Genomic DNA, 72,089 nt, shown 5'->3' on the forward strand with positions numbered 1-72,089 from the left:
TGGTCAAACACACATACGCAGAAGGCTCTCTCCAGCCTGGCACTGTGTTGCTGGGCTGGAGAGCACAGACACAGACTCCCAGTCTGCCTGGGAGAGCCCTGCTGGGTGCTCCTATCCAATCAGAGCAAGCAGGCACAGGCTCCCAGTCTGCCAGGGAGTGCCCTGGCTGGGCGCTCCCAGCCAACCCTGACACTGCTCTGATCAGTGTCAGGATTGGCCGCGGTGCAGGCTGGGAGCCTGTGCCTGCAGCCTGTCTTTAGAGAGGAGCAGCGCGGTGGTGACGGCGGCAGAGGTGGCGGCATAGGTAAGTTATTTTTTTATTATTAATCCCCCACCCACACACGCCGCCCCATCCCTACTTAGCACTGCAAGCCACTCCTGAAACTGTGACCTGTAGTCTACACATAGCTCTTTTCTGCAAGTGCATTAAATTGCAGACATTTTAGAGCAATTGAACCTCGTGTTTCCTAGAATTATACCCTGCATAACTCACAATTTTATCAAACCATAAATACAACCGTTCTTCAGGTTTAGCACAGCCAGGTTTTCACAAAGAAAGATTTTTGTCAATACTATTTTAATGCATGGCTGCAAGTTTTGACTGTCTCAAAATAAAATACATGTTAATGAACTAAAGTAAGCATCCATAGGAAGTTAACTGCAGCACTGCACATTGTGGCTCAATGCAAAGACATATTTACTATATAAAAACGAGGATTACTTTGAGCGGGTGCAAAAGATTTGTACAAACACTAGCTGTTGCGCTCATTGAGATTATAACTGTTTAAAGCCAAAATTATTTACTAAGTAGTACAAGTACTACAATAGTAGTACCAAGCAGTACAATAGTACAAAATAGTACAATACCAAGTAGTACAATAGTACTTTTTTAATGCACAGCTGCAAGCCTTGACTGTATCAAAAATGATTTACCAAGTAGTACAAGTACTACAATAGCAGTACCAAGTAGTAGAACAATACAAAGTAGTACAATACCAAGTAGTACAATTGAACAATTTTACAAAAAAATAGACAATCCCTTCACAAAAACAACACATTTAATTTCTAGAAAATGGAAAGAAGCTTAAATTGTTTGTTTAATATGATGTTATTTATGAATGTGACAAATAAACTAACATCATTTTTTGACAACTGCTTCTCAGATATCAACTTTCTCAAAACAAACTGGACCCCATTTGGAAGAGAGTGATAACAGAGAACCTCATAAAAAACAATGATTGCTTCACTGTCCATGCTCCCGAAGGCCTGTTCGCTCTATTCTCAATGCTCTCTCAATGGCAGAGGTTCCACAGCCAGAAACAATTTTACATTTCTCTACAGTCTGGTCTACCATTGTGCAATGCTATTTTAGCCAGGATCCATGGCAGCTCTTTGCAGCATCTATAGCGTCAGGTCTACTACACTCCCTGGCAAAGTTCATCCACTGAAAGACCATAATATAGGCGCTCTCACTGGACTCCCTCTTTGGGAGTATAGTATCTGTAGTGTGCCACCTGACACGACAGAGTGATGACAAGAGTGGCAAACACCCGAGGGCGAGGCTCTGCCTAAGGAAAGTAATAAAGGAGGCTGACCTGCACATGGGTAGCAGTGCAAGCCAAATCATGTGTGCATGTGTGCGTTCATTCGGCATAAATTGTAACTCGTGTGCCCCTAATAAGGACAAATGCAAATGCCATGTGACCGGGAAATGGAAAACAGGGAGACAGAATAAACACACAAACCAACAAGAGCCCTGACTTCTGCAAATGTGGATATTATTGCATAGAACCCAACTCAAAAACGCAATGCCCAGCAGAGCACAAGACATATTCAAGCTGTGGGTTTCTCAACAATTTTCCCACCTCTGCTGCAGAGAATGCAAATGATAGACCAGGAGAGGCAACATCACCAAAGCTAGAACTAGCCAGAATGACAATGCTGAATCTAAGCCCACGTCCAAAAAGGGAAATACAACAACGGTGACAATAAGCTACAGTGATGAAGGAGACAACAATAAAAACATCTTCTTCATCTTATATGGAGAGCTTGCACAAAATGACAAGACTCGCACTCTTATGATCTTTATATTTGCTGCTAACTCATTTTGATCTCCCTCACATAGTACATAATCATTTTATAGAGATCATCCTCAAGGCATTAACCTTTGTAAATATGAAACTGTGTGCAGCTAGCATGCCATGAAGCCCTCCCAATTCCACCTATCATTCCCAAAGTAAGTGCAATTTCTAACTATGAATCACGTCTGTGAAAGTGAACTTACCTGACAGCTCATGATTATTCGATTTTTCAGTGCCACATGAATTATTCAAAGTAATTAGGTGAGCACATTTGGTTATTTCCTCATAGAGTGTGGTTTAAGGATAACACATTAATCCCTCTACCGTTTTATTGCTTTCACTCACAGCTCACGTGTCCTCAAACCATTAGACTATACTGGGTATGTATTTTTAATCTCCCATTGAAACCAGGGGATGACAACACTACACCTCTGTACAATATTGACTATTCTACTTTGTATTCTATTTTGAGTTCTTTACACAGTGTTCACATTTGTGAATAGTCTTGGGGACAATCAGAATGCAAACACCCTTATCTGGGACTTCATTTGTTAAAAAGACGAAGGGCCTGATTTAGATGTTGGAGGCAGGGAATACTCCATCACAAACATGACAGATATCCCGTCTGCTGTGTTACAATCCCATTCTATCCTATGTGGATCGTAATACGGCGGACGGGATATCCGTCACATTTGTGACAGAGTATTCCCTCCGCCAACATCTATCTTATTTTTGTATGCCATATATCTATGTATAATCATGTTTACAGTTTAGGGAATGCTTAATAACTAATTAATTCCAGAAATAACACGAAATAACTTGTGAATGCACATTGTTTCCATTCCGTGCATATTATACTAATCAATAGTTGATATCTTTGATATTCAGCAACTGAGGTGTCTTTCCATTTTCTTTTTAGCATAATGACCCCTCTGCTATGAGCCTTAAAAGGATCAAACCCTGTTTTGTTATATAAAAGTCTATGAGTCATCCTACAAAAGGATACAAAAGGTCTTCTTGACGAATGCATATCATAACAACGCATGTTGGAACCACGCATGCCTGAACAACGTGGTCGGAACAATGACAGCGTTGTTACCACGAATGCCTTAACAACGATTTTTCATTGTAAAGGCATTCCTGGTAAAGGCATGTATGAACGTCATGCATGGTTCCAGCATGTGACGCCCCTTGGCCCCCAACCCCATCCCTAAAATTACCACGACCCCCCACCCCGCCCCTAACACCTAAAACCACCCCAACCCCCACCCCTTCATTACCATGACTCATCCCCCCACCCCTAAAACCACCCCAACCCCCCCACCCTGGCCCTTAAACCTAAACTACCATAACCCCCAAACCCACCCCTAAAACTACCGCAACCCCCGCCCCTAAAACCTAAAACCACCCCAACCCCCACCCCAGTCCCTAAAACCTAAACTACCCCAAACCCTGTCCCTAAAATTACCGCAACCCCCACCCCGCCCCTAAAACCTAAAACCACCACAACCCCGCCCCGCCCCTAAATATATCACAACCCCACCCCTAAAACCACTCCAAACCCCACCCCACCCCTAAAATTACCGCAACTCCCCACCCCATCCCACCCCACCCCAAAACCTAAAACCACCCCCACCGTCGCCCTTAAAATTACTGCAACCCCCCACCCCACCACTAAAACCTAAAACCACCCCAACTCCGTACCCCGCCCCTAAAACCTAAACTACCCCAACCCCCACCCCCAAAAAGTAACTACCCCAACCCCCAAAACTAAAAATATCCCAACCCCCCCCACCCCGCCCCTAAAACAGCCCCGGTCCCAGCCCCACTTACCTGATCACATCCTCCTCCAAAGCCTACTCCCTTCTTCTGTGTCTTAACCATGCATGTGCGCATGGTTCAGCACATGCATGGTTAAGGCACCGAACAAGGAAGGCGTGGTTAACGAAAGCATTGTTGCGCTTTCGTTGTCCACGACTTCGTTGTTCAGGAGTCCTGGTTTAGGCTGCTTCCCCTTCTTGACAAACAAAAAGGATTTATGTGGTTATGTGTTTTCCCAAAACGAAGCCCTTGTGTGTCCACAGAAAGGGATAGGTATTAAAATGGCTAAGGCCCACAGAGAATGCTTCATAGGTGAGGTGTTTCTGGGGCATGATGACTTATTGTGGGAGCTCCATCCCAATCTGGCAACCCTCACATGACCACCCCAACACCTCACCAAGAAAAATAGCCCATGACAATGGATGATGGATGAGGAAACATTTAAAAAGGTCAAAAGGGCCCTACCCAGTAAAACAACAATGAAATGATTTGACCCAAGACTAAAACTGAACCAGCGGTTGATGCAATCCTGTTAAGCCTAGTAGCAGTACACCTATGATAACAAACAGCAGGCACCTGTGCTTGAAAGGCATCAGTAGATAGAACACTTTCCAGTCCAGAAAGATGATACTTGCAAAATCAAAAAGGAGGCTATGGCCATCGAAAAGGGATGAACCTATTTCCAATTTTGTTTTGCCAAGACATGTGTTATTACAAATCACTGATCCACCTGCTATCTGGAACTACACACCTGCCACCTCTATGCATAGCAAGGAGGATGTTCCTGCTGCAAAGGTATCATTTCACAGTTATTTACTAACCAGGATGTAACATCCTCATTGACTTTTGTCATACCATCAACAAAGGTGACAACATCTTCCCAAAACAAAATGAAAAACCATTCTCAAACTTGTGGAGCAAGCAACATGCTTGAAAGTACTCTCCAACAAGAATTGGCCAAAGCCACCTCCAGTTATCCATGCCTCCAACTGGCAGCAAAGGTGTCCACGATAAATAGATCGAAGTTAGTTATGCCCCAGGTCAAGTACAGAAATCCTGTAATCCAAAAAGCATTGGCAGCACTATGGAGAATACACCACAGAATCATCCCGACACCTGAAGGACTCGTACTGCAAGAGACGAAAGTGATAACACTGCATCTCTATGTGAATATGTGGTGCAGTCAAAACAAACATCAACCTCACTGGAAGGTTGTTGTACCCAGGGATAGCCAGTCAGGTAAACAAGATGGTTATGAATTTCATATTGTGCCAAACAACAGGCAACACAGAACTCCCAATGCCGATCATGATGGAGGAAGCTAGCACTGGACCCCAGCTGTAGATCCGTGCTTACTTTGGGCCACTTCCTGATGGGAAACATCTCTTGGTGATGATAGACAAAAGCACTAAGTACTCAGTTGTTGAGACTCCAAGCTGTACCTGGCTGTTGAGCCCTAATAAGGGCAAAACTGGTCCTAGGTTGCTTGTGTTTAGGTTCAGGGAGGATCTGTTCTGGCAGTTTGGGCTGCACTGTTCCCATTGGAGCAGGGTGAAGACTGAATTGTTATGACTGGGTCCAAACTGAGGTGGAATTCTGGGTGAAAAAATATGGTTTGGGATGAGGCCCGAGCGATTGTGTGTGGCTGAGATTAATTCAAGCATTCCATCAGCACCTTCCAGAAACACAAAAAATGGATGTTGGTCCCCCATTTCAAGGAACCAAATTTAAAAAATACATGGCCGGGCTGGAGATAAGATGCTAAAAATTACCCCCCAGATGGCCTTAAGCCAATGACAAAGGGCCTGATTCTAACTTTGGAGGACGGTGTTAAACCGTCCCAAAAGTGGCGGATATACCACCTACCGTATTACGAGTTCCATAGGATATAATGGACTCGTAATACGGTAGGTGGTATATCCGCCACTTTTGGGACGGTTTAACACCGTCCTCCAAAGTTAGAATCAGGCCCAAAATCTGTTTCACATACACCATGGGCGAGACCATGTGAATGGGGTTGAACCATAAACCAACAGACAGCAGGCAGTTCATCTCTTTTTCCAAGTTTATCGAATGGCACCTCACTGCTCCACCAACTGTGAAGCAGTTAATTAATTGTTATGAAAACCCATTAGGAAATTCATACCAGTGAACAACCTGTGTCTCCCGGCAACCATAGCTGCCCAACAACTGCAGAGCAAGCAAAACAGGACTAATGCCTGTCGAACAAGCCAGGCAAGTCAGCTACTAAAAGCAGACTGGCTCTCCGTACAAGATCAGTCATCAGGGATCAAATTTCAAGCTCCTTTCAGATGTGCCACATGGCAGATTATTACCAGCCAAGGAGCATCAAACGGTCCCCTGCAAGATATCATTGTTTAGGAAGATGCAGCTGTTAAATTAAGAGAAAGGGAAGATGAAGCAGCTGAGTAGTCGGAAAAACCACCGGATATCCTTAACTGTCCGACACTTTGACCTGAGGCCTTCTTTCCATTGAACTCCAACCAGCAGGAGGAAAGAAGAATATCAGTATCCCAAGCAACTCCAGGAAGCATTAAGGGTGCTCGGAGGTGCCAGGAGATACAACCTGAGATGCAACCTTCCACTTTCTCAGAGGCTCAGAGATTACCTATGTTAAAATAGAGGGACTCAATGTATTTTATAATGGTTTTAATTTTCATTAAAGTTGGTAAAGAATGTCAGGTGCCACTAGTGATGATGGAGTGATGACAGGAGAGGCACACATGTGAGGACCAGGCTCTGCCCAAGGGAAATTATAAAGGTGGCTGACTTGTTCATGACGGCAGTCTGAAACCAGATCTCATGTGTGTAGTTGTGCTCTCATTCAGCACCTAGGCCATGATTTATACTTTTTGACGCAAACCTGCGCTAACGCAGGTTTGTGCCAAAAATTATACCGCCGGCTACCGCCATTCCTAGACGTCAGCCAGGCGTCATATTTAAGGAATGACGCTAGCCGGCGCTAAGGCTCGGTTAGCGTCAAAATTATGCTAACTGTGTAGGGGAGGCTTAGGGAAGACTGGAGGTTGTGTGTGAAAGAATGGAGCTAGTAAGGTTAGCATAAAAAAAATGACTCTAACCTGACTAGCATCATTTTTTGATGCACAACCCCCATGGACATGACTCCTGTCTAAATAAAGACAGGAGTCATGCCCCCCTGCCCAATGGCCATGCCCAGGGGACTTATGTCCCCTGGGCATGGCCACTGGGCACAGTTTCATGTAGGGGCCCCCCATGGCACTTTGAAAAACAAAATTAAAGACTTACCTACACTTACTTGGGATGGGTCCCCCCATCCTTATGTGCCCTCCAGGTGAGGGTGGGGGTGGGTAAGGGTGTCCCTGGGAGCAGGGAAGGGCACATGTGGATTGCTTCCATGGTCTCCGACCATGGAAATGAGCCCACAGGTCCCCTAATGCCTGCCCATTCCTAGGCGTTAAATAATGGCGCTAAACAGGCTTTGCGCCATTATTTGAGCCCCTCCTCCTCCTGTGCATGTTTTTTTGCACAGGAGGATAAATAAGGCGCTAAGGCCTTAGAGTCATTTTTTGCCCGGGAATGCCTCCCTTACATCTCATTGTCGCAAAGTAGTTTTCCGCAGGCAAAAAATGACATTAACTCCATAACTTTGGCGCTAGACGGGACTAGCGTCAAACTATAAATACGGAGTTAGGTTTGCGCTGGATTTGCATAAAAAAAATGACGAAAATATGGTGCAAACAGAGTACAAATCTGGGCCCTAGTGTCCCTCGCGTGCCCCTAATGAGGCCTGCTCAAGGTACCCACACTACAGCATCACTGCTTACAATGGCATTATGTCTTCCAAAGTGGTGCTTTCCATTGAAGTGACAAATGCTAAAAATTCATGGGAAGTTCCACACAATCTTTGAGATCATGCTTGCAGACTTGATGCACCAGCAATGTATACTTTCAAGATAATGTATCATTCGCTTCCCTTTCCTCTCTGGTTTCATAGAAGCCCTGCCTGTTGGAAAGTCGTTATACCTTACACGGAGCATGATCAAAGGTGTAATTTTATTAAAATCTGCACTTCAGCGAGAAGGAAGGCATCCCAAAAGGGAGGTATTATAAATGGAAAAAAAAGAAAAATTCTATGTTCTGTCAGAAATTGCTACTACTGTCAGAAGGAATGGCATGAATGATGTGTGGGTGGCTAATGGGAATTGTGAATTGGTGGTACATCAATCATTTCCCGAAAATTATATTACTTGAAAATGTTCTGTGTGCTTGTCTAATGGGGCGAATTGTGCCAAATTATCACGCTTTTTAAACAGAAGATCCAGGTACTCCTACGTATTGCTAAGCATTGTTTTGCAAAAACAAAAAAAGTAAATAGCTGAAATTAAGTTGTATAAAATTGGCTACCAGAAGTATAATAAGTAAAAAGCTTGCACGAAAGGAATGTGACCTAGTCATTAATGTATTAATTTAAGTGCTGTGTAAAGCACTGTCACAATCCGAACATTACAAGTAAAAGACCATTTTGACTGTCATTCTTACATTTAGGCCCTCATTCTGACCTTGGCGGGCGGCGGAGGCCGCCCGCCAAAGTCCCGCCGTCAGGTTACCGTTCCGCGGTCGAAAGACCGCGGCGGTAATTCTGACTTTCCCGCTGGGCTGGCGGGCGGTCTCCTTCAGACCGCCAGCCAGCCCAGCGGGAAAGAGGCTTCCACGATGAAGCCGGCTCGGAATCGAGCCGGCGGAGTGGAAGCTGTGCGACGGGTGCAGTTGCACCCGTCGCGTATTTCACTGTCTGCGCAGCAGACAGTGAAATACATTTAGGGGCCCTCTTACGGGGGCCCCTGCAATGCCCATGCCAGTGGCATGGGCACTGCAGGGGCCCCCAGGGGCCCCGCGACCCCCCCCTACCGCCATCCGGATCTCGGCGGTCCGACCGCCGGGATCTGGATGGCGGTAGGGGGGGTCAGAATCCCCGCGGCGGTGCAGCAAGCTGCGCCGCCGCGGAGGATTCAATGGGGCCGCGGTACACTGGCGGGACCCCGCCAGTGGTGCCGGTCCGACCGCGGCTTTACCGCCGCGGTCGGAATCCCCATTGAAGCACCGCCGGCTTGTCGGCGGTGCTCCCGCGGTCCTCCGCCCTGGCGGTCAAAGACCGCCAGGGTCAGAATGAGGGCCTTAGTCTTAGGGCCTGGTTACGATTTGCACGATAGTGGCGGGGTGACAAACGTACACGTGAAAATAATGTTACTGTGTGGTGATACCATACCGGAACCATGAAATCACGAGTTAAGTGTATTTGTAAAGAGGACTATCACTGTCGAAGGTATCCTGGCATTGAACATGTGTGAGTGTCTTGCTCTGCTTATGGTACGTTGGTTAATGGAAAAGCCATGGGTTCAGATGGGGGGAGGTAGGCATTGCATGGTCCCCACCAATAACAAGCATTTGTAATGCCCTAGTTCTTGCATTTGCAAGAGCTAGAGCTATTAGTGTGGTAAATGAATAACTGGACTTTTCTTGTCACATAAATTGGTCAACCCTCTCACATAATTTGGTCCTCTCCATCACATAATTCTAGTGACCCTGTATATAACAAAAGCACTTCTATTTACCTTCTTCCTCTATCTGCAGCAAAAAATGCAAATGTTGCCATTTAGCATCCTAATTTAAATCTGCCATGCTAATTAGAATAGAATACCACTTTCACGGCTCCAAAATGTAAGAAGGCACACAGAGTTAGAAAAGGAACTAGTTGTGATCAATCACGCAGAACAGAGGTGGTGCAACCAATTGTAGCACAAACATTCAAATGCACACATGACACATGTACACATTCAAATGCACACGACACATGTACAGCCCTGTCTTCTCTTGCAACTTGGGCGTTCTGCAGCAATGCCGATTTCCTCACATATACTGGATTCACATCAGTGGCATCAGCAATGTACACTTATTAGAATGTTGCGCAGTAATCTAAGTAAGTCAGTCCCGTAGCTGCCTCTAGCATGGTAACATGGTACGGAAACATAGAAAAATTAAAAGCTGTAAAAATGCTGTAAAGCCGAATGCTATTTCTCTCTCTCTCCCGGCTGATTTTTGTGCCATCTGCTGCCTAAGTAACTTCAAGATGAATGGTGATGCACTGAAGCAGAACTGCAACCCTCTCTAACACAATCAGGTCATGTCAGCGCTCCATGGCACAGAACCTGCTGCCCGTCACAACTGCCACCATCTTGTTACCACTGCATGGCCATCTAACTCATCGGAAGTTTTACACACATTCCCATCAGTAAAAGAAATGTGGTAAAGTGTTACAGAGCTTCCTTGTTGCCATATGATATTAACGTCCCACAAAAAAATAAATGTTGATACCTTTCCACACAGCTCCGAAACAGCAGACAAAGTTGGGCCTGCGCTGCTCACAATTACTATCAAGAAATTAAAAAAATTCCCCAAAACACCAGTAGAAACTGCAACAGACAAATAAAGCAATACAGCAACTGTACACTGTTAAAAAACAGATTTCCATACGAGTGGTAAGAAATCAGAAGAGAAAATACAAGTTTATTGAAGCAATTTCCTTACTAAACAAGCACCTCAAATGGCAAATTCAGTAAATCTCCCCCACTAGGAAATTAAACCTTAATCTATTTAGAAAGCATGTGTCTGACTGCTTCGTTTTCTCTACGTTCTAAAAGTTGAAAGCTGTCCATAGGCAGAACCCCTCTCTGCAGCCACCATTCCTGCAAAATTGTCAACCCGATCACTTCAAACACAAATACCTGTGAAATAAATACCAATAAAATGGTCCTAGCTGTGTGTTCGTTACGTTCGGGTTACACCAGAACACTTACAGTTGCAAGATGAGTATTAGTTCAATAACACTTCCTCTATCTGTGTCTATCAAATATGAATGCTTTACATGCGTCAAAGAACATCCAGCGTGAATGAAGTAACTGAATTGATTTGCATACCCACGACCTCTGCAATTTTCATAAATTGAGACAGCAATTTTATTTTTCAACATTTTTTTTCTTTCTGATACAAGGAAACTCCTTTGTGAAAAGCAACAAACGAGAAGTGTATGAACTGCAATTTTTGGTATTCTAAAAGCACTCTAACATTAAAATCATCTGATATTCATCCTTTGTATACCAGCATACTACCATTTTAAGCTGTGTTATCTTTGGCAGCACATATACTAAAATTGGAATGATACATACAAATTAATGAAGCCTTCCATGCTTGAATTCCAAAGGCAGGAGGAAGAGCTGTGCAAATGAGAACTGACATGAACCAAGGCAGAAAGCAATTAAAAAGTGAGTTTCCAAAAACTACAAATAAACAATTGAAAGCATGAGGCCACTGTGCTTGTCTGGTGCTCCTCACCAAGAACAGAAGTGAGGTATTGGCTATACCTGTTAGGAGGCAGCAAAGAGGAGTGATGCTTCAGTCAACCTATTGTAAGCAGCAGGTGGGAGCAAAGCCCTTTATTCAGTACAACATGTCTTTCAGAGAGCGCATGTGCAATGCCTAGGCTAGACCTAAAACACAGGGACTTGGCTGCAGCCAAAGCCTTATGCGATTTTACTATGTGGCATTACTGGCTAGAAAACCAGGTCCTATGTTTCAACACCGGGGAAAAGCTAGAGCAAGAACAACTCCTGACTCATACACAACCATAGTTTTTGTGTAGTATTTTACACTTTATGCCTCTTTAACTTGTGTGTGTAGACCGAGCTATGGTAACATTTCAATTACTTTATCATGAATTAGATGGCTAATATTCTTTGTGTTGTACTTTGTTACAAACATGCGTTGGTGCTCTTTGTTCACTTCAATCATTTCCTAAAACAACTTCCTGTTGTCATGCATTGTGTGGTACTTACAACGATTACTGTCTACTGTCTAAAAATATGTTTTAACGCTCACCTGCCAGATGTTGTGTAATTGTTACTGCCAAGCTCCTTTTGGAATGACCCCTTTGTCTGTAGGCAGCATAAGCCGAGTGTTCGTCTTTTCACCCTGGCTGCACTGAGGTCAAAATATCTCAGGTGTTTCGTGGCCTCTTTCTATGATGTTTAGTCTACAATCTGTCATTTATTGCTTTAACATCCCCTTCCTGCCAAATGCCAGAGTGTCCTAATTGTTGGCACTGTGCCCTCAAGAGATACGTAATACAAATAATAATAGCAAAGAGATCTATTTAGCCTATTTAAAGTGCCTATAATCATTATTGTTCATATTATTATTATTATTATTATTAATATTATTATTATTATTAATATGAGCATTGCTTAATTTGTGAAAGAAAGAGTGCTGGTGACCAAAGACATGTTCAGAACCCAGCGACTGGTGCAATTAAATGTCAGCACACCAAATACCAAGGCTGGAAGTATTTAATTGATTACCAGACACTCCCTTCACCTTTTTTTCTCGTTCTTGCAGGTTTCTGCCTTCTCCCTTCATGAAGGTTTTGCATTCTTTTTTTCCCTCTATCATTTCAATCTGTTTGTTCTCCCTCTATTGCACTAGGTAAATATACGATGCAGAAAAATAAGTGTCATCCCCAAAAATAAGTGCCAGTGGCCTACACAGGCTCAAATTTAGCATTCATTATTGTTATTATTATTAGTAGTAGTAGTAGTAGGAGTAGTTGTTGTATAATTGTTGCTATTATTTTTATTACAAATTTTTAATAATAATTTTTAGTACATTATTGCTGCTTTGTATCAAACTCAGAAAGAGGAGAGGTTTATGAAGTCAACTAAAAATGGAACCTGTGATCCGTCAGCAGCACAGAGTGTTCTGCAACATTCATTATTAGTCTCAGGCACTAAGGCCCATATTTATACATTGTTAGCGCTGCATTTGCAACATTTTTGGGATGTAAAAGCGGCACAAACTTACAAAATACAAATGTATTTTGTAAGTTTGCGCCACAGGGTAAAATCACCTCAGAACACATCACAATTCCTAAAATAAGTATGGTACCATCAACAAATGATTTATATTGTTACTAAAATTTGTTAACACTCTTATACGTTCTCCTTTTTGGGATCCTCAAAACCTGCTATTCACGACAAGCTTTTAATGGGGTGCTATTATGTGTATTGGTCCCAAGATGACTGCCATCACTTTCTGGTTTAAGTGCTGACAGCCACATCTGATCTCACCATGAGATCTGTGCTTAGGATCTGCCTGGATATGCAAATGTATTTTTCCATTTTTCCTTTAATTTCTCAAAAACTATTTAAGAGATTTACACCAAATAACAAAAATGGCCCTTTCTGGAACAAGAGCCACCTTTCTGCACAATTTGGTGTAATTCCATCCAGCGGTTTGGGCTGTAGTCATGTATTAAATCTCTATGAGAATTAGCATGGTAAATGCCTTTTTTTTTTACTCCCCCCCCCTTTTTCTTGGCTCCCACTTGATGGATCTTCCCAAACCTTTGCATGCACAACAAGACCTGAGATATAGCCAAGTCAAAAAACACTTTTCCTACGGAAACTAGGTCCTAACTAAAACTACCTACTGTTGAGTGCTAATAGGATATATATATATATATATATACATATATATATATATATATATATATAGACACTGTGTTCTATGTTATGTGTGTGTGTGTGTGTGTGTGTGTGTGTGGATATGTAATATAATGTTATTCACTGAAGTCACAGCAGTTCCTGTTTGGTGCAGGGCTCCACTAGCATGAAGCAACCCTGCACCAAACTGTTTTATTGTTTTAATTTAAAAATGAAAATCCAGAAAACAGGAAAATCAAATAAAAAGTCATTCTTCCCTCACCATGGGGGTCATCTCCCATGACAGGGCATACAATATTTGGTTTTTACTGTCTCTCACTGGCAGAGTTAGCATTGCTGTGATGGACAGTAAAACAATGGCTACTTTTCAGTCCACCCTGATTTGGTGGGCTTACATGTAGCAATTTCTCCAACAGTCGTTATCCTATTGGAGAGGTTTGGCTATGGCAGATATGGAGTAGTCACTGGTGTACCCAAACAGACTGAAATTGACCAGTTATGGTCATATCAATTTCCTATAATTTGTGCCCCAAAGTATAACTCATGTCCCCAACATGCACATTGTTGTTATCAATTATATAAATTCAGAAATTATGAATGCAATCATTAAACTTGATGTGAGTGATGTAGTATGTGATAGCATGAAAAGTACATATAGAGGGTGCCATGCACTTTAAAAAAAATGGAAAATAAGATGTCCATTGCTGTGCGAGCCGTGGGGATGGGCACTGGGTTTGGCTTGTGGTCAACCCCACAAAAACCTCAGAACTGTCAACACCAGGACAGTGCGCGCTCTACGGGCATCTAGAATGCAAAAACCCAACACTCGCAAGATAATGTAATTTATGCATTGTGATGATATGTTATTGTTTAACCTTTTGCATTGCAGAATTCCATCCAAAAGATTCATTTTTAAGGTGCTTATAAATACTGTACATTTGCAATGTATTGCTGCAGACATTCAGAATGTGTTAGAGTGTGGTCCCTTCCAGGGCCTTCTAGAGACTTTCCCTGCAACATGCCTGGGCGTGGTTCTAGGCTGGGCCAAGACTCTATAAAAGAGAGTCAGCCCAACTTCCAGTGCTCACTATTCAGAGGTTCCGGTGCAGAGCAGCAGCTTCTTCCTGAGCTCCTGTCCCGGCGGCCTATTTGGATTTTCCAGTCTTCTGCACTCATCTCTCATTGGTGATCACTGTTTCCAGGCGGTAAGACGGTGTTTGGACATTTCCCAACACCGTAATTGAGAATTTTCATATTCTTGATTTTAATTCTTAAATGAATAACAGATTACTTGTGTGCTGACATTTTTTGACATTTGTATGGTGGTTTGCAAATAGGGAGGATGCGCAATTTATTCCATAAAGATTTGACTTCGTTATTATATTGTTGTTCATTGCGCGCTGATATTTCTTGACATTTACATGATGTTTTACGAGTTGGCAAGACGTGCAACTCGTTTCATGAGCATTTAACTTTGTTGTTCATTGCGCGCTACCTTTTCTTGACATTTACATGGTGGCATTCGAATCGGCGAAACGCGCGATTCACTTCTCGTGTGTAATTCATGCTGTTCATTGTGCACTACCATTTTCTGGCATTTACATGGTGGCATTCGAATCGGCAACACGCGCGATTCTTTCCTTGAGTGTTTTTTCATGTTATTCATTGTGCGCTACCATTTCTTGGCATTTGCATGGTGGCATTTGAATTGACAAGACGCGCGATTCTTTCCCTGAGTGCTTTTCATGTTGTTCATTGTGCGCTACCATTTCTTGGCATTTGTATGGTGGCATTTGAATCGGCAAGACGCGCAATTCTTTCCTCGTGTATAAATAATGTAAATTACTGTGCGCTACTATTCTAAGACATTTTCTTGGTAGCATTTCAAGTTGACACGTTGCATGATTTATTCCTTGAATCTACGTTGTGTGATTTCATGGTGCACAATCCTTTATGGTGTTTAATACTCATATAAAAATCTGCAATGTGCGCAATTCACTTCCCAATGTTTTTTCTGAGATGAACACAACAATACCAGAGTTCTAGATGTAATGCTGTGTGTTCCTGATATATATTCTTAAAAGGAGATTCATATGGTTGTTTAGAAATTGCTCAGAGTGTTTCCTGATTCTCATGCTAAAGAAAGTACTCGAATCTGAAAGTCCTATTTAACTTTTCCTGTTTCCTACTCAGGCATTCGGTCATCTAAAGCCTAGTCAGTTTTAGGGCTATTTTAGGGTTGTTCATGTTTTTTTGGAAAAGACGGAGCTTAGAGTTGTAGCATGGTACTGATTTCATGAGATATAATTTTGATGTTGTGTTTTAACCTTTTGCTTTCTACAGGTCTCCTTCCCAGCTGTTCCCGTCCTAATCCCCTTTTCCCCACTTGGACTCTCTTAGACTCTGTGATAAATCTAATCAGAGTATTGGAGCTATCTTGTGGTGGAAGTGTTGGGAACGTGCACAGACCCCGAGGATCTGGTGACTCTGACAAGAACTTGCTGCATATGGTCTTTGGGCATGCTCAACGTGGGGTTAGGCACAGGGCCGGGCCTGTGACTAGGACTTGTGCCACATCTCTCATGGTTGCTCAACCCCCGCCATACATGACCAGCCAATGTGGGCGCTCATCACAATATACTGGCTTTCACAAGGGGTCACCTCATCAAAATACAAATGGCAAGCCTATTAGCGTTGCCAAAAGGTGATCGTATTAACATACACGGCACACCTATTGGCTTTTTCAAGTGGTCCTCACATCATTATATGAGAACAAGCTTATTGGCTGGGTCAAGGGACCACCACTTCAATATATGAAGGCAAACCCATCGTCTTTGTCAACAACAATAAACTCTGCCAAAGTATTTTACACTCTTCAGGCCCCATAATACAGCCATAAGAACAACCACAAGAGAGCACGGCAATCTTCAGCTGAAGAACATAAGCTCCCCCTGAGGGAAACCTTAAAACATCATTAACTTTTCCAGGGGTCACATTCTATAGACCCAGGAAACATGAGGGTTGCTTTTAAAAACATTTTCTGGGAGGCTGCTGCATTACCTGCAGCCCCTCACTACACTTTTTATACATGTTGGTTGTGCCTCTGGACAGAATGGGACACCACAATGCATGAATAAATATGCAGATTTCCACATGAAGGGCATTTTGGGTGCTTCTAATCAGGAGCAATGAATAATAAATGAGCGTCTCTGGTTGCTCGTTTATTACTCTTATTTTCTGATTTTTTTTTTTTTTTTTAGTTTGGGTACCCGGTCCCACCCAGGGCATCCACTACTTATTTTATTGTTAGGGCTCACAGCCCTGATGGCTCTCCATGGATTGCGTGGGAGCTGGGACCATCACTCTGTCTGGAGAGATGGGATCCCTGGGAAAGCATTGCATGCCCCATGCCTCGCTCCCCTTCTAAAAGTGTTCAGGACTGCAGGAAGGGGCCCCCAGGGGTGATATCAGCTTAGGGAGGGAGGACCCATTCACACACCCCTCCTCATAATGAAAATTAATAAATGTGATTTAACCCCGGGGCGCTGGACCGACTGGAGTTCATTTAAAAAAAATAACAAGGCCGCCATTTTCCTTTTGTGAAAACTGTGGGACCATGGCAAAGAAAAACTGTATTTTTAACTGTTAGTCCCCCAATGTCTGGGAGGCAGGGTATCACTACCCTGACCACTTCTATTGTTTTAAAAAAAAACTTTTTCAGGACAGAGGGTCAAGTCCCCCAGTCCTGGAATGGCTGCTGCAAATTTCTTTTCACGTTGCAGCCAGTCAATCAGAGGGCTTGCTCTGAATAAAATTCCCTCTGCCAATCAGAAGGTGTAATTTTTTTTATTTCAGACCCCAATAGCCCAGGTATACAAATAAATTGAAGCTTAATTGTTTAAAAAATACTGACTGTAATTACACAAAATTACAGAGAGCATTCTTCCTCGGGAAAGATCTAGCTTTCGCCCAAATGTGGTGTAATTATGTTCAGCTGTTTGGGCTGTAGGGAAAATCCCTATGGGAATTGCAAGGAGAAATTGCAGTTTGAGATCACCCTTTTTTCACAGTCCCTGCTAGATGGATCACCTGGAAACTTTCAAGAAGGAGCTGAGGTGGATAAACCTTTTTTGGAAAGTTTTGTGAAGATTCAACAAACTTCACCTAAGCTATTCGCAAACTAAAAACATGCTCTTCCTATGGCAAATAAGTCCTAACTTAATTGCCCAGTCATGACCACCACTGTGTAGTATGTAGCTATATATATATATATATATATATATATATATATTTCACAAAGTGGTGGTCACCGATGTGTAGTTATAGTTAGGTCATAGTTTACATAAGAAAGGCATTTACTTTGGCACTGTTTATGAATCTGACTGAAATGTTCCAAAAAGAAAAGAGTATCTACTATAGCTCATTTGTGAAAATGTTTCCATCATGCGAGGGGCAAGTAATCAAGGGTGGGGCAAAAGTGCAATTTCCCATGTTAAATTCTACAGGAAACTTTATTCTCCAAATACAGAAAATAACAGCTCGCACAGATTTGCACTAAATTTAGGAAAAAATTTGAACTTTACTCAGAAACCATGCTTCCTCTGATTTGGTGTAAATCTGTTCAGCTGTTTTTGAGGAATTAGGCCCTCATTATGACCCTGGCGGTCTTCTGCTGTAGTGGTCTCACCAACGAGAGGCAGAGGGTGAAGACCGCCATATTACGAGTTTGGCGGTTTGGCCTCTGCCAAACCGCCACATCTCTGCTGGTACTGCCAGGGCAGTAGGTCAGCCAGGCTGGAGGACAGCACCTCCGGGCCGGCTGTTCACTAAAGACCACCAGCGGTATCATGAGTCGCCTTTCCGCCAGGTTTTCCGTGCCAGTAGCACCTCCATGAAAACCCTGGCAGAAAGCCTGCCGGTGACAGGAAAGTCCTTTACTGTTGCTGGCAGATGACTCCCCTAACACCCCCCTTCGATTCCTTGACTACCCCCACTCCCCTTCTATGACAGCACCACCCTCCCTGCATACACACACACACATCACCAACATGCATACATACACTAATTCACTCGCACCACCAGACACGCATTTAGACAAACATACCAACACGCACTCACTTCAACAATCATGCATGCATACACACTTATATTCACACAAGCATACACACTTACATTCAAACATGCAGACATACATCCACTCACACACACACAACACCAAACACCCGAGCCACCCCCCTCCCCTGTCGGACGGTCGACTTACCTTCTCCAGCGAGGAGGTCGTCTGCCAGGGAACGGGACTCGACACTTCCACCGCCGGCAGTGCCTCGCCATGAGGACACCACCATGCCGTATTACTGCTCATAATAAGGTGGACGGAGTCCTTTTGGCATGGCGGTGACGGCTGTGGAATCGCCTCTGCACCGCCGACCGAAAGCACGAATGCTGAAGGATTTCGGCCCAAATTGTGGCAGAAATCCCTCAGTACTCGTAATATGATGGTCGGAAGACTGCCAGCACTGGCGGTCTTCTGGCGCCCGCGGCTTTCGTCTTTGTAAAAGATCACCGAAGCCATAATGAGGGCCTTAGTGTGTAAATACAAGCTCAGGTTGGACATAAAGGTGGTCATTACAACCCTGGCGGTCGGTGTTAAAGCGCCAGTAGACCACCAACAAGCCGGCGGTAAAAAATTTGCAATTAAGACCGTGGCGGAAACCGCCAACAAAGACAGCCACTTTAACACTCCGACCGCACGGCGGTACAAACAAACAGCTTGGCGGTCACTGCCAACAGACAGGCGGAAGACAAAGTACCGCCCACATTATCACAACCTACCAATCTGCCACCTTTTCTGGGGCGGATTCACTGCAGACAAAAACACGGCGGAAACAGGACTTCGAAGGGAAAACGCTCACCTCTACACACCTCACGAGGAACCAGGACACCATGGAGCCGGAACTCCAAATTCTCCCTGCGATAGTCTTCCTGCTCCTCTACCAGGAGCCCGAATGCCGGCGGCGAAGACCACGGTGAGTACTGCACCTACGACACAGGGGAGGGGGGAGGGAAAAAACAGGGACACACGCAACACCCCCACCCCCACCCTCACCCACTACAACACACACACTAATACATATTTATACATGATAGTTACACCCCCAAACCCCCCCAGAAGAATGCAAAGACAAAAGAAAATGAGTGTAACCATTGTAATATATTAAAATCAAGTATGCAAAAATATATATATACAACATGAACAAAATATACTCCAAGCATAGTAGTCCAGATAGTACTCCAATTAAGTCAGTGGAACACTGGGCCCACACGGTATGGGTGAGGCCCACACAAGATCGCTGACCATGACGGAGAGAACACTGCAGGGACATCAGAGAGCAAGAAAACAGGCACCTCAGGGGGAGGGAAAGGGGGGGCACCGCAGCCGTTTGAGTGCACAACGCCAAATCCACGAGAGGGCCACATGCTCACTGTTCAATCCTGGGGAGTGCAAAGCCACAGTCTCACAAGTCTCTACAGTGGGTGGGTTGCCCACTGTTCCATCCTGGGGAGTGCAAAGCCACAGTCTCTCAAGTCTCTACAGTGGGTGGGTTGCCCACTGTTCAATCCTGGGGAGTGCAAAGCCACAGTCTCTCAAGTCTCTACAGTGGGTGGGTTGCCCACTGTTCAATCCTGGGGAGTGCGAAGCCACAGTCTCTCAAGTCTCTACAGTGGGTGGGTTGCCCACTGTTCAATCCTGGGGAGTGCAAAGCCACAGTCTCTCAAGTGGATGCCTTTCTCCACTGGTTCTGCCCAGAGTGCTTCATCCTGCTAAGGACAGAGGTAGTGGATGTATCTCTCCACTGGTTCTGGAGGGGGCATTGTGCCCAGAGTGCTTCATCCTGCTAAGGACAGAGGTAGTGGATGTACCTCTCCACTGGTTCTGGAGGGGGCCTTGTGCCCACAGTGCTTCATCCTGCCAAGGACAGAGGTAGTGGATGTATCTCACCACTGGTTCTGGAGGGGGCATTGTGCCCAGAGTGCTTCATCCTGCTAAGGACAGAGGTAGTGGATGTATCTCTCCACTGGTTCTGGAGGGGGCATTGTGCCCAGAGTGCTTCATCCTGCTTGTGACGGACTCAGTAGCGTCAGTGCCCTTGGCGCTCATGGGCCAGCGGTGCTTGAGGCAGCGGTGCCCTGTTCAGCGGGGCTTGAGACGGCGGTGCCCTGTTCAGTGGTGCTTGGAGCGGAGGTGCCCTGTTCAGCGGTGCTTGAGGCGGCGGTGCCCTGTTCATCGGTGCTTGAGTCGGCGGTGCCCTGTTCAGCAGTGCTTGAGTCGGCGGTGCCCTGTTCAGGGGTGCTTGAGTCGGCGGTGCCCTGTTCAGCGGTGCTTGAGGCAGCGGTGCCCTGTTCAGCGGTGCTGGAGCGGCGGGCTCCTTTGCAGTGACTCAGCTGCTGGCGGTCCTCTCTGTCCCAGCGGGGCTTGTGCTGGCAGTCCTCTCTGTCGTAGCGGGGCTTGCGCTGGCGGTCCTCTCTGTCCCAGCGGGGCTTGTGCTGGCGGTCCTCTCTAGCCCAGCGGGGCTTGTGCTGGCGGTCTTCTCTGTCCCAGCGGGGCTTGTTCTGGCGGTCCTCTCTAGCCCAGCGGGGCTTATGCTGGCGGTCCTCTCTGCCCAGCGGGGATAATGGAGGTGGCCTCCTGGGCAACGGGGATGATGGCGGTGGCCTCCTGGGCAGCGGGGATGATGGCAGTGGCCTCCTGGGCAGCGGGGATGATGGCTGTGGCCTCCTGGTCAGCGGGGATGACGGCTGTGGCCTCCTGGGCAGCGGGAATGATGGCGGTCTCCTCGCAGTGCTGCTCTTCCCAGACTTTCTGGGTTTCTTGTGGCCCCTCCCCACCTTGGAAGGTTTCGCAGCTGACTCCACACTTCCACCGGGACCCCTGGGAGCGGCTTTGGTGGCTGGAGTCTTCCCCCTTTCCCGCCGGGCACTGGCCAACTTTTGATGCTTGACAGGTGGGGGACTGTCCGTGCTGTGGCTCCGTGCCACACTGGCTGCACTGGTGGCCGGTGCACTCCAGATTCCGGTGACTACAGGCACCACTGGTCCCGGAGATGTTGTGGCTGAGGTGCTAGTTCGGGACCTAGGAGACGGACGGGGTGAGGGAGGTGTGGGAAAGAGGTCAAGGTTGGACAGGAAAAGTTTTTGGGAGACACTGGGACGGGTAGCTGGAGGGGGTTTGGGAGTGGAGGAAGAGGTTGTGGTTGTAGGAGGTGTTTGTTTGCTGACTTTGGGTGAAGGTGCATGGACTGGAGGCTGTTGTGAGGTGGATGGCTGTTGGGTGGGTGTGTGCCTGCGTTTGTGTATCTTGGGAGGTGGCGTCACAGACACACTGGGAGAGGACACAGGGGACGTGTGAATGGTAGTGGGGGTGGTGACTGCACGTGAGTGGGGTGGTGTGGTGGGTGTGCTGGTGATGGCAGTAGTGGCTGTAGATGTAGTGCATGCAGGTGTGAGTGTAGACGAGACTGGGAGGGAGGAGGGAGACGAGGAGGAGGGGGACAATGTGGAGGCAGTGGATGTTGGTGTGTCTGCATGTGTGTGAAGCTTGCGTGAGTGCCTGTGGGATGTGTGGTGCTTATGTTTGCCTGAGCTTCCCTTGTGTGTTGACGTGTGTGCATGCTGGTCTGTAGGTGTGCTTGGGATAGGCTGGGGTACAGGGGATTGGGTCTGGGTGGAGGAAGGTGGAGGGGAGGCTAGAGACAGGGACAATGGCTGCCATCAGTGCTGAGGCCAGACTCTGAAAAGCTCGCTGAAGAGCCGTCTGACCAGAATGAATGCCCTTCAGGAATGCATTGGTTTGTTGCAACTGCCTTTCGACACCCTGGATGGCATTCAAAATGGTGAACTGCCCAACAGTGAGGGACCTGAGGAGGTCAATGGCCTCCTCAAAGAGGGCAGCAGGGGTGACTGGGACAGGGGCTGAGGTGCCTGGGGTGAAGGTGATGCCCACCCTCCCGAGTGAGCGGGCACGGGCAAAGGCTGAGGGGCTGCTGGGAGGGCGGTGCTGGTAGGGGGGGTGGCGGCTGTACCTGTAGATGGGGGGGCACAGATGTTGCCGCCACCACAAGGGAGCTCACATCAGAGGATGAGTCCGTGTCGCTGGTCTCAGCGCCTGTCCCTGCCGTGGAGCTCCCCTCGCCCTCCGTCCCACTGGTGAAGTCCGAGTCCGTAGTGTGGCCCTCCATGGCCATGTGGGATGCAGCCTCCTCGTGCTCCGGTGACACTGCTCCTCCGCCTGATGATGCTAATGCACAGAAGAACAGGGAGACCACAAAAAGGGGGGGGACGACAGAAGAAAGACATGTTGAGTGCATGTATTACCGCTACCGTTGGCGGACACAGAAGCCCCCTGCACTACGCCGCGCTCTTGGGCTCCACTGGTCAATTCCTGGGAAATGGCCTACTAGGCTATGGATGACATCTGCACACATGGATGACACAGGGGCATGACTAGGTGTACTTGGCACTCTATAGAGGTGGGGTGGGGTGCCACATGGCCTGCCTTACGGAGGGACCTTGCCTATGGAACTCGCCCTGGCCTAGGGAAACCCACAGCCCACCTCCCCCACCCAGACACCTCCACTGCACGCAAAATCAGCAGGATGAGAGTGAACTCACCCCCTTGTGGCTGCTGTGATGCCCTCAAGCGCCCATCCAACTCCGGGTACGCCACCGCCAGGATCCTGAACATCAGGGGGTCATGGTGCGACGGGCACCCCTCCCACGTTGGGAGGCTATCCCCAGCTGAGCCTCTGCCGTCTTCTTGCTCCAGCGGCGAATGTCCTCCCATCTTTTCCGGCAGTGGGTGCTCCATCTGTGGTAGACCCCCAGGGTCCGGAAGTCCTTGGCGATGGCACGCCAAATATATTTTTTCTGGTGGGCGCTGACCTACATGAATTCTACAGGGGGAAGAGAAACTTATTACCAACTGCACCATCACAGTCATTGGCCCCCATCCCTACCCTTGCCATGTGGCACATGCACTCACCGTTGTTTCATGCACGCTGCAATCTCCCCCCACTTCTTACATACACCCCACTCCACACAGGCATAGCCCATACAGCATGCTCCCAGTGTACTTACCTGTTTGTCTGGAGGACCGTAGAGTAGCGTGTACTGGGGGAGGACCCCGTCCACGAGTTTCTCCAACTCCTCCGATGTGAAGGCAGGGGCCCTTTCCCCAGACACTCGAGCCATTGTCTCTTCCAGACCGAGGTCACAGCAGCACTTGCAGTGTAGGTCCTCTCCTGTTGAAGATCAGGTATCGAGTGATTGAACAGATAGAAAATGGCAGTCACGTCCGCGGCGGTGCGTACCGTCACCGCCAGCGTACATCGTCATTGGTTCCTGGGACCCATAGGGTCCAATGTTAACCAATGCAGCATTGCGCCGCGGTCTTCGACCGCCTACCGCAACGGTGAACAACGCCAGCGCAGTTACCTCACATCCCATTGTCCCACTTTAGAGGTCAGGCAGCCGCCATTTCAGGGGCCCACATGGCTTCATTTTTAACTGCGTCACACATACCTGGGCCTAGACTCAACACACATACAGGCCAAATATCGGATTATGATTCGTGTTCTGTGTAAGCTGTGGGTACGTACCTCTGAGTTGGTTGACTCTGTGCTCGCTGTTGTCCTTCATAGGCACCGTCCGCTGGGACATGTGAGAAGATGGCAGCATCCTTCGGTGTACCGACCGTTGGTGGACCTGCCGACAATGGAGGCAAGACATGTGATCATCACCTACAGACTTGACTGTGCCACAATCCAGGAACTGTGTACCCAGCTGGAGCCAGACCTGATGTCAGCTATCCGCCATCCCACAGGAATCCCCCCTCAAGTGCAGGTGCTGTCAGTGCTCCATTTCCTTGCAAGTTAATCATTTCAAACAACTGTGGCCATAGCATCAGGGATGTCCCAGCCTATGTTTTCCAACGTGTTGTCCAGTGTTGTCTGCCCTGCTGAAACACATGCGGAGCTACATCGTTTTCCCTCAGGTGGTTGATTTGCCTACAGTGAAAGGTGATTTCTATGCCCTGGGACATATCCCCAACATCATAGGTGCCACTGATGGGACCATGTGGCTTTGGTACCCCCCTCGCAGGAGTGAACAGGTGTACAGAAACCGGAAGAGTTACCCATCCATGAATGTACAGATGGTATGTTTGGCAGACCAGTACATCTCCCATGTTAATGCCAAGTTCCCTGGCTCAGTGCATTACACCTACATCCTGTGGAATAGCAGCATCCCTTATGTGATGGGTCAACTCCAAAGCCACCGTGTGTGGCTATTAGGTGAGCACCTGGAAGCAAGACAGTGGGAATGGTTGTCTGGGTCTGGGGATATCCCTACAGGTTAGTGTGTCTAACAGTTGTCCCTCGCCATTTGCAGGTGACTCTGGCTACCCCAACCTGTCATGGCTACTGACCCCAGTGAGGAATCCCAGGACAAGGGAAGAGGAATGCTACAATGAGGCACATGGGCATACACGGCGGATAATCGAGCGGACCTTCGGCCTCCTGAAGGCCAGGATCCCTATTCTACTCACCAAAGAAGGTGAGCCAGATCATTGTGGCCTGCTGTATGCTTCACAACTTGGCTTTGCAATGACAGGTGCCTTTTCTGCAGGAGGATGGTCCAGATGGCGGTGTTGTTGCAGCTGTGGAGCCTGTGGACAGTGAAGACGAGGAAGCAGAAGAAGAAGACATGGACAACAGGGACTCAGTGATCCAGCAATATTTCCAGTGAGACACAGGTAAGAATACAAACCTGCCTACTACATGTACTTTAACACTACTGCCTCTCTACTGTCTGTCGTTTTCACCCAGTGTATGGTCACTGAGTTGTCACTTTCCCTTACGATTTCACAGATGTGTGTCCCACAGTGTGACTTCTGCTTTGATTCCTCATGATCTACAGCTGTGTGACATAGGTATGTTGACATTACAAATGAAAGAGCTTTTTGACACTGTAATTGATAATACACTATTCCGAAATCAAAGACTGACTCCAGATTGTTTTGTGCTTTAAGGGTGTTTATTTTAGTGCTCAATATTGGAGGGGGTAGCAAAATGGTGAGGGGTGATGGTGGAGGAATGTCCATGGCAGAGTCCAGTCTATTAGTCTCACAGGTGCATTGCCCAAATGGGCATAGGAAGTGGAGCTGGGGCAGTTTAAGTATGGACAGGGTGACAAAGTGGGACAGAAGGATGACATTCAGGGTGGTCTCATTTCTTGGCGGGGTCTTGGCATCGTTCTCTGTCTTTGTCCTGGATCTAGGGGACCGTTTGTGAGGTGGTTCTCCCTCTGCAGGGGGTGGGGTGCTGGTGTGGTGGTCCTGTGGCGGTGCCTCCTGTCCACTAGCGCCGGCGGAGGTAGTGGGCAGTTCATCATCCAGGCTAGTGTCAGGGGCCCCTTGTAGTGCCACAGTGTCCCTCCTGGTGTTGAGTACTTCCTTCAGCACCCCTACGATGGTGCCCAGGGTGGAATTGATGGCTCTGAGTTCCTCCCTGAAGCCCAAATACTGTTCCTCCTGCAGGCGCTGGGTCTCCTGAAACTTGGCCAGTACTGTTGCGATTGTCTCCTGGGATTGGTGGTAGGCTCCCATGATGTTGGAGAGGGCCTCGTGGAGAGTGGGTTCCCTTGGCCTGTCCTCCCCCTGTCGCACAGCAGCCCTCCCAGTTCCCCTGTGTTCCTGTGCCTCCGGCCCCTGAACCGTGTGTCCACTGCCACTGCCCTCAGGTCCCTGTTGTTGTTGGGGTTGTGGGTTAGCCTGGGTTCCCTGTAGTGGTGGACACACTGCTGATTGACGTGTCCTGGGGACGGAGGTATGGGCCTGCTGGGTGGGTGCTGTGTGGTGTTTCCAGAGGGGGGAAGCTCTGTAGTGGCCTGTGACTGTGTGATGGGAACCGACTATCCTGAGGTCCCCGATGGGCCAGGCTGGTCATCTAGATCCAGTTGGACAGAGGTGCTGTCATCACTGCGGGCCTCTTCTGTTGGTGGTGTGGACATGTGTGGACCCTCCTGTCCAGTGACGTTGGGTAGGGGTCGTACAGGGTTATAAAAGGATGTTTATTACATCTGTGTGTGGCATGGTGTGCAATGGGTGGGTGACCGTGTATCCCAGTGCTTGCATTCCTGTGTGGGACCTTGTGTGATGATGGTTTAGGGGGGTGTATGGGTATGTGCAGTGGACATGCTTTAGTGATGGGTGTCCATGCTTTGTTGTTGCATGCAGGGCTTGGTGTTAGGATGTGTGGTTTGTGATGTTGGGACATTTGTGAGGAGTTAGAGTGATGGGGGTGAGGGTGAGGGTGGGGGTATGTGATGGCATGCAGGTAGGGTGGGGGATGTAATAGTTAAGATTTGACTTACCAGAGTCCATTCCTCCAGCTACTCCTGCGAGGCCCTCAGGATGCAGAATCGCCAAGACCTGCTCCTCCCATGTTGTTAGTTGTGGGGGAGGAGGTGGGGGTCCGCCGCCAGTCCACTGAACCGCAAGGTGGTGTCTTGAGACCACGGAACACACCTTCCCCCGTAGGTCGTTCCACCTCTTCCTGATGTCATCCCGATTTTTTGGGTGCTGTCCCACTGCGTTGACCCTGTCCACTATTCTTCGCCATAGCTCCATCTTCCTTGCAGTGGAGGTGTGCTGCACCTGTGATCCGAATAGCTGTGGCTCTACCCGGACGATTTCCTCCACCATGACCCTGAGCTCCTCCTCCGAGAACCTGGGGTGTCTTTGCCATGCCATGGGGTGGTGTGGGTGATGTGTGGGGTGGTGTGTGGGGTGATAAGTGTGCTGATATGTAGTGGGGTGTTGTGTGAGGTGCGTGGAAGTTATGTGGGTGATGGTGTTGTGTGCCTGTGGATGCTAGTATTGTTGATGGTGGTGTCTCTCTCTGTGCTTCTTTCTCAATTGTGGTCATAGGGGTTTGTGGGTGATGTGGGTGGGTGTTTTATATTGTATTGGGTGTGTGGGAGTGGTGTGTGTATGTGTATCAGGTGTGTGTATTTTGAATTGTCCAATGTGGTTGTGTTTTGTAAAATTGTGTGTATTTTGAGCGCGGCGTTGTGTACCGCCAATGGAATACCGCAGTTGAAAGACCGCCGCGTGGATTTGAGTGTTGTGATAGTGTGGGCGTATTTCTGTTGGTGTGACGGTGGACGTTTTGTTTTCGCCAGTTTATCACTGACCTTTGGTGTGGCGGACTTGTGTGGGTGTCTGAATATTGGCGGATTCCGTGCTGTGGGTCATAATAGCTGTGGCGGAATTCCGAGGCCGCGGCGGTGTGTTGGCGGTCTACTGCACGGCAGTAAGCGGCTTTTACCACCAATGTTGTAATGACCTCCAAAGTGTTTAGACATCAGAAAACATTAAGGATATTTGGACCGTTGGTCCCATGGTACTGTCACATTATGGTACCGCAGTCCTCCAATTCAAAAAAATACTTGGATGTGATTAGTTGGGGCAGTTTATTCTCCTCTTGGCCATTTCTGCACCATGGTGCATAGCAGAGGGTAGCAGCCCTAAGAGAACTTGCAGGGCAAGAACTGTGCCCAACCCCCGCTTAGCATGACTCACAGGCTGTGTAGTAGGAGTTGGCAACTTACAGTAGGTTTTGCTCTCAATGGGGGATTGGCCAGCCCCTATGGTGGGCTTTGAGCACGGGGCCTGGCTGCAATGCACACAGCTGAAGATAGGGACAGAGATGACAAAGGATTTTTTATATTTTTTATAATTTTTCTTCTTTGGGCAATTAAACTAAAAGTAATTAGAAACCAGGGTGTGTGTACTGGGGTAGAGAAATAAAATAAATAAATTTTTACTAGTGGTCCAATGAGCTAACAGCTGTTTATTCTGATCAGTGGCTTTCTGCTCACTGACAGTAATACCTTTGATGAAGTCCAGACAAAAGATTTCGGCCCGTATTTATACTTTTTGACGCTAAACTGCGCTAAAAAAAATTTGCACCGGCTAACGCCATTCTGAAGCACCATGCGGGCGCCGTATTTATTGAATGGCGTTAGCCGGCGGAAGCAGACCGGCGCTGCCTGGTGTGCGTGGAAAAAAACCACGTACACCAGGCAGCGCCGGCGTAGGGGAAAATGGCGCTAGGGCGTCTTAAAAATGGTGCAAGTCAGGTTGACGCAAAAAATCGTCTCCTCCCGAATTGCGCCATTTTTAACAACGCCCAGACGCCATTTACATGACTCCTGTCTTAGTAAAGACAGGAGTCATGCCCCCTTGCCCAATGGCCATGCCCAGGGGACTTCTGTCCCCTGGGCATGGTCATTGGGCATTGAGGCATGTAGGGGGGCACAAATCAGGCCCCCCTATGCCACAAAAAAATATAAAAAAAAAAAATATTTATACTTACCTGAACTTACCTGAATGTCCCTGGGGTGGGTCCCTCCATCCTTGGGTGTCCTCCTGGGGTGGGCAAGGGTGGCAGGGGGGGTCCCTGGGGGCATGGGAGGGCAGCTGTGGGCTCATTAACGCCTGCCCTGACTCAGGCGTTAAAAAGTGGCGCAAATGCGGGGTTTTCTGCCCCGCCAACTCCCGGGCGTGATTTTTGCCCGGGAGTATAAATACGACGCATTTGCGTCGCAGTCATTTTTTGGGACGGGAACGTCTACCTTGCATCTCATTAACGCAAGGAAGGCGTTCACGCTAAAAAATGACGCTCTTTACTCATACTTTGGCGCTAGACGCGTCTAGCGCCAAAGTATAAATATGGCGTTAGTTTTGCGCCGAATTTGCGTCGAAAAAAACGACGCTAATTAATTTCCTGAAAACCATCAGCACTTTCGTATTTTGCAGAGGCATATTGTTGGGTGCGACGTGTGAGCAGTGGTCTGACCGCCTGTCCCTTTAAGCGGTGTAGCGCATAGCCATTTTAATCTACACTCTGCACCCTGAACAACTGCTCGTCGCTCAGGAATTCACCCCGGTTTCCTCTAACATGTGTTCACGTCCAGCATCCTCCAATCTCTGCAGCACCGTACACTCCTTCCTGGTGGTTTGCATACAGCTCTGCTTCAACATCCTTGTCCCGGCACTGCTCTGTCGTTGCTGTTGTGATGTCGGGTGGTGGGTCCTTCTGAATCCTTGTTTGCATCCGTCACATCCTGCAAAGAGAAGACAAACAAATATTGAGACAGTCAACATACTCTGCAAAGCGGTAATGCGCTTATCGCACTAACTTATTTTTACTCATATTTATCTGATTTCATCCTGTTGTCATAGCACTGTGAAATGAAGCCCTAGCTCCTGGAACTAACTTCAGAGCAAAAGAGAGGATTGCTATTGTGTAGTCATGAGCAAGACAATCATGGCTGAATATTAATAGAACCTCATTATTTTCTTTATTGAACCTGGGTATTAAGGTTCTTATTGTAAATGTTTTGTTAAACGTGTTATGATACTACTGCCTGAGCATTAAACAAGAAGTGTTGTTCTTGTCCAGAGAAGCAGTATTTCTCTCCACTTTCATCCATATATTGGGGTATGTGTTAGAGGGTATAGAACCATGTTCACCTATATATATATATATATATATATATATATATATATATCCATGAATGTTCCAAAGGTGCATTTACATTGTGGCTCTTGTAATTAAAAAAGAAGTTATCAGGAGCCAGGTAGTGTCACAGCAACCTGTCAGAAGGGACGAAGGAACATTAGGTAAATCGATGAATACACTACGTTACAATAGCTGTTCACATTATTGTTGAGTAAGCACTAAATCTTGTTATTTACCTTATGGAAGCTGAGAGAAGACAAGGCAGCTCAGAAGTCATCAAGTGGCAGTCTGGTGTCCATGAGCTATCACCCCTTCATCCCGATAGGCCAGGCTTGATCATCATTACTTGATCTGCTTGGCCTGCAGGGAAGCAGAGAAAGTACTGCCTGTCAATTTCACTCCGTCAAAAGATAAGAGCCTGACACTCTTGGTGAGAACACAAATGAAGTCCATTATGGCCTTAGGAAGAATTCCACAGCAGAAGCAACCAATCATACCATCCACACAGCCCTTCCAGTCATGGATCATCACAGAATCACATCATTGTACTGGCATCAACATCTACAGAAGCATAACCAACTTGGTATGAAAAGGAATATGTGGTGTGGAATTGTTTTTTCTTTTGTAGCTGCAAATAAGAAAATAAATGCACAAGAAGTTACATGCACATTGTGAAAACAGGTACTCCATGGGGGCAAACCTGGCCAGTACTCCTTAGATGCAAGGGAGATGATGTAGCAGCTGTGGGCTTTGCATCCCAAACATGCACATGATGCAGAATGTGAAAGACTACAAGAAGGTTCAAAATGAGCAGAAACAACACGACTGGAAGAAGGGGATGATGACAATATGCAGTATTTTTCTATGTACTGTAAACCTTGTCTCAATGTATCTTCTAGTGATACAAATACAATAATGTTTGTATAAGTTGTACTGGACCATCACAAAAAAAGTGTACAAAAATATAGGAAATAAGAAAATATTTTATTGTAGGAAATCCACCTTACCTTTGTTTCTGTGGCCTTTTGCTGGATTCTGTTTTTCCTGGATTTAGAACTTTATGCATTTTACCCCACTAACCAAAGGTAAAGTGCATGTACTCTGCCTCTGATTATGACTACATTGGCTTATTCCTGGTTGAAACATTTAGGTAAGTCCCTAGCTACGGTATAGAAACTTCATCCAGGACCTGGAAGTTAAATGCCACTGTGGACAGCAGCACCTAGTTTGCCATACAGGAAACAGCAGTGCAAATATGGCTTCCTTGTGTATCCAGACTGCTAAAGTGTAAAACCTGCAGTATGACCTGTCAAAATATGCTTTATGAGCAAAGCCCTCCCTTTTAAATCTTTGTAATCACCTCTTCATAAACCCCGTAGCCCACAAGGTAGGGTGCATGATATTTAATGATCCGACAGGTAGAAAATTAATATGTCATGTCCTACAGTCACAAGGTTATTTTTTATTGTTGCAGGCATCAGATTATTATTCAGAAAATCATATTACAGATGAATATACTAATACCATAACTCAGGAATGGGACCTACAAGAAAAATAATTAAATAACTATTCTTAATAGTTACAAAAAATGCAATTCAATGGGGAAGCTGGATTCTTAATATATATTAAGGAAAAGTAACTTTTAACAAGCTACCTTTTCCCTGCCTAATGTTACTGGATGCTAATTTTCATTAACTCTCCTGCAACTTTTACCCTGTGTACAACCCTACAAGAGGTGTGAAATTCCTGTCAGGAGCACAAAATAGGCTGACCTGAATGGGTAGAGATGGCTTCTCTGAGCTCACTAGACTATACAGGGTAGTGCTGTGGACATCCCATATACACCATGCTGTCAACTACCTGACATGTGTAGAGCCACTGGTTGCTGAAGGACCCTGCTTTTATCCTGCCAGACTTCTGTCCTCTGTACAATGCCTGCTTCAAACTGGGTTTTAGTGTTGGATGTTGGAGGACATTTTGATAGCCTAAGTGCACTTCTCTACATACCTACAACCCTCAGAGCCCCATTTTAGTGTGGCAGAAGAATTGCACTAAGTTGAAAATGTTGGACATGTTTTCGGGATGGCAAGCAAGAACTACTGAAAAAGAGGGCAGGTTTGCCTAATGGAACTTTTATCCCACTGGTTAGGGAGTGCCCAGGAGTCACCCCCATCCACTAGCTGGAGACAAGCATAAAGGTGGCAGCCACTGGCACCCTGATAAATTACTTTCCGATCTGTGGAAGAGCAGAAGAAGACTTGACCTGCTGACCTTTGGTGTGCAATAGGAATGCAAAAAGTTACAAGAGGCTTTTTCCCTACAAAACCCAGCTAACCAGTGCAAGGGAAACTAGGGCTGGGCTTTGCTAGTAGATTCTGGGTGCCCCCTCGAGGTGCTGGGGAGCTTAGACATGTACTCCTCTGGTTGCTTGGGCGCCAGGAAGATGTTTGGAAAATTTTGAAAACGTTTGTTCCAGGGCCTAGGGACCTACTGCAAAATATCCACAACTGGCAGTTTAATGAGTTGAATTAAATTTCAAATTCATCCTACTGAAAGGCTCCATCATCTCTGAAAAAACACATAAAAACCTTTCTGGTTTAGCACTTAGAAATTTGTTCAGGCAGAAACCTCAAACGCTCCAGGGGTTTAGTGGGACCAATCTGCATCAGATGTTGAACAGGCAGTTCCACTGCAGCAGGTACAATTTCAGATTTGTCCCGCAGGGAGACAGCTGTTTCTTGAAATAAAAAACTATAAAGTCTCTTTTTGGATTAGTGCTTTGTAATATGTTCATACTTTTTGACTTTCAGACTTTCTCTAGGACCAATCCACTTGGTGTATTTCGACCAGGGGTTTAAAGCCCTCTGCTTCAACTCCAGTGTAGGTCCCAATCTACAGCAAACATTGACTACCATTGGCCCTTTTCGCTGTTTGATGCTATTTTAATTAAAATCAATATAAATTAATTTTCCATTTCCTTTTATAAAATTGTTATCATTTAATGTCACTTTGTTTATTACATTTTACTCTATTTTTCTACTTCCATGTGGGATTTTAATTGTTTGGTGTTTTGCTATTATTACTGTTTTGGTATTGCAAAATTACTTTGCACATATTTATAAATTAAGCTAATCTGCTCTGTGCCATAACTACTTAGATTAGTGAGTTTAGGGATTCACTCTGACAAGAGTTGATATTATCCCCTGAGGTAGGCAGTTTCCTACCCAAAATAATAAACTAATGTCTTACAGTTACATAAAAATTGTAAAATAATATCTAATTAAACAATACAGTAGTTCAACACTGTTGAAAATACTTTCAAGCTAATAAAAGGTTACAGAAATATAAAAAAAGAACAAAAATATTAAATTGTCCAAAGGCAACGCTCTGTGCCTAATCACAACTGCACTCAACTAGATGGTGTGTGTGTTTGAGGCTGGCCCTCTATGTAGTGTACAAAAACCAAGTACACTATGCAGAAGGTCTGAGCAACCACATGTTATTTTTCAGGATTAAAAATAAGACCACCTAATGCTCGAATTTTTAAAGTAGCTGGTCGAGCAGTTAGGCTAATCCAGGAGATGTGCTAAGTATTTGCTATACCCACAAATCCAATCATGCACCACACACACTCAGTGAATAACTCGAGACCAGAATTTATAAAACTATTTCAGACTTTTATATAATTGTTAAGACCAAAATGTTTAGAATAGGTTAAGTACTTTTCTTGTTATGACTTTTTAAAGTTTTAGCAAAGTTAGTCTTTCTGTGCGTAATTACGTACCATTGGAATCAATAGACAGTCACTTTTAAAAATGCATAAAAAATTGTACAGTTGAGTTACCAGTCTCTTCTTTTGCAGGATAGTCCCAGAGGTTGGTGGGCACCTTGTGCCAGCTGGGGAGCTTCAGGCAGCTCCCGGTTCAGGCAGGAACAGCATTGGCAAAGTTCTTGGCACAGGCACAGGGCCACCTGGATGAGCCACTTAGACAAGGAGCTGGTTTGCAAATTCAAAGTGGTTCCTGGAGGTCCCCTTTGGCTATTGAGGTCACAAGGGGTTGGGGACCCAGGGCACACAGCAGGACCCGCGATGCAAGGCCCAGGGCAGCCAGGTGCAGGGAGTTTTGGAGGTCTTGAATGCTGTGTGCAACAGAGTCCTATGGAGCTTGAGGTAAGTCTCTTGGGGGTCGCTTGCAGGACAACGGGGGCACTCTGATTGGAGGTCCAGGGTGTTCCTGAAGTTCCTCGACTGGGGCTTCCTCCTGATCCTTTGTTTTCTCCTGGTCCGATGTCAGCTGAGAGGGTATTGCTCTATTTCAGCCACCAGGGGTCACAGCACCACCAAACTTGGTACAGTTGGGGGACATTCGTAGACTGTCGTTGGTGTGTTGTTGGGTCCAGCTGTGACTTCCGGTCCAGGAGATATTGGTGATTTAGTGAAGTGTCCTTCACTGGTTTGTTGGTCTTTTGTAGTTTACTGCCTTCACTCAGGAGGGAGATCTGGGGTGATCCTTGAAGCCTGGAGGTGCCCTGGGTTTCTTGAGGTCGGTCCAGTGTTCAGCTCCTCCGCTGTCGCGACTGTCGGGACTCTGGTGCAGCAAGCAGGGGTTTTGGTGCCTTTGCTGGTGCAGCAGGTCCTCAGTTCTCGTCCTGGCAGTTCCTTTGGTGCTGGTCTTCTTTTCTTCTTGGGATCCTTTTTGAAATCTAAAATCTTGGTCTAGGGGAGCCCACTAAATACTGAATTTAGTGGGTGTTTTAGGGGGAACCTGGTAGTGTCCAATGGGGCACTTACCCTTGGGTGGCTGCACCCATTATAGTGACCACTTCCTGTGGGAAGGGTCACTTCTCTAAACCTCATTGGATGTTTTTCTCCAATCCAAGAATCTGAATCAGAGGGTCCACTTCACATGCAAGCCCTTAGGGGTGGTGCATTCTCAGTGAGACCACTCCTCCTGTCCTTTGTCTGGTTTCCCACCTTTGCTCCCGCCAAAAGCAGGGGTTTGCAAAGGGAGAAGCCCTCTGCTGCTAACAGCAGGCCTGGGGGCTTGAGTTTCAGGGGCTGTAGCCCTTTGAAGCTCACAGCCAGGGTGTTGCACATTCCTGAGGGAGGGGGATTTAGTTCCTCCACCCAGGAAGGGCATTGTCTTACAAACCAGAGAGCCAGGGCTCTCCCCCAGGTTTGTATATTGGATGTCTGGAGTGGCAGCTGGATGGAACCAGCCAGCAACTCTGCCAGTTAGTGGTAGCTTTTGCAGGGGGCATCTCTAAGGTGGCCCCTGGGTATATTTAAGGTTAAATCCAATACTGGCATCAGTTTGTATTTAATATTCTGATTTGTTTGATACTAAACAACCCACGGTACAGATTGGCCATTATGTAGCTGGGAAACTCGTGTTTGACCAGTGCCCAGTCATATATTAAAATGGCTGCCCTTTTACCTCACTATGTCCTAAGTTTAACAAAGACACAGTGGGGGCATATTGCTCATGGAGCTATCCCATCACATATAGTATGGTGCACCCTGCCTTAGGGCTGAAGGCCTGCTAGAGGGGTGGCTTACCCATAACATATGCAGTGTATGGTGGACAGGGCACAAAGAGAGTGTGCCATGTCAAGTTCATCTTTTTAGGGTTGCCCCAGTACACTCAGCTTGCATTGGCAATGCTGGGTGCATCTGGGTGCAGGGCCCTTCGGGGTAGCACAATCAGTGCTGCTGCCCCCAGGGGCCTACTCTTATTGCCCTGGGTACTGGGGTACCCATTTACTAGGGACTTCCAGGGGTATTTAAGAGTGTAACCAATTGTGCCAAGCATCACAACAGTTTTAGAGAAAGAGATCTGTCCCAGGGAACCTGTTTAGTAGGGGCCCTGGGCACTACCAACTTCTAGAACACATCAACATCGGGCAAAAATTGGGGGGTAACCATGCAAAAAAGAGGCCTCCTCTCACAATGTGCAGAGGGGATCAGATTGGATGCTTGCTGAGGGTTTGGTGCAAAGCAACTAAATATAACTTGTGCCTCTGGTATGCATTGTTTATGGTCTCACATATTACATCAGTCATGATATATTAAATGACATCAATCAGTCAATCAATCAAGTAATCTTTATCTAGCTATGTACTGACCATAAAAGACACAAACATACATCGATTTAAAAAAAAATCCATATGAAATTCAGTGATAAAACAACCCCATAAGGACCATAAATCACAAATGATAAAATACATTCATGAAAATACCTAAAAATCCAAGGAGTTGCACAAAGGCAGGGCACCTTTAGAAATCCTCCCACAGCGTAACAGGCTGCCAGCTCAGACATCATGTGGAGAAAATACAAATCTGGTGTCAGACTCTGCATGAGTGGGACCTCGACCGAGTAGTCTCTTTGATTGGTGGAGCGCGAAGCCTTTAAGGCTGCACCACGAACGTCGTTCGGGAAGTCTGCTCAGAGTCTTTTTCCTTACCTGCTGTCTAGCCGTTCTCCGCGTCCTTCGCGCCTCATGGTGTTGCCATTAGGTTCATCCTTTGCCTGTGCTGGGTCCCGTTGAGGCTTCATTTCCTTTTACATACAGTCTGACAGTCGCCACGCCCTGAAAAACAAAATGAAAATCAACATTTGAAAAGCTTGAAACTCTTCAAATTGGGAAACAAGCTTATGGCGCGTGTGAACTCCCAGAAAATGCTTATCCGATGGATATCTGTTGAAACTGATGTTTTTGAAATATCCTTGCTGCGGAAAAGCCTTTAAAAAAAACAAAACAAAAAAATGAAAGAGCTTTACAATTCATGACTCTCAGTATTAGTTGTTATGTACAAGTATATTTGATTGTCCGTTATTGACTGAAATGTTTTGGACATTATTTAATGGAACCTGAGTGTAAAAGGTTTCTACTAAGGATTTATTTTTTGTTTCGCATTTACTTGCTTATGTTCATGAATTCCCTCATGCACCCTAGAATAAGATGTACTTCCTATTTATTTTATTTTGAGTGATTTATGAATTCATTTCTCCACACGTGAGAATACATATAGGCATGTGCCAGTGAGACCAGGCCTATATATATGGAGATTAACATTGTAAGCTCTTGTAGCTCTTGTTATTTTGACGACACAGTGAATAGATGCTTGGATATAGCATTGCACCACTCAGAAGGAGGAAAGGACATTAGGTAATCCAAGATTCAATTCTCCCTCTAAATAGTTTACTCTCATTAATTATTATTTAGTTTTAAAATATTGTTGTTTTATTTTGTAGAAGCGGTAAGAGTTAAGGCAACTCAGAAGGCCTCAGGTGGCAGTCTGGTGACCATATCTATCTGCTTCCATCCCTTCATCCCGGTGGGTGAGACCGGATCTTAAACTACATGGTCTGAATGACCTGCCGGGAAGTCGGGAAGCTTCATTGGGCCCATTTGACTCCTGCAAAAAGGATATCGGTAAGAGGCTCACAGCCGGTCTGTACTGTCGAAGTTTTAAGAATAATCAATAAATAACTTTGCCTGAAAGGATCATAATAGCAGCAAAAAAGGTAAAATGCTCTAATGTCTCTGGAGAAGAGTTATTACAGGGGCATACTAGAATGAATTTTGAGTCATACTGACCTGTAGGGACGCAAAGGTTAGCCACAAATTGAGGTGACCCGAAACTTAGTGAGTAACGAATGTTCCTAAACATTTCTAACTACGGAAAGAAACGGCTCAGGACTGTCACACATTTTGATGGCTAAGTATTCTCTCGTTGTTGGGCTGGCCAAGATACTCTTTCGCATCAGAAGCAAAGCTCATAAATAATGCCTTTATCTTACACCTCTCAGCCAGGCCTAGCCTACGGGGAGAGGAAAATAAATCTGGCCTATCCAGGGCATCAGCAGTTCTGTTATGTACCCCTCCCAAGGGATCTTTAACCCATTATTACAGTTTTTATACAATCTGCAATCACTTCTTGGTTTAGGAATGTGTGTGGGTTGCTCTAAACTGTCAACCACGAAAGGAGCAGAGCAACTTTAATATGGTCTACAACATATGGTAAACCTAGTTCTTCATGGACACAAACTTGTGAACTGTTAGGGGCAAGGACTAGTAATCTTCTGCAAAAGGGGTTTTCCTCCTGTTGGAGCCTGGAGGAGTCCCAATATCCCCATACGGCTGCACCATGGGCCATAACAGGCAAACACTTGAGTCTGTAATCCTAAAACAGGGGCAGTATAGGTTTGATTCCCACCCTTGCTGCCAGCCCAAGTAAAACCCCTACAGCTTAGTTAAAATGCAGGCAACGGTTTGTAAGGCATGGCAACCATCGGTTGCTAGAATCAAAGGGTAAGCGCAGGTATGGAAACTCACTAACCCTTGTAACGTTTTTGCCCGTGATGGAAATTGACCTCATTTTGGCGTTGTGCTTCCCTAACACCATACAGTGCATCTTAGCAATATTGGTTTCTGGGTCAAGGGTGTCCATAAAAAGGAGCAATAAGTCCCTAAGACCAGGTGGTGTGCGGGAAAGATGGGCTACATCGTGTACATAAAGTAGTTGTGGCATAAAGGTCTAGTTTACCTGTGGCATATCTATGCCGTGATACTAAAAATGAACTTAGACCATTAATATATAAGAGAAATAACATGGGGGGGAGAACACACTCCTGGCGTACTCTCAGAGACAGGCAGAAGGGGTTTGTGCATTCCCCTCTGTTTCATATATTACAGAGGCGCTGTAAGGTATGAAGAAAGTTCGCCAAGTGTAGGGATCATGCAATATTGACATGGTCCCCAAACCTTCCCTCATGCTATTTAGTACAGCGCATAGCGAGCCACTTTGCTCTACCCAGTCCTCAATTCCATGCAAAATAACTTGCTACAAACCTCCACCACTGAATCCAGGAGTGAAATGGGCCTGTAGCAGCAGGGATCCTGCCGATGACCTTTTTTAAAAACAGGCACAATAGTAGAAGCCTGGCAAGAAGAAGGCATATCAGAATATGCAGCAGCATTTAAAACGTTGTTAATTATGGACTCCCACAGCAGAATGTTAACCTTTTGAAAGGTACATAGGCACCCCATCTGGACCCGGTGCCTTGTTCGACAGGCTAGCAGATATAGCCGCAGAGACCTTCTCCAAACTAAAACTAACTTCCAGTCAGAACTGTATAGCACCATCTACGCCCTCTGTCATGGGGCATCTCCATATGAGTACATCATTTTAAAATGCTCTAACCATTCCTCAGGCTGATATTAGATCCAAGTCCTCTGACATGACCGGTAGGGATTTTGTGTGATTGACAATTTCTCAGAATGCTTTGGAGTGCCTAGCTTTATATGTATGAACTAATCATTCCCAGGTTGCCTCTTTAAGTACAGACTTGCCTCAGCTTTCATGCTGTTGATTCCTGGGCTTAGCAGTGAGGGCTTCATGCAAACAGCAATTTTCAGTTCTGTAATCCATATTAAGCTACCCTTATTTTGAAGCCCCTTTATTCCTTGGTTGATCTTGGATAACATGTCTAATGGCCTGGTTTAGGAGACTAAAAGTGTCAAATAGGTTAGCTTGTTGGGGGGGTTTAAAAGACATCAAGCAGCTAAATAAATCAGGATTGGACCCATCAAGGTGGGAACTTAACTATAGGCAGTCATTCTTCTGGGACAAACCAATGACACCTGAGGGTGCTGGTGGTTGGGTACAGTCTACTAACTTAAGGGTAAGCTCGAATGGGTAATGGTCACTACAAGTATTTTCAATTACCCTTTCTGAGATACGAAACAATTCTATGTTCTTGTGATGAAAATGTAGTGAATAACTGAACCTTTGCCCCAACAAACAAACAAACGTAGGGTAGTGTATATGGAGATCTCCCAACATTTCTACTATGTTAAGCAACTCAAAGCTGAGTAGGATATTAAGCAGCTTCAGGCCCCTACCATCAGCCTGGAAACATAGTAAGTTATCAGCTGTCACAAATTGTACAGTGTTAGATTTCGTCCCAGTTTAGCATTAAAATCACCCCCTATAACCACATAAAAGTAATCAAAAAGGCTTAATGACCTTGACTTTAAAGCTGAGAATATTTTGAACAATGCATCTATTTGGCATCCCACATCACAAACTGCATTGTAAAAATTCACAAGGAAAGAATTAAACTTGTTACTTAAAATGATCCACAAGATCTGTATCCCCTCATGCTTTATACAATTGGGACAATTCTATAAAACATTGAAATTCCTATCAGAGTGATTAAACCACCCCATGCTCTCTGGCCTCTGGAAGCAACAGCAGAAACTGAGAAGCTTTCAAAGCCACTCCCCACGATTTGATCCTCAGACCAACGCTCTTACAACATAATAATATCAAATTTAGAGACAAATTCCAACCAAGACAGATCCTGCTGTTTGGTCTGGATACCAGCAGTGTTCCAACTGATGAACTTTGTCTCCGGCCCTTTAAACAAGATCTGTTCTTCAAAGGGGCAGGGGCAGCAGTGATAGAACTAGACTTGATAGATTAGATGGTTTATTTGGTAGGATAAGATCCAGATCAGGTCAATCATTAGCATCTAAGGGGACAGATTTAAGAAAAGGTGCTCTGCCACTTTCTTTGCGCTCCTTATTGCCCCCTTACTGCCACCATGTGTGTGTTGATTTAAAATACGGCACACCATAGCACAGGGTAGGAGGCAATAGCATCATTTTTTTTACGGTATTAATATACTATGCAGGAGTAGCACCAACAGTTTGGCGCTACTCCTGCAGAGTATATAGGGGCCCATTATAAATAATATAAGTCTGCTTTTAACGCCTGCTCTGAGCGGGTGTTAAAAGTGCCAAAAAAATGGTGCAAGAAAATCTCTAAGATTTCCTTGCACCATTTTTCAGCCCCCCTAATGGGGGAATGCCTCTCTTGTATACATTATTACTGGTGCAGGTATAATGTGGCGCAAGGATTTACAAAGTGGTGCAATGCATGCATTGCGCCACTTTATAAATATGGCGTGGGGAAAATGCCACTTTAGCACCACATTAGCATAAAAAATGACACTATGGTGATGCTAGGATGGCGCTAGGAGCTCTATAATCTGCCCCTAAGCCTATCAAAGGGAGAAATCATTTGGAGGTTGAAGTTGGAGATCTCACAGGTTTGTCAGCTTCCTTAAAAGGATTCAAAGGACCAATCTGTGACCTGGGCTGCAAAGATTCATAGAAGAACCCTAGGGGAAGAACACTGATGCAGCCAGGCCATAAGTGATTGCTTCTGTGGCTAGAGATTTAGCGACAAGCTAGATCTGGATGCTAACAGTTAATAACTATGCAATCTCCTTCCAGATTCCTTGGTGGGGGAGCCGATCCTCCATATCCGCCTTAGAAAGACGATTTCATTTAATGAGCCAGTTGCATACCTTATTCTTGAGTTGGGTAAAACATTCCTCAGTGTCCAAAGGCAGGGGTGGCACCTCTGTCATCACTGCTACGTATGGGCAACAGTCAAGAGGAAGATTCAAGCATGGAAGTTTGACCTTCTCCATCTGAGCAGTACCTACAGCTCCTGGGAGCAATGGGAATAACCTGGTCATTGCCCTCCGATGTTGAGCTGTTTGGCCCTCTTAGTGCCCTCAGGCCCCGCCTCTGTTTGAACATGATAGCTTACCTTATTGTTCCCAGTGTAACCTCTACAAGCGAGGGGAGGCAGGCAGCTGTACTAGATACATAAGCAAGGGCTTGGATCTCCTAGCACTCAACTCTTATAGTATCATTAGGTCACAAAGGACCGGCGGGGCCCACAGCCACTGCAGGCCTGGCCCCATCATGGCCAAGACACAGCTCTCCAAACTCTTCATCATTTGCTGGAGAGGGGGTAAACAGGCAATAACAATGGCTTTGAATTTGTCTCGCACCTCCTCCAACAAAGAGTTAGAGTCACCAGGGAGTGAAGCCTGGGAAGATCCAAGTTGATGCATAATGCCTGAAGAATTCTTAATTGTGCCTCTCTCTACGTGGGGTTTAGGACTGCAGGGCTTTTTAGACTGTTGTTTCCATTTGCTAGGGGGCCACTCACACGCTTGTCAGAAATAACAGTCTCATTTAAATCACCGCTGGGGGTGCTAGGAGCGCAACATGCTGAATGGCCCCAGGGCCCCATGATCAGAAGCCCATTGAGGGAAATGCAATGGTTATCCCAGGAGACATAGGACCCAGAACACTGTTGATTGGCTAAGAGCTCTGAATGAGGAGGGAGAGTATTGGAGTATTCCCCCAAGTCCCAGGATAGGTGCTTCGCCACAAGGTAAATTTCCTTGGAGATAACCCCAACAGCTCTTGCCAGGAAAGAGTCCAGAGTTGTGAGCTGGGTGGTATTGGCTTTGTCAATTACACTCTCACGATCCTTCCCTCCCAGCTACTATCCTCTTCCGCAGGATACTCCACGTAAAGCTCTCTAGCAGATAAAAACTTTTTTTAGTGAGCTAAATAGAGGATGGCTCAGTACAGTAGCATGAAAGCAGGATCCTTCCCTCCCAGCTACCATCCTCTTCCGGATGATACTCCATGTAAAACTCTCTAGCAGTATAAAATGTTTGTAGTGAGGTAAATAGAGATTGGCTCAGTACAATAGCATGAAAGGAAAAGGGTGAAACAAGACACATGCAAAAGTTTTAAGCCCAAGGGCAGGCACAAATCACAATCTGCATGGAGGGGTACAAAAGTCCACTCACCTCTTAAGTAACTCCAAAGCTAAGGCCAAAGAGGGGTGATCCAGATCATCCTCCTCTGGTCGTTAATGGGCATAGACGGGCTTGCTCTTGGCCTGGTCTTTGCCTGGGCGCTCCTGAAACTTGCTGAGTTGGTACGATGGGAATGTGTGCATGTTTTTGCCGTCCCCTCCACAGCTAAGGACGTCGGAGCCTGTAGTCCTGGGCTCTGGTGCTGCGTTCCCACCATGCAGGCTTGAGCTCTCCTGAAATGCTCCAAGTTGGTGCACTGGAAATGCAGGTGTGTGTCATTGCAGCCTCCCCTGCCACTAAGGATGTCGTAGCCTATAGTCTTGGGCTCTGGTGCTGCCTTACTGCTAAGCGGGGCTCGAGCAATCCTTAAATGCGCAGAGTTGGTACCCTGCGAATGCAGGCATGTTGTTGCAGCCTCCCCTGCATCTAAGGATGTCAGAGCCTTTAGACCTGGGGTCTGGTGCTGCCTTCCAGTTACATCATTGATGATATCACTGATTAAATCAATGATGATATCATCATTATAACTACTATTCAAATTATATCATAAACATTTACATCATTTTAAAAAAGTAAGCTGATTGTAAAGGGCCATATATTTAGACACAGCTTAGACTTGCTAAGACTTGCTGTGTGCATATAATGCAAATATAATGCAAATAGCATAAGGTCTGAAGTCAAGTCTGTTTCTGAATGACAAAAGTTACACTGTGCATTGTTTATAGACCACTAATGTTATGAGGTATGTCAGTATGCCAGGTTAAACAAAGTAAAGTATCAGCGCCTGGTGTGAGTTGCAGAGACACATTTCAAAGTAGGTTATGGATTAAAGACAAAGGCTGTTGCCAAAAGTCTGTGAGTAAAGCAAAAGCTTCTGTTCACAATTGTGGGTCGCCACTAGGTAGTTATAGTTAAGACCTAGTTTCTATAGAAAAAAAGTTTTGTTTTTACTTTATTACTGTTTGAGAGTTCCATAAATACTTTACAAACTAACTCTAAGCCTACCTGCTTGTGTGCCAAGCTACCAGAGGGTTAAGCACAACTTAATTTAGTGAACTATTTGTGGTTCACCATTACAGGGATTGTACTTGTTGCTTAAGGTAGGCTCACATACACCTCAACCAAAAACCCAATTTCACATGCTATGAGTGGTCCCTTCAGCCACATTGAAATTGTAGTTACCTGCACAATGTATCTTGGGAATGGTAATTGTTTTGTTTTTTTAAATGCTATGTAGTGTTTTATTGGGCAAGGTCCTGTCTCTACTGGACCTTCAATTCTGTCCTTGACAGTGCTGTCTAGCTAAAGAAATCAGGAATCCAAATTGTTAGAAATGGGGTCTCTAGTTGGCAGAGGTATGCATCCTTGTCCAAATGGGAACCTCAATCCTAGTCAGGGTAAGTCACACACATCCAAATTATCCTGTGCTCACCCTCTGGTAGCTTCTCACTGAGCAGTCAGGCTTAACTTAGAAGGCAATGTGTAAAGTATTTGTGCAATAAATCATACAGTAACATAGTGAAAACACTACAAAAATATACAGCACAGGTTTCGAAAAATAGATAACTTTTATATCAATAAAATAAGGTCAAAACGACACAGATCCAATAAGCACAAGTTGAAATATCACTTGTAAATTGTTTTAAGAGTCTTCAAACTTAGAAATAAACATTGTCTCTTTGTTACAAACAGTACCTGTTATGCATAAAAAATAACGATGCAAGGAGACAGCAGAGGTGGAAATGTGTGGAAAAATAGGGTGTTGCATTGAATTTTCCAATGTAGCACAAACGATGCATTGTTTTCCACGCTGCAAGGGGTTTGTGTTGTTTTTCGCCATGCAGTCTTGGTTCCTCACTGCGGTGAGGAGATATTTTGACACACGGGGACGATGCAGGGAAAATCCTTGATGCGCTGGAAGAAGGCATGGGTGCTGCGTCAATCCAGTAGGTGATGCATCAAATATTCCGTCACAAGGCAGGTGCTATGTCAATTTTACAGTCGGGCTGCATCGTTCCGGTCAACTGTGCATCGATTTCTTAGTCGCAATGCAGGCTTTGCGTCAATTTCGGCAGGCGGTGCATCGATTTTCAGTGCACAAGGAGGTTCCTGTAGAGATGAAGTCTTTTTGGCCCTGAGACAACAGGAGGCAAGCTCAATCAAACCCTTGGAGAGCACTTTTGGAGAATGCAGAGTCCTTCTCAGCAAAATCAGAGGCCAGCAGGGCAGCAGGGCAACAGCAAGGCGGCAGTCCTTCTCAGTAAAGCAGTCCAGATGAGTCCTTTGGGCAGCCAAGCAGTTCTTCTTGACAGGGTGCAGTTGTAGGTCCAGAAGTGTCTTAGTTGGTGGGGTCAGATGCCCAGTTTATATACCCAAAATGCCTTTGAAGTGGGGGAGACTTCAAAGAGTTATTTTGAAGTGCACAAGTTCCCTTTCCAGTTCAGCCCTGTCTGCCAGGGTCCCAGTAGGGGGTTTAGTAGTGCATTGTGTGAGGGCAGGCCAATGGCCTTTGACATGTAAGTGTCAGGCGCTCCACACTTCTAGCCAGGATGACCCATTCAATATTCAGATGAATGCAGGTGTGAATGACTTTGTGGTTGTCCAGGTGAAATGCACAAGGGAGCTGTCAACCAGCACAGACCAGACGTTGATTGGAGACAGGCTGTAAGGCATAGATGGCTTTAAGTGCGGAGAAATGCTCACTTTCTAAAAGTGGCATTTCTAAAATAGTAATATAAAATCCAACCTCACCAATAAGCAAGATTTTCTCTTACCATTCTGGCCATACTAAATATGACATGGTTACCCCTTTCAGGTCAGAATCTATCACTCAAAAGTAGTGGAAACAAAATTTAGGAGCTTTCCACTACCAGAACATATAAAACACATATGCACATGTCCTACCTTTTACCTACATAGCACCCTGCCCTATGGGTTACCTAGGGCCTACCTTAGGGGTGACTCATATGTAGAAAAGGGGGAGTTTATGGCTTGGCAAGTACTTTTAAATGTCAAGTCAAAGTGGCAATGAAACTGCCCACACAGGCCTTGCAATGGCACGCCTGAGACATGGTTAAGGGGGTACTTATGTGGGTGGCACAACCAATTCTGCAGGCCCTCTAGTAGCATTTAATATCCAGGCTCTGGGCACATGTAGTGCACTTTACTAGGGACTTAGAAGTAAATCAAATATGCCAATTGGGGACGAAAGATTATTACCATGTTTAAGGGAGAGAGCATATGCACTTACGCACTGGTTAGCAGTGGTAAGGTGTGCAGAGTCCTAAAACTAGCAAAAACAGTGTCAGAAAGGTAGAGGGAGGCAGGCAAAAAGTTGGGGATGACCACCCTAAGGCCATCAGGTCTAACACAAATGAAACAAAAAATATAGAAATCTGAATGGCAGACTTGAAGGCTGTTCCTGACTAAATTGCTTATGTGGGGTGGGGGAAAATAGTAGAACCAGAAGAAAAGGATGATGACAAATAGGAGAATAATGGCAGGAGGAGGACCACCAACAGGGCTACAGCCACAAGGACCAGGATGAGGAAAAATAGGCCCAGGGAGCCTAATCTACAAGGATCAGGTTTACCAATAACAGAGGGGACAGGAACAAATAGACAATGAAGAACAGAAGAAGAAAAAACAAGACTAGAGGCACTGGTACCAGGATGAGAAGGATCAGGAAGGGCAGGAGGTTGTGGAATAGGGGATATGGAACCAGTGGAGACGGGCCTGAAGGAACAGAAGGACCAGGCATTGAAGGAACAATAGGCCCTGGATCATAACGATGATGGGTGCTAGGAGGCCCAGAGTGTACCCATCAGGCCTGGAGAAACGAGGATGACTAAGGCCAGGACTGGCAGACCCAGGTAGATAGACAAAGAGGACCAGTACCAGGAGACCAATTGAAAGAAGGGCCAGAGACAAAAGGGTCAAGAGCACAGAGATCAGATCAAGGAGGACCAACGGGCTGGAAACAAATGGACCAGGTCTGGGAATACCACAACCAGAAAGTACAGGGACTAGCGCGACCTGGAAGACCCTATGTTAGAATGACTATAGGTATATAAAGCACAAGGAGGTCTAGGCCCTCTGGGGGCAGGATCAGAAGGCCAATGAGGGGCAGAAACAGTAGAATCCTCTACCAAGTTCACAAGGACTGCATGAACCTGGGTGACACCCGACATGGTCCCTAGGAAGGCCAGTGCTAGAGGGATGACGATCACCAGACCCAGGAGAACCATTACTGGAGGGACCATAATAGAGGGGACCAGAGTCAAATGGACAAGAACAAGGCAGAACAAGCAAACCAGGAGACCAGAAGTACTAGTAGGACTGGAATGGGGCAGGTGGGCTAGAGGGTTAGAAGAGCTAGCGTACCCAAGGCCAGTGTGGCCTACACCAGAACACCCAATACATGAAGACCATACAATTGAGTACCGGAACTAAGGTCAGGGTTTTATGGACCAGGAACAGAAGGAATAGGAATAGACAAACTGAGGACTAGATAAACCAGGGGAGTGGAAGGAGGAGGAGGACAGATGGATGAGAATTAAGGTGAGGGGGATGAAAAGGTCTGTAAAACAGGAGACCTAGGGTTCAAATGACGAGGTGCAGAAAGTACATGATAATACCAACAAGACAGACCAGCAAAACAAACAGACCACAAAGTACAGGGCCAGGAAGTTCTAAGGCTAGCATGAACCAGGTGTCAAGGAACATCAGAACTAGGAATGGCTTGGGTGATCTTGGTGGGCCAGGACAAGTTATTGTGGACCCATGAGGGAAAGGAGCAGGGGAATTATGGCCAGGAGGATAAGGAGGACTATGAAGATCAGGAACTAAAGGGCCATTACCAGTAGTTTCAGGAAACCAGGAAAAGGAGGACAAGTACTAGGGAGACCAAGATCAGACATACCAGGACCCGCAGTAACAGAATAAGAGGTCTAGGGTGAGAAGAACCAGGATAAGGGGATCCGGGCCAAGAAGATCTGTAAGGACAGACCCAAATGAGCAAAGACTGGAGGAACCAAGGAGGGCCTGGATGGCCAAAAGTCAAGGTTTCTGATAACAAGCACAAAAGGACAAGAAGAACCAGGACAATGAGGCCAAGGTTAGGATGGTTGGTGAACCAGGTCTATGGGAACCAGGCCCATGGAAAACCAAAGTATAAGGATCAGGACCAAGAGGATCAGAGCCATTGGGAGAATAATCTAAGTGACCGAGGTGAGACCAAGGACACAGGCAACCAGAGCCGAAAGAAAAGTTCTAAAGGGGCCAAGAAACAAAGGGCTATGGGGACCAAGGCATTCAGGGAAAAGAGGCTCAGGACCTTGAGTACCAGGACCCGGAAGACCAGGGTGAAGAGGAAAATGAGACTCAGGACCATGGAGATCAGGGCCAAAACAACCACACCCTGAAGGTCAATGGCACAGGGTGGCCAGAAAGATTAGGAACAGGATAAACAGGCCTATGACGACCAGAGCAAGAAGCACCATGATTAGTTGGTATAGAAGACTGAGGAAAAACAGCACGAGGATCAGGACCAAATCCTGGGAGATTAGTAGCATGGTGATTATGGCCAACAGTACCAGGGGACCAGAATAAGCATGGAGGATGAGGGGGCCACGACCAAGGATACCAGTATGACCAAAGGCAGGAGGATCAGGACCAGATCATGGAGGATTAGAAGGATGAGCACTAAGAGGACGATGAACAGGCCTAGGAGTGCTAGTGGGACCCTGATCATAGGACTAGGGCCCAGATTTCAACATGGAGCGGAAAGACTAGGATCTGGGTGTAGCAGGACCAGGATGAGGAATATAAGGAGGATCAGAAAAGCCAGAGCCATAAAGAATAAAATAAATTCATCTTAATGTCCAAGAGTACCAGAATCAAAATGATGAGGCTCAGAAGGATCCAGCCAAAGAGAAAAAGGGCCAATAAGGCCCAGCCCATTGGGTGCAGTGCTAACGGGACAGTGAGGGAAAGGGCTAGGGCCAGGAATTCCAGAATAATCCAAACCAAAGGGACAAGGGCTTAGAAAGCATGGACACAAGAGGCCAGGGGAACCAAAGGGAGCAGCAGGAGCAGAAACAGATGCACTAGGAGTTGTTTGAGCAGGGTGAGAAAACCCTGAATGAACAGGTCAAGGGGACAGGGGTCAAGATGATCACGAATGGAAAGGTAAGAGAATGGGGCATGGAAGAACCAGGATGCCGGGGGGGGGGGACCAAGAGGATTAGAAATACAAATACCCAAACAAGGAGGCCAGAAACAGAACAGTTAAGTCTAGTGGGTAGATAGTGAAGCTTTTCAGCTATTTACACAGCTGCTAGGAAATTTTGCAGAATCTCTATTATTTAGAAAGTTGTTGGGTAAGAAACAAAATTTCCCTACTATATTCAAGGCCACCAGACTTATAGTAAACAATTTCTACTATTTGGCCAGCAACCAAGCAAATATCAGAGACAGATCACTGTTTACCCTGTGGCCAGCTAAACAGAAGCTACCAAATGTACATAATCAGTGTTACTAACATTTCACATTCCAGAAGAAATGAAAAGTGAAATTTGTTTTTTGGCCATCAATTGGCCTGCAGTAATAGATCCTGTGTCACCCACCCACGGTCACTACAATGACTGGGAATAGGTAGGGCAGCAGGTTTAATCAAGAAGCTGAAGGGTTCAGAGGTGGCCAGTGCTTGAATAAAAAAGGCATCATATGCAGAGACACTAAGGACAGGCTGAGGTGGCAAGGAGCTAGAATAAGAGCAAAACTAAAGAAGCATTACAGTGAATAAACACTGAGGAAATCTCAGTGCATAGGAGTGTAGGTGAAAGAGAAACAAAAGACTGTTATTGAGAGATTGAGACATTGCAAAGATGTACAGGAATGGCCAGAGGCTGATGTGAGCAGACTCAGGCAGAGGTCTGCAGGGTAAAAACAGAAGCTCAAACAGGAACAAAGAGCCTAAAGTTGCCAGTTGCCAGTTATGTGTATCATGCCCCAGCATGTAAAGAAATATCTCTGTGGCAGTCTCCCCACACTTCCACAACATCTTTCTATCCCCACTTACTACTACCGTAGTCACCAAGCTCACCTAAGCTACAGTGAAACTTCAGTTGTTATCTGAGAACGGGCTTACTAGTTTAAACAGACTGCTATGCAATTGGCAACAGCATACATTGTTAGAATTCTTCTCCAAATCTTACTTAATCTCTGCTATTATGTCAGTGTTCAAGTGAATAGTGAAGCTTATTTGTTCTTCGTACGGCCACTGATTGGCTGCCGATCAGTTAGTACAAGGTCTCTGTCATTTATTCAGTGGTCAGGAAAAACATGAATTGTATTTGCTATTTGCATGGTTGCCATCCAGATAGTACATGATCTATGCTATCCAGTTAGTGGGTGGGGTAAATAGTGAGGCTTCTTTGCACTGCTACTGGCCAAACAGTACATGATCTGTGCTATTTAGTCAGTGGCCAAGTAAATAGTGCTATGTGGGCAGCCACTGGCCAAATTGTAAATAATCTCTGCTATATGGGAAAAGAGTGAAGTTTCATTGGTAATTGCACCATTGTAAACAAATAGTAAATAATCTCTGCTATTTATTCGGAGGCCAGGAACAGTTTGGAGTTTCTGAGCTGTTTGCATAGTCGCTGCAGAAATAATCCTTGATCTCAATTATTTTTTTCAGCAGGTGGATAAATTGTGAAGTATCTTTGTTGTATACACAGCGACTGCCAAAGAGTACACAATCACTTCTATCTCACCAGCAGTCCAAATAGTACATGATTTCTGCCATGTAAACTTCGTACTTGTATAGCGCACTACTCACCCGTTAGGGTCTCAAGGCGCTGTACACATACCACTGTGGAACCCCTCCTGGCTTTTCCCTGTGAGGTGCCCACTCCTGAGCAACCTCCAAGGTAAAGCCAGGCATCCCAGCACTGTTGTGGAGATTAAGCAAGTTATTGCCCAGAGTTACAGAGTGGGACCCATGAATTAGATTAGGCACCAATGCAAGAATTATCAGGTCCGAGGAAATTGAGCCCAAGAACCGCTGAGGCGGGAATTGAACCCTGGTCCCGGGCCAGATTTCTGCATCAGGGTTTGCCACTCTAACCATTGAGCCACACTTCTCCACAGTCCTCCATGCAGTTGGCGGCCACAAAAATAATGAAGCTTATTTACTGCTTGAATGGCCACTGGCCAGATAGTTCATAATCTTTGGTATTTAATCCGAGGCCGGATAAATAATGAAATTTGCTACCTATTTACACAGCTGCTGGTCAAATAGTGCACAATCTCTGACCCATCCTTGTAAATAGCAGCAGAAATTCACTATTTACCCTGCAGTTGTGTTAATAGCTGCTAACTTGTGTATTATCAGCTAAATCATAACTTGAGATCTGAGACAGGGACCATGGTTATGGTACTAAAATTCAACTGTTTGGACAGCCCAGCAATTTCAGTGGCAACTGTAAACAATGGAATGCCATACCTCTGACACGAGTAAACAGACATCTCTGACCAGATTCCAAACACTGCTGAAAACTTGGCTTTACCCAAACTAATTTAACTCGTTATTGTCTTTCTATCAGAATATAATCCTCCTTTTCACGCAGTCTCTATTAGATGGTATTCTTAGTGCCTTGATACCTATGTGGTGCATGTTGCGCTTTATAAATCATAATCATAATGAAAGGCATATCCTGAAAAAATATATAAAAATATTTTTCTGGCAATAATTTCTTTTATATATTTAATGTATCACAATTACGGACACACATGCATTAACATTTGAGAATGAAGGCAGTTTCACAATTCTAAAATATCGCTAAAATGTTCAAAAGGAGTTCCATGGCCCTTTAAAGAAACTTGGGCTCTATATGGTTATGGAACTCCTTGGTGACTTGCAATATCATTATAATATACTTCAGTTCGTACTTTATTGCATATGCAAACGATAAAAGTCACTACATTTTCTGTGTCACTTAAATGAGGCTTTAACACGAACCTTAAACTGGTCATGCGTTATTACAAAGAGTATATGCATTATAAAACAGCTATTGACACAGCCAATATATTTAGCTTTTGGCTATTGAAAGCACACAGAGTCGTGCACCTCACATACATTTACATATGCACAACAAAACTCATATGCAGGCATCCATGCATATGAGCTTTCTTCGATTTTCAATACACGCTGTAGAGTGGCCCACAAAAACTAGTTTTTGAAAAAATCGTCAAAGATCAAAGGGTTTATTATCGAATCAACAGATAGGACAACAAAATTGGCTTCTATTTTAGAGAAGTTATGCTGTAGAACTTTTGCTTTAAAAGGGAACCTTGGGGACCAGCTCTTCTATTGCTACACCTCATTATGTTTCACCCCCCACCGCCACACGAACACACACATCCCCTGCTGACTCTAGCTGAAGGGACACGGAAACACGGGTGTTTAGAGTCTATTCATCGCTTCTTAAAACTTGGAAAGCAATTTGAAAATGACCTTTTAAAAATCAAGGATCCTGATTTGTACCACACTATACAGAGTGGCTGTCCGCGTTTCAAGAATGTAAATGGCATTTATCACCAAGTACACCTGAGCTGTACGTGAAAGCAATAAAGGAAATCGCAGTCAGTTGAGCCAAAAGCCCACCTGAATCTTCAGAATAACAAAGGTTAACAGTAACAAGAAACAACTGGTGACCTTTCATAGAGAAAGAGTTGAAAATTACAAATCAGCACGCATTAATCACACAACAAATGCGCATACAGGCTAAAAGGCACAGCGTGGATTTCCTCCGAATAAAACAAATCTGCAGAGAGTGTATTGATTAAACACAACCCAAAATATATCATTTACCTTTCAATAAACCTGAAAATGTCATGACTTTCAAAGTCTTAAATCCCAGCAAGGTCATGTTATCCTTTCATCTGTTTCTGAATTTCTTTTCATTAAACTTGTAAAGCTTTTGTATGAATACGTTCTTGGGGCATACTTGCAGCTACAGTTTAAACAAGGAAAAGGAGATCTTGTTTTTTATTCTACTAATATCTTTTTTAGTGATCAGAAGAATGAAGATATTTACAGCAACATATTTATTTTTTCCATCCACAGGTCTTTGCAGAAAAGCTGTTTTTATGCAATCTGAGCCCCAGCATATTTTAACTATAAATAGCTTAACCTATGTTAACCTGGCTTGCATTAAACCAATTCTAATATCTATTCTAAAAATAACTGCTTTTTGGTATGTTTAATTTCACAGTACAGATTCTGCTTTTGTACTTCTTGTCTCCAATAAACATGAAAGAGCAAGACACCAAGCGGTTTGAGGGAAGGGTGATGGTCTGACCAGGTAATATAAAGAATAAAGTACCCCTGCCATACGTTGTAAAGGTATTGCAAGTCACATCAGAGTTTCATGACTCTATAAAGGATCTTGGACTCTATATGCTTATAGAATTCCTTGGTGACTTGCAAAGTCATTAAAATATATGTCATGAACCTTGAAGTTACAATGCACTATTTTAAAGAGTATATGCATTATCAAACAGCCACTGACGCATCCAATAGCTTTAGCTTTTGGCTATTGAATGCACACAGAGTCATGCACCACACATACATTTACATATGCACATCAAAACGTATAAGCAGGCATCCATGCAAACACAGGCATACAGCCACACAGCCACACATCCACACAGAGACAGCACAAATGTAGTCTAGTCAGTACTGATGTACTGGCATCAGGATACAGGGTTGCACAGGTGTATGACTGGATACATACTGTCTGTGTGAGGAAAGATACATGAATAGGTGAATGGGCATCAGAGAATATATAAATGTAATGGATAGTTGGAGGGAGCAAGGACGGGTGTTTGGATGGATAGATTAATGAAACATGGATGAGTGGAATATTGATAGATAGGTGGGGGCAGGAAGGAAGTTAGGGCCAGATGTACCAAATGATTTTACCCATTCTGTGTCTATGGGAAAAAGCTTTTGTACATATGGCCCTTAGTGAGGCAGGGATTTTGAAAGGGAGAGAAGTATCAATCATATCTTCATAATTTATGATGTTAACAGTTTACATTGTTGTTTAAACCATGGGATTTAACATATCATAAATGCCCAGGTTTTCCTACAGCCTATATTGCAATGGCTAGCATGAACATCACATAAAATGTGGTCTATTTTCTGCTATAGTTATATATATCCACTACAGAACATATGTTGAATTGGCTATATCTGATTGACAAGTGCTGTATTACTTATAATTCCCTAGTATATGTACCCAGGGAATGCAAGACAGTGTCCACCCAGGGCTGCTACACTATTTGTGCCACCTTGAGTGTGACAAAGGGCAAAGTGGCTCCCAGCCTGCCACTGCAGACTGGAAGGGCAGTGTATGCACTGCGAGGTCGACTTATCCACTTGAACTAATGCCAAATCCACCACTTCCCTTAACCCTATATGTAAGTCTCCCCTAAGGAAGGCGTGTGGTGCCCTACGACAGGTAGCTATATATTGTTAAGTGAGACATATCTTTTCCACATGGCTTAATAGCAATACTTAGAAATTATCGTTTTGCTGGGGAAAGGTTAGTAGCCCGAGTGGCTAACACAGCATTATGCATTAGCACACCAGCCTGGCTAACTCCTGCATGGGACTTCCTAAGTGGGTACTGTTAAATTAATTGTGGCTTCAAATCTGATGTCAAGGTTGAATTTAATGTCACAGTTAAAGCTCTGCAAATTTTAGAAAGTTGCCACTCTGTGCCCCAGATAGTCCAGTAGCACACAAAGGTCTTGACCCACAGACAGCTTTCTGCTTGCATGAGGAGATAAGTGAGTGACTCCCAGGCTTAGAAACAAAGGCAGCTGCCACAGAGTGAGGTGTGTCCTCCTCTCCCAAGATGGCCAGTCAGGGTGTTAGCCGAAAAGACGAGCTTCAAAGGGGAAGCTGCCTTTGAAGGGCAAATGATGATAACACTCCTGAGCAGGCTGGCTTTTGTTCACATAGACAAGTTTAATACAGGGACAGAGAAGGAAACCCCGTGCCCAAATTGGTTTTCCCAAGGGCATGTAGCCTTCAGGTAGCCACACCTATATGGTGTGCTATTAAGCTCCTGGTCTCCACATATTGAGAGTGGCTATAATAGTGCACTCCTGAATAGACAGATGCCACCCATCAGGGCACTTTACTGAGGTAAATATGACATGCCTGGCACACTGTCCCTCAGATCACATTGGATTTGGAGAAAAGACTGAAGAAGGACTGCCCAGCCACACTTGAAACTACACAAAGAGAAGCTGCACCGCAAGTAGAACTTCATCTGCTGCACTGTGGGCTAGGGAAGTTTGGACTGTGTCTGTGTCTCCGGGCTCAGGAAAAAGTTGATTCCCAGCACCAGTTCAAAGCAGTGACTCCAAGGATCAGTTGGCTGATCCCCTGGAACAAGCTCCATGGACAAAAGAGTGGAAGAAGGAAGTTAGTAGTCACAGCAGAAGATTTGCCACTACTTGCCACCGGGAAACCAAAGTGACCCATCCTCAACTGCCAAAAGTGGCATCCCATTCTGCTGGACCCAGGAGTGCCATTAGAGTCTTGATTTGTCATTCAGACCGGACACTAGCCCCAACCAAAGGATTTCACCCAACCGCGGTGCAAGGAGACTACTAGCCCAGCATTGTCTGGCCAGCTTCTGCACCAAAGATGACTTCGCAGGACCCAGACCTCTGTTGCCAAATTCACTCCACATCACCCATGGACTGAGAGATTACCATAAAGGCACTCCTGTCGACCACACCTCAACCAGAGCATCCTTGAGCATCTTTCCATCCTTTATCTTCAGTATTAGGACCACTCCAGTAAAGTTTATATCTGTTGTCCTGTAAAGTTTGGAACTCAACTTAAAAACACCCTGGTAGCAAGGTAAATGTCTAATGTATTCTTTCTGGGCCCCTAGACCTCTATCCTGCTGGATTTGCTCAAACAAGCTGGGCCAAAGTAGCTAAACTAACTCTTTTAAACTTTTCAAAAGCTTACAAACTTGTTGCTGACCAATACTTGTTTGCTTTTGCATTTAAACATGTTAATATCTTCTAAAATCTTTATCTCCGGCTCCCTGTGGTGGATTTTGCTCATCAAGATCTCTAAAAATTTATAAAAATATACTATATTCTTATAACTTGGTGCCCTGGTTCTTCTGTGCTGTGTGACTTTCTCATTTCATTGTTTGGTACTGTTAAATGCTTCATACAAAGTTCCTTTGTTATGCCTTGCTGCTCAAAGCCATAGCTTCCCAGGGTTGAGCTAAAGGTGATGCAAATCAGCCTTACTGGACCCAAGACAGTTTTGTGAGTGTATTCCACAATAAGGCTCCAAAGCCATATCACATAATACTCTCAAATCCTCGCATTGGTGCCTAGTGGTGGGATCCAGAACCAGTGTTTAGCTATACTATACAATTAATAAATTAGTGACCAGTGAAACATCCTGCTAAGTTCACATTGAACAAGATGTTTAACAAGTCACCAAGTTCTGAAATTCCAAAGGCACCAGTTTTCCTAAAGTAGCATAAAGTTTTTGCAAAGCCTTCGAATGTTAAGTCAAGTGGAATCAACTTGGCTACCCCGCTTACACTCATGAACTTATCTTATCTTATCTTATAGGGATTTATGTAGTGCATGGCTACCGAAGGTTTCCCTACGCTATGAAAATCAGCACTACCACTCCAGCTGACAAGTATTTCAAGAGGTGGGCCAGAGCCACCTAAGAGATCTGCTGGGAGTGCATAAAGTTAAAAGATCCCTAAACCACTTTGGCCCTTCCTGATTGACCTCTCCATGAGTGGTACACAGCACCTTAAAATAGATTCAACACCCTAAGGACTCTGTGGAGTGAAAGTTTTTTTTCAAGGAAATACTGCCTCAAACGAGTATCTCGAGAAAGCCTTCAAAGCTTGGGAAGAATCCAGGAGGGCCCAGGTTCAGCTTGAAGAAGATAGTGGGAATGAGAAGGAGGATGGAGATCACCTTGAGGGAACAATGAGAGTGGACTCCCCAAAATGCGTTCAAGCATCTTCTCAATGTCTGGGAGTGAAAGGAGCTTCAGTGAGGAGTCCCCATGACCTAGAAGCCCAGCTCAGCCTCCTGAAAATCCTGGGGAGGAAGCTGGCCCTGCAAGAAAATAAAATGGCCCTAGAAGAGAGAAGGGTCAAGGTGGGGATAAAACTCCAAGGACATGGTAGCAGCAGCAGAGAGGCAGAGGTAACTGCAGAGGGTGCCTATGATCCCATGTTACCCAAGGGTATTGCTCAAAAATAAACAGAGGGGGATGGCACAGACAAACTGATCTCATCCTACAAGCGGGCTGTCAGGATGAGAAGAGTTTTTAGAGAACATTGGGAATTTTTGCTGTGGGAACTCATTACAGCAGTAGAGAGAGACAGGCTAGTCATGGGCTTGAGGATGAAGTGGAAGAATGTTGCACCCACATGAAGGAGGCACTCACTGAGCTCTTTGGTATTACCCCAGAAGAGTATAGACAAAGATTTAGGAGCACCCACAAGGGATCAACACTGGCATGGGTTGACTTTGTAGATGCCTCTGTGAAGTCACTGGAAGGCTAGGTTAAGGGTAACAAGGTGGACACCTATGAGGGGCTCTAACATTTAGTGGTGAAAGGACACACACTTACAAATTGTACCTCAGTGAAGTGCGGCTACTCACCCGTGAGGGTCTCAAGTTGTTGGGGGGGAGGGGCCTCATCCGAAGAGCCACGTCTTGAGGTTCTTCCTGAAGATGGTGAGCAACAGGCTTTGACTGAGGTGCAGGAGGAAGTTGTTCCAGCTCTTTGCTGCAGTGTAGGTGAAGGATCGTCCTCCAGCGGTGATTTTACAGATGCAATGGATGTTGGCAAGGGCCATCTCGGCAGAGCGGAGGGATCTGGCAGGCGTGTGGAAGTAGACGCAGTGGTTCAGGTAGGCTTGTCCTGCATTGTGTATGGCCTTGTACGTGTGGGTGGGAAGCTTGATGGTGATTTGCTTCTCGACCGGTAGCCAGTGGAGGGTCCTCAGGTGTTGGGAGATGTGCTCTCAGAGTGGGAGGTCCAGAATGAGTCTGGCAGCAGCGTTCTGGATGAGTTGTAGGTTTTTGATGTACCTGGTTGAGGTGCCGGCGTAGAGGGCATTGCTGTAGTCGAGCTTGCTAGTGACTAAGGCGTGGGTGACTCTCCTGCAACAGTTTGCTGGGATCCATCTGAAGATCTTCCAAAGTTTGCGGAGTGTGTGCCAGCAGGAGGAGGCAACAGAGTTTACCTGGCAGGTCATGGATAGGCAGGAGTTGAGGGTGATTCCTAAGTTGTGGGTGTGCACAGTCAGTGCAGGGCAGCGCTGAGGGATGTGGGCCACCAGGAGTCGTCCCAAGCTGAGGTGACGTTTCCGAAGATGATGAGCTCAGTCTTGTTGGAGTTGAGCTTGAGGCAGCTTTCTCTCATCCGTGTGGCCACGGCTTCCGTTCCTGAGTGGAAGTTCCTTTTGGCCATGTCCGGGCTTTTGGTGGGGGAAAGGATGAGTTGTGTGTCATCGGAAAATGATACAATGTTCATACCATGACTTCTGACGATGGCAGCGAGAGGGACCATGTATACGTTGAACAGTGTGGGACTTAGTGAGTATCCTTGGCGGACTCCGCAGTTGACTCTTGTGGGCCTTGAAGTGTAGGGCAGGTGTCTGACCCTCTGCGTCCTCCTGGAGAGGAAGGAGCGGATCCATTCCAAGGCTCTTTCGCAGACTCCCAGGTCGTGGTGTCTGGTGTGCAGAGTGCTGTGGAGGACCGTGTTGAATGCTGCTTAGAGGTCGAGGAGTATGAGTGCTGCAGTTCGGCTGCAGTCTAGGAGTAATTTGATGTTGTCGGTGGCTGTCAGGAGGGCTGTCTCTGTGCTGTGGTTGCTGCGGAAGCAGGACTGGGAGCTGTTCAGGGAGTTGTTGATCTCAATGAAATTCCATATTGCTTTCTCCAGTACTTTGGTGGGATAGGGTAGCAGTGAGATGGGCCGGAAATTCTTTAGTTCTGATGGGTCGGCCAAAGGTTTCTTCAGGAGAGGATGTATTTTGGCGTGTTTCCAGTCCTTGGGGAAGGTGCCCATGTTGATAGAGCAGTTGATTGTGGTCCGGAGCTCGGGTGATGGATGCGCTGGTTCTGATGTATATGTGGTGCGGGCAGGGGTCCGAGTGGGCTCCGGAATGGGTGCTGTTCATGATGTTGACTGTTTTCCCTGTGGATGGTCTGGGTGGGTTCTTGGGGGGTAGGTCTGTCACAGGTTTGTAGCATCTTGTAGACACTAAGGTGGTCATTATGACCCTGGCAGACAGCGTTAATATGGAGGAAAGTACTGCCAACAGGCTGGCAGTACTTTTCTCCATATTAAGACATTGGCGGTTTGGCTAAGGCCAAACCGCCAGTGTACCACACTGACTGACACGGCGGAAACAAACCCCCGTGCTGGAGACTTCACTCTCCAGCCTGGGGGCCATCACTTGCCCGCCTGCGGGATTATGACTCCGCCTACCGCCATGGTTTTCGTGGCAACCTTACCGCTACGACAACCATGGCGGTAGGCACTATCAGTGACAAGGAATCCCTTCCCTGTCACTGATAGGGGCCTTCCCGGTCCCCCTCCCCAGGTTTCCTTCCCACCCCCCTTCCCCTCCAGACCTTCCCTTCATACACGCACCTTCATTCACACGCGAACACACGCATACACACACTCATTCCCACATTCATCCACGCATGCATACATCCATTCAGACACACATCCACACACACTTACATACATACAAACATACACGCATTCACATAAAACAACATACACACACTCACACATCCATATATGCACACATATGCAACACCCAACAAACACCCACATACACCCAATCACAGACATACACATGCATCCCCCTACACACAAAACACCCCCTCCCCTGTTGGAGCACCCGACTTACCTGTTGTCAGGGGGTCCTCCAGCAGGAGACAGGACGGGCGCTGACCGCCAGGCCGTATCATGTGTCATGATACGGTCTGTGGCGGTCTACTGGTGTGGCGCTGCTGCTGGCAGCAGCGCCACCTTACTACCATCTGCCGGAATGGCCACAGACGGATTTCTGCCATCTCTCTGGCGGAAATCCGGCAGTGGTCATAATCCGGCTGACGGCTGGTAGCCACAGCAATGGTTTTTTGACTGCCGTCCCTGCGATGGTAGCTGTTTTTTACTGCCGGGGTCAAAATGACCCCTTAAGTTATCTAGTCCTGGAGGCCTGGGGAAGATAGCTGATGAGTGGGTATGCACTAGTGGGTGACTAAGAAGTCCCAAGGTGGGGAACACAAGAAAGGAGGAAAGAGAAGAGGCAAGCTTAAAAAGTCAGAAACACCAAATAGATGCCAAAAGATGCCCAAAGAGGGGGGGGGGGTGTAGGAGGCTGGCCTGGCTTTTAGTGGGTACCTGATGGTACTTACACCTTGTGCCAGGTCCAGTTATCCCTTATTAGTAGATTAGTAGTGTTCTAGCAGCTTAGGCTGATACAGGTAGCTATAGCAGAGCAGCTTAGGCTGAACTAGGAGACATGCAAAGCTCCTACTATACCACTTATATCATATTGTACTATATCATAAGAAACACAATACTCAGAGTTACTAAAAATAAAGGTACTTTATTTTAGTGACAATGTGCCAAAGATATCTCAGAGGATATACTCCCTTAGGAGGTAAGTAAAATGCACAAAATATACACACAAACCAAAATCAGGTAAGTAAACAGTTAGAAAAGTAGTGCAAACACTGTAGAATACAATAGGATGCAATAGGCCTAGGGGCATCACAAACCATATACTAAGAAAGTGAACTGCAAACCACTTAGGGACCCCAGGCCTAGTGTAGTATGTAGAGGGCGCTGGGAGTGTAAGAAAACACTAAGGGTGTCTGAGATACCCCACCCCAGGACCCTGAAAAAGAGGAGTAAAGTTACCCTACTTCCCCAGAAACACACTAAAGTCATCATAGGAGATTCTGCAAAGACCACAACAGACTGCAAAGCACTGAAGACAGAATCCTGGACCTGAAGATCTGCAAAGGAAGGGGACCAAGTCCAAGAGTCACGAAAGTGTCTGGTGGGGGGCAGGAGCCCACTAAACCCCAGATGAAGGTGCAAAATGGCTGCCTCTGGATGGAAGAAGCTGAAGATTCTGCAACAATGGAAGATGCCAGGAACTTCTCCTTTGCACAGAAGATACACACGCATACACACACTCATTCCCACATTCATCCACGCATGCATACATCCATTCAGACACACATCCACACACACTTACATACATACAAACACAGGTACTTTATTTTAGTGACAATGTGCCAAAAATATCTCAGAGGATATACTCCCTTAGGAGGTAAGTAAAATGCACAAAATATACACACAAACCAAAATCAGGTAAGTAAACAGTTAGAAAAGTAGTGCAAACACTGTAGAATACAATAGGATGCAATAGGCCTAGGGGCATCACAAACCATATACTAAGAAAGTGAACTGCAAACCACTTAGGGACCCCAGGCCTAGTGTAGTATGTAGAGGGCGCTGGGAGTGTAAGAAAACACTAAGGGTGTCTGAGATACCCCACCCCAGGACCCTGAAAAAGAGGAGTAAAGTTACCCTACTTCCCCAGAAACACACTAAAGTCATCATAGGAGATTCTGCAAAGACCACAACAGACTGCAAAGCACTGAAGACAGAATCCTGGACCTGAAGATCTGCAAAGGAAGGGGACCAAGTCCAAGAGTCACGAAAGTGTCTGGTGGGGGGCAGGAGCCCACTAAACCCCAGATGAAGGTGCAAAATGGCTGCCTCTGGATGGAAGAAGCTGAAGATTCTGCAACAATGGAAGATGCCAGGAACTTCTCCTTTGCACAGAAGATGTCCCACGGCGTGCTGGAGGATGCAAAGTTGTTTCCACGCAGAAAGACTGCAAACAAGCCTTGCTAGCTGCAAGAGTCACAGTTGAAGAAAATGGGTGCTGCCCGAGCCCAGGAAGGACCTGGAGGTCGCCCCTTGGAGGAGGAGACAGAGGGGGTGCTCAGCAGCACAGAGAGCCCATGCAGAAGCAGGCAGCACCCGCAGAAGCACTTGAACAGGCATTCAAGAAATCTGAATATGGCGGTCGTCTCAACACTACAAAGGAGGGTCCCACGAAGCAGGTGGTCAGCTCAGCGAGTTGAGCAATGCAGAATGGAGTGCTGGGGACCTGGGCTATGCTGTGCATGAAGGATTCCTTGCAAAAGTGAACAGAAGCCCTAGCAGCTGCAGATCACACAGTACACAGGATTACAGTCTGGCGTGGGGAAGCAAGGACTTACCTCCACCAAATTTGGACAGAAGGACCACTGGACTGTCAGGGTCACTTAGATCCAGCTCCTGTGTTCCAGGGACCACGCTCGTCAAGATGAGAGGGGACCCGGAAGACTGGTGATGCAGAAGTTTGGTGCCTGCGTTGGCAGGGGGAAGATTACGTCGACCCACTGAAGATTTCTTCTTGGCTTCCAGTGCAGGGTGAAGGCTGACAGCCCTCAGAGCATTCACCACCAGGAAACAGTTGAGAAAGCCGGCAGGATTAGGTGCTACAATGTTGCTGGTAGTCGTCTTGCTACTTTGTTGCGGTTTTGCAGGCGTCCTGGAGCAGTCAGCAGTCGATCCTTGGCAGAAGTTGAAGAGAGAGATGCAGAGGAACTCTGGTGAGCTCTTGCATTCATTATCTGAAGAGAAACCCACAGGAGAGACCCTAAATAGCCCTTAAAGGAGGATTGGCCACCTAACCAGGTAAGCACCTATCAGGAGGGGTCTCGGACGTCACCTGCTGGCACTGGCCACTCAGAGGCCTCCACTGTGCCCTCACACCTCTGCATTCAAGATGGCAGAGGTCTGGGACACACTGGAGGAGCTCTGGGCACCACCCCTGGGGTGGTGATGGACAGGGGAGTGGTCACTCCCCTTTCCTTTGTCCAGTTTCGTGCCAGAGCAGGGGCTAGAGGATCCCTGAACCGGTGTAGACTGGCTTATGCAAGGAGTGCACCATCTGTGCCCTTCAAAGCATTTCCAGAGGCTGGGGGAGGCTACTCCTCCCCAGCCCTTAACACCTATTTCCAAAGGGAGAGGGTGTAACACCCTCTCTCAGAGGAAATCCTTTGTTCTGCCTTCCTGGGACTGGGCTGCCCAGACCCCAGGAGGGCAGAAGCCTGTTTGTGGGTTGGCAGCAGCAGTAGCTGCAGTGAAAACCCCAGAGAGCTAGTTTGGCAGTACCCCGGGTCCATGCTGGAGCCCCGGGGATGCATGGGATTAACACCCCAATACCAGATTTGGCATGGGGGGACAATTCCATGATCTTAGACATGTTACATGGCCATATTCGGATTTACCATTGTGAAGCTACATATAGGTATTGACCTATATGTAGTGCACGCATGTAATGGTGTCCTCGCACTCACAAAGTCCGGGGAAATTGTCCTGAACAATGTGGGGGCACCTTGGCTACTGCCAGGGTGCCCTCACACTTAGTAACTTTGCACCTAACCTTCACTAAGTGAAGGTTAGACATATAGGTGACTTATAAGTTACTTAAGTGCAGTGTAAAATGGCTGTGAAATAACTTGGACGTTATTTCACTCAGGCTGCAGTGGCAGTCCTGTGTAAGACTTGTCTGAGATCCCTCTGGGTGGCAAAAGAAATGCTGCAGCCCATAGGGATCTCCTGGAACCCCAATACCCTGGGTACCTAGGTACGATATACTATTATAAGGGTGTTCTAGTGTGCCAATCAGAATTGGTAAAAATGGTCACTAGCCTGCAGTGACAATTTTAAAAGCAGAGAAAGCATAAACACTGAGGTTCTGGTTAGCAGAGCCTCAGTGATACAGTTAGGCACCACACAGTGAGCACATATAGGCCACAAACTATGAGCACTGAGGTCCTGGCTAGCAGGATCCCAGTGACACAGGCAAAAACAAACAGACACACAAGTAAAAATGGGGGTAACATGGCAGGCAAGATGGTACTTTCCTACAGGGGTGCAGAACTAAATTCCAGTGAAAGGGGAGAGGGTACCTGGGAAACAATTATGACCCATCAAAGGCTGGGGTGTGATATGACTGTAAACAGCCAGGGCACAGGAGGGGCGATTCTGCATGCACCAAAAAGACACCCATTGATGACAATCTCAAGGGTATTGGCAGTGTAGGGATTGGGGTAGAAGTTGTCCCTGGGGCATTCCATGGGTTATACCGAAGCCACACTAGTTTCCCTGGGTGGGGGGGGATTGAATCCTTGGCCACTGTCCTGCTAGTATAGTAAAATTGAAAAAGTGGCCAAGAATCAATGGGGTTGAAGTCCAGGCCTTGTGGGATACAAGTGCCAGCATCACCATGGTTATGGACAAGCTGGTCTCCCCAAGTCAGATTCTTCCTGATGAGGTGCATCAAATAGTTAACTTTTACAATGTTACAAAAGTCACATCCCACAGCTATGATAGACTTTGAGAGGGGAGGGGTTACTGGCCCTAAGAATGTAACTGTGTCCCCTGCAATCCCAGACGAGTGTCTATTGGGCAATGACTTTGAAATGTCTGCCTGGGCAGAGGTGGAGAGAAGCACTCATGCAGCAATGTTATGTCTCTCTGAGTGGATTTGTGTCTCCACTAGAGCACATAAGGCCTTAAGGGAAAGTCACGGGACATTGGATCCTGAAATAGTGGACCAACGCCATAGTACCAAGAGTAGAGGAAGTAAGCCTTGCAAGGCTACTTCCAAACGTCCACAGAACCAGAGGGAGCCTAACCCTCAGGGAGATAGCTTGGCCTCTGAACAGGAGGTTGTTACCTTGCGAGACTTGTTTAGTCTGGCAGAACTTCAAGGAGCAGGTGGTCCCTTGAGGGAGTACTTGTTAAACCAGGGGCAAAACATGTGTCAAATTGAGGGTCTAAGACAGTTGGCTGTCAAACAGGACGAAGGTGATGTCAGTGGTACCCATAAAGTATACAGGGAAGAGGGAATCCTGTAATGTGATCCTAGGGACTTCAAACCAAGGGCAACCAGGAGAGTGATGGCCCCCCAAATGTATAGAGGATTCCCACGTAACCTGCCATCCCCTTAGTTAGGCATTTGGGACAGCACAAAACCTGGGACAAGTTGGCCAAACATTTTTACAGGCCTCAGATATCAGAAAAAGTGAAGAAGTTTTGTTGCTCCTTTATTAACTGCCAGGCCAGCGGCAAAGCAAGTAACAAACCAAAGGCACCCTTGATATCACTACCGCTGGTGGCAACTCCCTTTGAGAGGGTGGGTATTGATATTGTTGGTCCCCTAGACCCACCTACTGCCTCTGAACATAGGTTTATCCTGGTGGTGGTAGACCCTGCCACCAGGTATCTTGAAGCAATTCGCCTTAGGACTGTCACTGCCCCTGCAGTGGCTAGAGTCCTATTAGGTATTTTTACCAGGGTTGGGTTCCCTAAGGAGGTCATCTCAGAGAGGAGCACAAACTTCATGTCAGCCTATTTAAAAGTAATGTGGAATGAGTGTGGAGTGGCTTATAAGTTTACTACCCCTTACCATCCCCAAGGAAATAGCCTTGTTGAAAGATTTAACAAGACCATGAAAGGCATGATGATGGGTTGTCCTGAGAAACTCAGAAGGAGATGGGATGCTCTCTTCCCATGTCTACTGTTTGTCTTCAGGCGGGGTTCCGCAGAAGGGAGTATGTTTCAGTCCCTTTGAACTACTGAGAGAAAGTTGAGAGAGGCCTTTCAAAGAGCCCAAACAGGATAGCCTGGTATATGTACTAGGCCTTCACTCCAGGATGGCTGAGTATATGAAAAAGGCAAACACAAATTTGGAGGCCAGCCAGGAGCTTTTCAAGCACTGGTATCACCTGAAGTTTTCCATGGGGATATACCAGGCTGGACAACTGGTGTGAGTCTTAGAGCCTGCAGAACCCAGATGTTGAGACAGGGCCACTCACCTGAAAAGCAGGATGTCTGCAGGGGCAATGGCATGCCCCCGACCTCCTGGCACACCTCTTGGAACTCCCTGGTGGCCAGAGAAACCCCGGCAGGTGTTCCAAAAGGAAAGGAGGAGTGGAAGAGAAAGAGACAAAACACTGACACTTCTTGCAGGTCAAGCCAGGCACCCTGTATCTTCGGGGGGGCTGGTCATTGTTGACAGAGTGAGAGTAGAGTTAGTGCACTCAACTTCCTTGAAACCGAATCTCTCTTTCTGATATGGGCACAGGAGCAGTAGAAGAACACCGGGATGCTCCAGCACTTTTCTTGGATAATAATAACTGTTGCCACAATTACTAACACTGCATTACCAAAAACCAAAATTGAGTACCATAACAATAAGTGCTGCAACACCAGGGCTGGCTTCACAGACATTCACTGTTGCACACTACAATTAGAACTGTGGTTGCACTTATCATGCACAAGAAAGACAAACAAGGGCATTAATTATATCACATATACCTTTCCTGTATGCATAGAGTTAAACTAAAAGGAACAAAAACAATCCAAGAAATACAAATGTCCGCTGTGGGTTTAAACAGTTAGGGTGGCACAGTTTGGTTTCTTTTCACTGTGTGTGTGAAAAACCCTTCAAAAGCAAATTCCTTAAACCTGAAACACAGACATGAATGACACAATTTAATTCCAAGAGTTACGCTATTAGAGAAAGAAAAGTTACATAAATGCTCTTTTAAAATTGAACTGTCACTTTTTGTGGTACTTGAGCTTAAGCAGATTTCCTGAAGCACATTTAGGTAAGTAACTACAATAATAATGTAGAATGTTCAGAAATGCATTTGTCTCTTCAAGATAAGCACTCTGCCGAAATACGAGGTCTGAAATACACTAGCTGTTCTAGGAAAGCACAGCCCTCAAAGAACAAACTCCCAGGAGAATATTAGTCATTTAGCTGCAGTCTTTTCCAGAGTGATGGAGGAATGCCTGGTGTCAGCTGGTACAAGAACAAAGAAAATAATTGCCTCAAAAGTCCTGAATACGAGGATGACAGCAGGGGCTGGACTGCCAAATCAGAAGCTGAGATCAGGAAGCAAAACAAAGCCAAGCAGGGAGGCATGCTTCACTCTGCTATTTATAGCCAATCAGGAAAGCAGTTGAGTTTCCACATGTGGATGAGTCACCACACCCAATTAGAAGCACGTCTACACCACACCCAATTAGAAGCACATGACTACACCTGCTCACATTAGCAAACAAGCATTGGTAAAACAAGCATTGATAAAACCAATTGTGCAACACAGCACATTATGTTTACTTAGAAACATGAAGGTTTAACCAAGAACAGAGATATGATTTAACCCAAATCCCTTGGAATGCTGCCAGATAACACAGGAGGCACCTTGGGGATTCCTGACAGTCCTCCGCACCAAGGACCCTCTCAAAGGGCGGGGCTTGGAAGGGTGCAGGAGATGGAATTTTTTAGTAAGACGTGGCGCATGAACTGTGGACACGGGTTCCCAGGAATTGTCCTCAGGCCCATAGCCTTTCCAAGCCAATAAACAGTGTAGAACACCACGGACGCGCCTGGGGTCAAGAATTTTGGACACTTCAAATTCCCATTGCCTGTGTACTTTTACCGGGGGAGATGGTGGGGCATCGCAGGTATCAGGGGAATAGGGATGGAGTAACGACACATGAAACACAGGGTGTACCTTGAAATCATCTGGCAATGTACGTTCTACTACCATAGGATTGATGATTTTGGCAATAGGAAAGGGGCCTAGAAATCAGGAGTTTAATTTTCTGGATCCTGCAAGATGGATATTTTTTTATGAGAGCCACCCCTGATCTCCTAACTGATAAGAGGGAGCAGGTCTTCTTCTTTTGTCTGCTTGTTTTTTTTACTTGAGCTTGGCAGAGTTTTAAATGGTGTTGTACTTGTTTTTGAATTTCCTGTAACTCTTTACGGTGTTTCTGTACTGATGGGACTCTTGTGGATGTTTGGGACCCAGTTAGAGGTAGCATTCTTGGGTGCAGACCAAACAAACAGTAAAATGGGGATACTCCTGTACCCATGTGGACACTGTTGTTAAATACAAATTCAACAAGAGGTAAAGCCTTATCCCACTCAGTAGACCATGTGTCAATGTAACATCTCAGGATTTGCTCCAGTGATTGGTTGGCACGTTCCGTCTGCCCATCCGTTTGTGGATGATATGCAGAGGACAAGGGGATGTCCATACCAACAGAGGAACAGAAGCTACGCCAAAACTGTGATATAAATTGGGGGTCACGATCGGAAACAATTGTGGTGGGCAACCCATGAAGCCGTACAATGTGTTGGACAAACAAATCAGAGAGCTTGAAAGCCGTAGGGAGGCATATTAGTTAGGTAATCTACAACCACCAATATGACAGTGTGTCCACTGGAAGCTGGGAAATCAGAAATAAAATCCATACTTATGGTATGCCCTGGGGCCACCGGAATTGGCATGGGAAGTAACAATCCTGTGGCTGGAGTATGTGGGGTTTTAGCCCGAACACAGGTGAAACAAGTCTGGACGTAGCTTCTGACATCCTGCACAAGTGTGGGCCACCAAAACCATCTTTGGCAGAGATCTAACATCCTTTTCTCACCCGGCTGACCTGCGAGGACAGAATCATGTCCTCAATGTAACACTGTATCACGTAATTCTTTGGTAAGGACGTACAACTAATCAGCATGGTATAGTATACCCTCTTTTTCACACACATCAGTTGAATAGGGAATCTTAAGTTGGGCTACCCATATTTTCTCAAGGAACTCTTGGGAAGTGCACACAGCCATGATTTTTTCTGGGGGTATAATGCTTTTGACCTGTTCTAGCACAACATCAAATGAGAAACCCATCCTAGACAACGTGTCTGCCTTTTGTTGTGTAGTTCTGGGCCTATAGGTGATTACGAAGTCAAACTTGTTAAAGAATGGAAGCCAGCGTAATTGACGAGGTGTCAGGGCCTTGGTCGCTTGAAAAAACTGTAAATTAGGGTGATCTGTGTAAATAGTTACGGTGTGTCTAGCTCCTAGCAGTGGTGATGCCATTCCTGGAAGGCAAGCTTGATGGCCAGAAGTTCCCGCTCTGCCACTGTGTAATTTTGATATGCAGGTAGCAATTTCTTTGAGAAGTAAGCTACTGGATGGAAATGCCCAGACTCAGGATCTCGTTGGGACAAGACACCACCCACTGCCATTTGGGAAGCGTCTGCTTCCACGAAACATGGCTAAGCCACGTCGGGATGATGGAGAATGGGTGCTTCGGTGAATGTGTTTTTAAGATGTTGGAAGGCTTTCTCAGCTTCTGCATCCCAGAGGAACTTAACCCCCTTTCGTAGGAGACGAGTTATGGGAGATACCATGGTAGAAAAGTGGGGTATAAATCTCCAATAAAAATTTGCGAAGCACAAAAACTGTTGCACTTCCTTGATGGATCTTGGGGCTACCCAATCCAGGATGGCCTGTACCTTGGACCTATCCATGGAAATTCCATCGGGAGTGATCACATATCCCAGGAATTATCCATATGTAGCGTGAAAAACACATTTTTCCAGCTTGGCGAAGAGATGATGCTCACGAAGCCGCTATAAAACCGCTCTTACATGCCCTATATGTTCCTCAGTGGAAGGCGAATAGATCAAAATGTCATCTATGTATACCACTACACAGATATCCAGAAACTCCTGCAGCACTTCATTGATGAAAAATTGAAACGCTGCAGGAGCGTTACACAACCCGAAGGGCATCACTGTGTACTCAAAGAGTCCAAATTTAGTTCAGAACGCGGTCTTCCACTCATCCCCCTTCATCACTCGGATCAAGTGGTAGGCGCCCCGGAGGTCGAGTTTAGTATAAATGGTTGACAGACGTACCTGATCTAAAAGTAACGGGATCAACAGAAGCAGATACCGTTTTTTTATGGTCACTTTGTTCACTGCGCGATAATCTATACAGGCCCGCAGCTCGCGATTCTTCTTGGGCACGAAGAACAAAGATGATGATACTGGTGACGTTAAATGACGAATGAATCCCTTAGCTAATCGATCATCCAGGTAGTCTCACAGGTATCGATTCTCAGGCTCAGAAAGAGCATACACCCTACTACATGATAGCATTGCCCCTGGAATCAATTCTATAAGACAATCGTATGACCTATGTGACGGCAGGAGGGTGGCCTTCTGTTCACTAATACATCATGGAAGTCTTTATACAGTGCAGGAATGGCCAGTGTGTTATCCGGCTTGATAGCCATACTATGTGTGGACCCACAACACAAGGGTGTCACTAGTAATGGTTTGTCTTGGTAACAGGAGTGCCAGTAATGTTTAGAGTGTAATGTCACTGTCCTTGCTGCCCAGTGAATTTTGGGATTGTGTAACGGAAGCCAGGGTATCCCCAAAATGGCTCCAAATACTGGGGTATCTATGAGGTCAAACTGAATTTGTTCTGTATGGTTGTTTGCACAAAGCATGGACAAGGGTGATGTTTGATAAACAATAAGCCCAGAGGACAATTCTGAGCCATCCACGGCTTTGACTGGTTCAGGGACGTCTTTTCTGACAGTCGTAATATTTAGGGTTTTAGCCAAACCCAAGTCTAAAACGTTTCTGGTAGCCCCAGAGTCAAGCAATATGAGAATTACATTACGAACCAGAGGGGACAACACTAACGTTACAATAAGAGTCAGATGTCTAGGTACTGGACTGGTGGTATTAGCCAGAAGATGTGAGACCATATTGAAAGAAGCGCTCGATAAAATGGTCTCAGACGTTAACAAGCCAGTTAGTTTTCCACCTGGTCAGGAAGAGTGAATTCAGGCCCTGTTACTGCTCCAATGGCTTTCTTTGGAGCAGTAGGCTTGTTAGGACATTCCCGAGCAAAATGCCCTGCCTTACCGCAGTATAAACACAGTTTCAATTTTTTCTTACGTTCTTTCTCTTCCTTAGATAGTGGGCTCAGCACACTGCCAATTTGTATGGGCTCAGGTGTATCATGAGTGGGAATGGTGGACTCCTTTTTCTCAGTTTTGAGCACCACTAAGCGTGTGTCACCCCAGAATCTTTCTCCCTTACGTTCACTCAATCGGTGATCCAATCGTACCACCAGGTCAATGAACTCGGGACACTCCGTAGGAGGTTCCACAATTTGGGCTAGAACATCCTTGAGATCGCCCTGAAGGCCACGATAGAAGAGGGAGGTCCTCTTCTCCTCAGGCCACTCAGTCTCTGCCACCAACCGATTGAAAGAGGTGATATTGGACAGTAGATCCTTGTTTCCCTGGTGCAAATTCAGCAACTCATTGTCACTGGCTTGCACGACAAGGTGTTTGGCGAGCAGTTTCCGCAATGCTTCCTTGAACCAGTTCAAATCATACAGTATAGGGTAATTGCGCTCCACCAGCGGAATAGACCAATAAGCTGCATTGCCTCCCAAATAAGAGATAATAAATGCTACCTTTGCAGCATCGTTGGGGAATGCAGCTGCCCAATACAAAAACTGTAGCAGGCACTGGTTAAGAAAAATATTGAGCTTGGCACTATCTCCAAAAAACCTTTTTGGAGGAGCTAAGAGAACAGGGGTTGGTGTTGTGACCATTACCTGCATGGGTTGTGTGGTGGAAGTCGTTGGGCCTGAATCAGGTCTAGGAACATGATTAGATGGGTCAAACCGAGGGGCCTGTAGTACTGTAGATCTTTGTTTTAGTTTGACTCCTCCCCACGGGGTGTCTTGTGATTTATACCGCTGTGGTTCAGTGTGCAACTCCAGGTTCTCTTGCTTTAAGGAAAGAACTTCCTTCTCTAATCCCGCTAGGGCCCTAGTTAAATCTAATAAAGATGGAGCATCCTGATGAGCTGGTAAAGCCTGTGCTAAACCTTTGAAAGTACCCACTGAGGAATCCATTGCCCAGGCAGCCCTGTACGTTGTGGCTAGGCTTTATGTCGAGACGGGGCCACTCACCTGAAAAGCAGAATGTCTGCAGGGGCGATGGCATGCCCCCCGACCTCCTGGAACACCTCTCGGCACTTCCTGGTGGACACAGAAACCCCGGCAGGTGTCCCAAAAGGAAAGGGAGAGTGGAAAAGAAAGAGACAAAACACTGCTACGTCTTGCCAGTCCAGCCAGGCACCCTGTACCTTCGGGGGGACAGGTCGTTGTCGACAGAGTGATAGTAGAGTTGGTGCACTCAACTTCCTTGAAACTGAATCTCTCTTGCTATGTCCAGCTGGTCCTTGGAGTGAGATTCTCA

The sequence above is a fragment of the Pleurodeles waltl genome, chromosome 1_1 (genome assembly GCF_031143425.1).
Source record: "Pleurodeles waltl isolate 20211129_DDA chromosome 1_1, aPleWal1.hap1.20221129, whole genome shotgun sequence".
In the NCBI taxonomy this organism is placed as follows: Eukaryota; Metazoa; Chordata; class Amphibia; order Caudata; family Salamandridae; genus Pleurodeles; species Pleurodeles waltl.